This window comes from Poecilia latipinna, unplaced genomic scaffold, assembly GCF_001443285.1.
Source record: "Poecilia latipinna isolate Pla-1442-1.1 unplaced genomic scaffold, P_latipinna-1.0 Scaffold47, whole genome shotgun sequence".
In the NCBI taxonomy this organism is placed as follows: domain Eukaryota; kingdom Metazoa; phylum Chordata; class Actinopteri; order Cyprinodontiformes; family Poeciliidae; genus Poecilia; species Poecilia latipinna.
The window spans coordinates 1-68,307 of NW_015112663.1; the positions used below are offsets into that span (position 1 = coordinate 1).

Sequence of the window (68,307 nt, forward strand, 5' to 3'; positions counted from 1 at the left end):
GGCAAGACACAGCTGATTTACTAATAGAACATCTATATGGATTCAGATCATAGTTATTTGTGGTTTGCCTCTGCATATTTTACATGAAGACCTGGTGTGTTTGAGCCAGTGTAATTACTGGGTGTCCCCCTGCCCCCTGTATGGTGGTTGGGAGAACCTCTTGGTCAATTGCTCATGTTTTGAACCTTGCAGGGATGCCATCTGCTCTGATGACCTTTATGAGTGTCGGCCACCCAGAGGGGAAGCCCCGTCTGTGTAACAGACACACAGAGGGGGAAATATTATCTCACTGCTTCCTCACTCACTCTGCTATCAAATATGGCTTAAAATAAACCCTGAAAATTTACAGAAGACTTGGAAAAGACTCCAATGTTGCGAGTGGGAAAAATTAAACCTTAGGGTTTTTTTCCCCTCCCCCCATGACATACTTGTTCCTTAATTTCTTGCAGCTTGTTGCTCTGTTCTCTTATGTCGTGCAGCAGCTGCATGGCCTTATCGTCCTCTCTGGAGACCTCGACGCGTGCCTCCTCCAAGCTCCGCTTCAGGCTCTGCAGACACATGCATGCAAACACAAGGTCCAATCAACACGGTCGGTGGTGTAAAAGCTGCACAGATGTCTGAATGAGCAATCACCCCTTTAACAACGGCACATTCAAACATTCTCCGGCAGCCTACCAACACATCTGAATGAGCTGGTAGTATGACTCACACTGCACTCAGTAATGTAGGTGGCGAGGTCTTGCTCCAGGATGCTTCTCTGCGTCTCGGACGCCTTCAGCTCCACATCCTTCTGGTGGAGCACTGACTCCAGGTCAGTCATTTTACGCTGGAACCTGGAGATTTCTTGCTCCATCTTAACGCAAAGAAGACACATTATATTCCACGCCTTCAAGCGAAGGTTAAAAATTTAAGGCAATAAAGAAAGAAAGAAACCGTGGTTTTATGCTCAGACTGTGAAATGTGACCATACGCTGCATGAAAATGACAAAAATGAGCAGCAATATGTTCCGTGTGCCAACTCGCACTTGGCCAGTAAAGCTTACTCTGATTCAGATTATGAGCGATTTCTCTGACCCATCGCACCACCGTCAATGCCGCAAATTACAAAGATGTGATGTTGTACAAACAAAAAGATTATCTTGGCTTATTGAAGCACAAACAGAAGCTTCTCTGATCTGTGTTAAGCCAGTCTGCCAGAATAAACACGACGAGTCTGGTAATAAAACCCACATTGTTGGGTCGATTTTGTTCAAAATCCAAAACGTGCAAACAGAATTTTACAGTTTCCAATAAGGAATTAGTCGCTTTGGTTTGCATGAAATTTCTTTTCAGAGGATGCTTACAACAGAGTTTTGGAAAGAAAGCTTTATTTAACAAATCTCTGTTGAGAATGAATGCTTTAGTGACAATGAACTGTGATGAAATATAAAAACGTGGCTTTGCTCTCCTACCTTATGGCATTTGTCTTGAGTTTCCTGTAATTCTTTGCTTTTCAGATGAAGCTTCTTTTCCATGGAGTTGGTCTTAGCAGGTGAGTTGAGGCCTGCAGACACTGACCTGAAATAACAGCATGTCAAGAGAGTCCTTAGTGGACTGAAGAAAAACACAGGTCCTTCAAACTAACTGCAAAACACACTGCAATAGTAGCAAGATACATCGGTATTGCCCGATTTTAGTCTTTTCTGAGCATATCAGGATCGGCCCAATAGATAAACATGGACGGATAATGATAACAAAATAAATTGAGGGGTGGCAGTGGCTCGGGAGGTAGGGCTTCATCCTGTAACCTGTAAGACTGATCTTCAAATTTTGTCAAGTATGCTTGTTCTACATTTAAATTTGGTTTACAACCTACAGTATATATACATTTGTGTAATGGCAAAGCAAAACACAAAACCTAAAAATGCATCTTAAATTAATTAAAGTACAGGTCAAGTCTAGTAAATGTGATTCAGCCCAAGTCACGTAAGGCTGGCAGCCAATCTTCGATTCTGTCCAGAAATTATTGCACCATCATTATTAAAGCTCCCTTAAGAGCAAGGACACACACACATTATGACAGGAAGACTTTATAATGCTGTAATAAAAATTATAATGCAGACACAAAACCCACCATCGAAAATAAACATCAAGGTTTGCCTTGAATCAGTTCTTTCTATTTAGAGGCACATCGAGTCCAACAATAACACTCCTGCCAACAGTTTGGGTGAGATGAATGAAAGCCTTTGAGAGGAGAGAATATCATCTATTTTCTATTCAATATGGTTTATTCAGTACAAAAACAAACTGCAAGGAAGAAAAATAAAGAGAGATGCAGGCATGGAAATATTTCCTCTTTTTCTGACTAAATAATGTGACAGAGAATTTTGATTGTGTTGTTGTTTATCATGGGTCTACCCATCTTTAACTGCACAGTGAGTTTAACATTTCTTATCTTTTCTGACTTGTTTCCTTTGGAGCATTAAGAGCACGCAGTTGATGCGGTTTAATCTGCTGTGCCGGAGACAAAACGGCTTCTGGAATAAATGAACAAGCCTTTATGAATGAGTTTACAAACACAGCAAAAGGATCTTTAACAAAGTTGACTCAGTCTGAGTCACCGTGTTAAAAATAACACCACAAAAGCAATCCCTGCTCTCTGTGCTTGCTGCAGTGAGGAGAGATCCCCTTGAAACATATCAATACACGGAGCATACACTACATAATATAAAGCAGAATCCCCCACCCACCCACTCACATTGAGCTGTGCTATATAAAGACTGAAACGCCACATCAGTCATTTATTTCACGGGAATCCTGATTAAAACTGAAAGCGAACAAGCAGCCAACATAATTATGTTAGGAATTCACTTATCTCACTGCTGTTTAGTTGAATAGTTAAAAGAGGCTGTGTGGAGAAAACACTGTAGTGATTAAAAAGCTATCCAGTTGAGGTTTTCAGGGTTGAGGCCTACTGTTTTTCCTATCCATCTTTCACACAAGTGACAAAAGGAAGACGGATATCATTCCTGCACATTGAAAATGAGTACGAGTACAAACCCTCTGCGGCTCTATCATGTTGTAGGAAGAAGAGAAAATAAAAAAAAAAATAAAAAATGTAAAGGAGAGAAAATACTAGAGCCCTCTGTAAAGAACATGGTGGTTGTCATTTCTTTGAACTATGGCTGAAAAATAAATGAGGACTCAGTGCAGACCGCATTACTGAGGGGAATCGATAAAAGACAGGAACAGGAGGAAGGCATGTATGTTTAAGGCTTATTAGCATTGATCCGGTGTATACACGGAATATATTTATGACGCAAGAGAAATATGAATATGAAGAAAAGCCACGTCAAGGCACAAGGTTCTAACAGCAGCTAGAAATCAGGATCAACAAAGCAATAGAAAGATTGTGTCTTGGAAATCAGTTTTATGCAAATTTCTGATCATTTGGGGGGGGGGGTTCAAAGCAAAACAGTCTAAACAACACCTATCCATTAAAAACATGCATCATCTGGTGGCAAAAATCAGTCATATTTTACCAATATTACCATATTTATGAACATGAGGAACAACTTAGGATTGCTTCGTTTAAATTAAACTCTCATTTTATACTTTCAAAATTGTTACTTCTAAATGTCTATATAATAAAAGAGCATTTCTTACAGAAAATTGTGAATTAATGAGTGAAATGCATAAGATCTCCAAACCAAGGATCAGGACTGATCTGGCAAACAATATCAAGGTATACTAAGGTTTTATGGTTAAAATCCACAACAATTAGAGGTTTTTCTGGCTGCATGAAGTACACAGTATTGAAGTTAAGCCCCTCCTTCACTTGTTGCTGCACATTGCCTATCTGCCGACTGAATAATATCGCCAATAGGCTTTTAGCAGATTGGAGAAATCTCTGGCTGTCAAAAACACAGAAGATCGTGGTACAGACACTGAAGGAGAACCAGCCAATGCCATAGGTAAAGTACCTGCTAGGAAGCTACAATCAACACGCCTGTTAAACAGCTGCCTGCAGAGTGGCTACCTGAGCAGACAGCCTGACTAACTAAAAGCCAGTTTCGGCTTAGTCCACTTATGTTGTATGAAGATATAACATTCTGTGCTAGGGTTGCACATCTGTGTTTCTATCACTCTGTGCGACCTTTAACATTTTGGGCAATGTCATTTGCATCCGATGTGAACATCTACAGCTGTGACAGTCGCTTGGGATATGAATATTGCATACACTTGTATTGTGATGATGACATAGTTGCGATGTATTTTGCAGCCCTTTTTTATTCAATAAGCACCGACTTTAAATGTAGCAGGTATTTAGTTTTGAAAGATTTACTAAAGGTCAACATGACAAATACCTTACAAAGGAGTTTTACTTCCTCACCCTATAATATTCAAGTGGGGCAACTGGTGCTAAGAGGTAAGTCTGAAAGCTCCACTTATGATAGGATATCAAAGCTTCCAACCGTCCTCAGCAGATATCTCCAAAACTGTGGGCATTAGCTGCCAACAAAGCTCACTAAAGAGTAACCTTACACCACGTTATAACTTTGGACAAGAGTTAAATGGTCAGCTAAATGAATACAACTTATCCTCTGGAGACTTTGAATAAAACTTTTACACACCCTGCCAGCCATCTGGCATCATTCAGGGAATTCTAATAAGGAGCTGTCAACGTATCATACTCTCAACCTAAGTGTTAGATGACAGACCAGAAAGACTTTCTACTCTACTCTAGTCAATCACAATCGTCAGTAGACAAGAGAAACTCCTCAAACCAAACACATTACGGATACACTGACGAGCACAGAATATAATGAAATGTAACAATGATTTCTTGGCACCAGGCAACAGAAGGCTTCTCAGAAACATGAGGCAAGCTGTGGAGGAGATTTTTGTTGTAGTTTTCCTAATGAGGAGTCGGGCAATCAAGGTCAAAAAGAGTGAAAAGCAAATAAATCATGACTGGAAACCCCAAAACACATGATTAGCATGTCATTATGCCTGACTCTTGGCTTATTACCCTATCCCCCCTTTTTTTTTTTTGGAATTGCAATGAAGATTGTGGACATGCATATGCATGCACCCACACGATACTGAAAGATTGTTAGGGTTCTGGGCTTCTCTTTGTCAAACACCGCAAACAAAACGACTGGCTTCAGTTGAAAAGCTCTAGCAGATGAGTGATGTTATAACAGCAAGAGACAGAGACATTAGAAGAGGGAGAAAACAAGAGGAGGAGATAAGACCGGTAAAGATGGGGGTGGGGGCTGAAGAGGGGAGGGAAAAAAAACATCACGGTAGTAACCATAGAAATAGATTTTCTCCCCCAATCTGAGCTCTCAGCCTTTTTTTTCTGTCTGATCTGCTAACGCTTTTTCTTCCCTTTCTGTTGCTGCTGCTGCTGTCATGATCCGCAGTCTCTCCAGCACCATTAACCGGAGAGAGCACCGGCCCAGGGAGGGGGCTAGAGAACTGAAACCCGTCCTCCTGCTTTATTATCAGAGGTTAAGAAGCCAAATACCATAAAGATAAATTACATTCCCAAGCTTGGGCTGTTAAAAGTCAGGAGCTCATTATGTCTCACAGGGAAACGGTGAAACCACAACAACGGCAGCGACGGTGGGAGTGTGCCTGTGTGTGGGGTTCCACGTCTCAGAAAACCTCATTGACACACTCAGCCGCATACCAATCAGTGTTCATGGAAAGATAACGCAGCCCAGCATCCTCTGGTTCGTTTATTTTATCTGCCTACGCATCGGATGAGCCATGTGTGGTCGCAAAACACACAAAACAAGAAAGAAAAATAGAAATCATGAGAAAGAAATATCAGAAATTAGCTCCGATTCCGTTCTCGTTTTAAACATCGAATGGACAAATTAATTTTAAGCCCCAACAGGCAGAAAACTATTAACATAGACAAGACCAGCTGCCCAGGCCACAATGCTGGGTCACCTGGAAGAGGGCTACCAGCATATTATGAAGCCCAACAGCAGCAAAGGAGCCAGTGTTAGTATGGGGGAACAACAAAGATGTTACAGGAGGCATATGCAAAGGAAATGATGATTACTGTGGATTCACTGTGAATTAAAGGGAAAGAGAAGACCAAAACATATTGGTAAACAAGTAGCACTTACTCAGATTTGGCCAATGCTGTTAATGCTCTGCTGAAGAACCAGCCTAGAAAGGGCAGATCCTGGCCCCGGAAGCCTGCTGGCACAGCTCCTCGCTGGGTTGCTGAGGCTGGCCAGGGGGCAGCCTGCTCCGGCTCCTCAAAATTAGAGGCGTCATCCTCAGCATGCAACGCAGGAACGAAAGGCGGCGGAACTGCGAGAGTAAAAAAGGATGAGAGAGGAGGGAACAGAAGAGGGCAAGGAAAAAAAAAAAAAAAGGTAGTAAAAAAATTATGTTTAAAAGAACAACACAAGGAGAAAGGAAAGAGAAAGGAAGGGAGGAGGAGCAGAGCGGTGGGAGCCTAGAGTGCGGCAAGTCGCGCGTTGATGCACATGCTGCCTGTGTTCCTCCCTCCACCTCTCTCCTCCTTTCATACACATGCTCGCTCGCTCTCCCTCACTGCAGCAGAGCGAGCTAATCAGCTGGAGTCACAGCTGAAGCAAAAAGCTCCATCTGTGTTGAACTGTCAATAAACAAGGACTGAATATCTAATGCAAACATGTAAACATGAGATACTTCTTAAACAGTGTTTTATATCAAGAACAGATTTCCCCCCCAAATTGTATAAAGGTGTTTAAATTTTTTAATATAAAATAATCAACACTTTTCAGTTTTCAAAAGTCTATCATAAATACTACTTGCAAAGAGGACATCTTTCAAATGAGAAATATATGATAAGAAAATTTAATGAACACATCAGATCTGATGAGCAAAAAAAGATGAGTTTGCTTACAACAAGTGTATTTAACCAGTAAACTGGGATACTGGTCAGACACGTTTGACAGAAAATATTTCTTCAAGGGTTAGAGTTGTGCTTTTTCCAAAAGCTACTCAGCTGACGCTGTCGAACCGAACAAAAACAACGATGTTAAATCATCAGGCGTGTGCTTCCACCACGGAAAGCCTGCTGGTGTAGCCTGCGTTCAGGATTTGTGCTGCGTCTGTTAAGAAGCAGATGAGTTGCAGATCTTCACCGTCAGCCTTCCTCCCATTTTCTCCCCTACAGAAGGAGCTGGCCCGCTGCCAACGGCTCACAGAGGCTCATTATTTCACAACTGAAAACGCCTTTCATAATGCAATTACTCTTTGTTGCTTGCATACATCCAGAAGCATATAAACACACCTATAGAGAGACTAAGCATTTGTTCATACTGTTACTACGAGGCAGAAAACAGAGTGTCAGAAGGAGGGGATTCCCCCCACCTTGTCTTAAGTTGTTCCAGTCTACATTTGAGAAGAAGGCGTGACACCGCAGTCCCTGGTAGCCCAGACGCTCTCTCGCTCCACACAGCAAGCCCCGCACCAAGTCAACAAACTGCTTACTGGCATGAGGCTCTTCTGGAAACTTTAAGTAACGCTGGAGGCAAAGGAGATGGGCATTCAATAATTATTCATTTCTTGAATAATATAATGACTAGATTTATTTTTTCTTTAAATGATCACCGTACCAGACATACCTGAAAATTAAGAATGTTGTTGATGGTCTTGGTAGATGTGGCATCAGAAAAAGGAGACTTGGCGTAGATCATCTCATATGCAATAACGCCAAGGGACCACCAGTCGCACTCAACCCCGTAGGTGCTCTGAGAGCCGCCGTTTATGACTGTCAGGACCTCTGGGGACAGAAAGTCCTGGGTTCCAACAGGGACTGTGGCAGTGGCTACCTGGAAACATTTAGAAAATACTTCAAATACCAGTAAACTGTGGGTTACTGGTATTAAGACTAACCAAGGTATTAAAAAAAAATAAATAAATAGTTTAAAAGTCGCAAAATTTTTCAATCATACCGCTAATGTGGTTTACAGGATTACTATACCCTTCAATGCACAAGTCTATATGGCCACAAATTTATAGAGTTTCAACATTTTTATTTAAATTATTTACATTTGAGTTCAAACTTAATTCCGAACCTGCCTCTATCGTAGAATTTTACACTCAGTTATAAAGCAGCACACGTTCATTTAAACTGGCCAAGATTTATTAAAAATGAATGGCTTTTATGACTGCACATTCAACATTTAATAGGATAGGACACAATTAAAGAATTACAGTTTACCAGAAAACAAACAAAATACACCATGGCATAATTAGACTTCTTTTAGAAAATGGAAGAAAGAAAAAAGTCAAACTCAAATCAAACTAAATTCCACTTTTTATGTTAGCATATAAAATTTATTTTAATAAGAGTCAGAGTAAGGACTTTAATGCAGCACTTCCTCTGCTGCAGGATTCTGCCTACTCCCAGTCAGCCAGCTAAAAAAAAGACGATACTATATTTTTCTTGTACTTACCAACCAACTGGCATGTTTGGAAATATTTCCATCTTGATAAAGTCAGTCAAAGCTGCTTTGAAACTCCATAAGGCAAAGGTATCCATAGGTTTTTAAACTTTGCAGTAATACTAGGAAACCTTCACTCAACGTTATCAAATTTCAAGATCTCATTCAACCAACCCATTTCAGTGAGGTCACTGTTAATAACACTGAAGTCAAGACCCTGTAATCTACTTACGGTTTTGTTTGCAGTCAACTTGGCAGCTGATCCAAAATCGGCGAGCTTAATGTGACCAGTCCGGTCGATGAGAATGTTTTCTGGTTTGACATCTCTGTAAGGAAATATTTTATAGGACATATGATACTGCTTTTAAAAAGCTTTTTGTTGCCTCAGTACTTTAACAAGTCAGCTACTCTAAGTTTAATGGAGCACATTAGGAAACATCAGCATTGTTTTTTTTTTTTTTATACTTTATGCTGTCTGACTCGGACGTCAAAACCAATTTAGTGAAAAACAAAGTAGCAAAACCAACTCATAAACTCTAGTGGCTCTTCCTTTTACCACACTCTGAAGGGAAAGCAGTAAAGAGATAGATATAGCTTCGAGTGTCTAACCTGTGGACGTAACCCAGCTGGTGGACTGTCTGAATGGCTTCTACCAACTCAGCCAAATAAAACTGAGCCATTGACTCGTCAAATTGATCCTCGTATCGGTTCAGCAGAGACATCAGGTCACCGCCTGGCAAGTACTCCATGGCCTCAAGACACACACACAGACAGACAAAGTCGATAGAAAAGAACACAATAACGGAACACAAATAAAATATGATGCAATAAAATAAAACATTACATTTTAGAACTAGACAATATATCGAATCCCAGCCACAATTTCAAAGTGTGCAACACTGAGAACTACTTACATCTAGTATTTGGTAGGATATAATATTTCAGGGTCCATCCGTTATGTTTGTAAACAACATATTTGGCCACTCTGATGGACTTTCACTTTCTTATATGCCCACACTTGATTTATATCATGAAACACCACTATGCATATGTCCCAAAATTTCATCTGATTTTTTTCAAAACTAGAAAGAAATAACTGTCATATTTACAGACAAACCAGTGGGAGTTTTAAGTTAGGATGCATTTCGTAAACACAAAACATTTATTGTACTGTTGATTTTGGGCCGATCAAATGCAAACTGGCTGATTTCAATCGCTGAATATTTATCATCTACATGAGACAGCAATAAGTGTTGGATCACATATCATGCATCTGAGCTCACATCAAAGCTATGTGCAGATTAAGCTCATAGGGTATTTCTCCTCATTATAAATTCCTTATGTAAGGAGCGGATACTATTACAGATTTATCTCTGATACCGCAGTCAAAGCATTGCTAAAAATAGACCAAGAATACCCGCAAAATCCCTGTGCAGTGTGTATTGCTGTGATCAAAGCGTTAAATAACACCCTTCCGGCGAAGCAAACATGCCAGAAATTATATCTCATTCAATATTTGCATACATTTTATCTGAAAACACAAATAACTGAAGATTATTTTGGCAGTCTTCTGCACCTTGAGGAGAAAGAAACTGGTCAAGTTGATTGGAGCTATTCGGTTCCTTCAACACACACACTTAACAGGCGAGAGCCCCTGGCGCATGAATGGTCTGAGAGTCTGAATGAACAGGAGCATTCTCTAGCGTTACCTAGCAACAGAGAGACTGGGAGCCTCTCTGACACACGGATAAAGATGGATGCTTTGTATTTTTGTCCATGCTCAGTTAGTGAGCAGGGTGGGAAAGGGGGGCAGTGAAGAAGAGCGATGAAGAATTGAGATTGACACGCAGGGAGCATTAAGTAAGATATATATATATATATATATATAAGGGGGAGGCAGAAAAAAACCTCACTATGTAATGTACAGCTTTACTGAGCAGAAAATTCCTTTTCCTTCAACCTCAGTCAATGTGGGGTCAACACAAACAAAGATTGGGTTGTGTAAGAAAAAGGGTCGGTTTAGAGGCTGACAGAAACACAATTTTTGTAGAAAAGTTTCCTTCACTGAATCTAAATAAACTCTAGAGATGTTTAAAAAAAAGACAACCAGCCACACTTTGCCAGACTGATACACTGAAGAAGAGAATAGCATGAGTCATGTCATTAATCATAAGAGGGGGTTAAAAGGATTTCTAGAGGTCTTGCACATGCTTTACTAAATTTTTAAGCCTCATCTTTGCAGCTGACTTTTTCCCCTTTCTAAATTATTAAACCACTTATCAAGATTTAAAAGTCATTTAGGAACAAAAAGCAACCTGTTTAAGGGGATGATTCAGTGTCATGTCTGATCTTAGACAATTCAGAAAAAAAAAATTTCAATAGCTACCTTTTTTTTTTTTTTTAACTAGCAACATGTGTCCCATTTATCCTAGCTGAATGAACAAAAACCCCAAAAGATAATAGCTTTGCAGGATTTGAACTTGAAATAATGTAAGATTTCAGTGATTTTTATAAATATGGTGCAGAACTTTGAATTTGTTGACTTTCTCTAACCCACACAGAGTCAAAAATATACATAGAGATCAAAAATTTCACTTTCATCCTCTAATAAAATGTATGTGAATGCCCATTTGGGCGTAGATGGGAAACCCCACATTTTTTGTAGCCATCAGTGAGCTTCTGATACAATTTTGGCTGAATATTTAGACACAGTTTACCAACCGTGGGTGGAATACTGGCAGGGACCTGAAAGTCTCGAGTTTTTAATAGGATTAAAGTATTTTTTGAAGTTTATAGATGGCCTATTTAAAAAAAACATTTTTATTTGGGTTTAAAACCATCGGCCTTCTGAAACAACCAATTGTGTGCATAGACCAGTATACTGCAGGTTGCCAAACAGACCCATTTCATGATTCTACCAACACAATGCTTGACAACTAATAAGGTTTTAAGTCTCATTTTGATGTAGTCAGACAGATCAATCTTTGTCTCATCTGAATTTTCTGTAAACCGAGCTTAAGGGGGCAAAATTTGGAGTTGCCAAGTTCTCAATGTAAGTGTTAAGCGTGTTTCACAATGAATCATAAAACTCTTCTTGTAGTTCCTGTATACTTACTTCAGAAGTTTACTGTTCAAATCAAAAGCTTGTGAGTTGGACACTTCAGTGTTTCCAATCAAAGTTCAGTACTAGCTTTGTCCTAAATCTATATACAACAGGCCCTATGCTATTCCCAGCAGTTCACACACTAAGTCAGTATGCACTCTGCTGAGCTTACCCCATAGATCACAAAGCACAAAGCACCTCAACTGGGCTACATTCTTCTAGTGCAGCAACTTGACCACCAGACAACCACAGCAAAAATTAAGCTGAAGCACTTAGGAAAAGCCTTAACCCTCATTAACCCTATTAAACATGCTACAGTCTCACCAGGTAGACGTGATCTTTATCCTGAAAGGCAAAAAGAAGTTGTGGAATCCATGGACTACTGTTCAGAGCCAGAATCCTGCGTTCCTCCTCATGAAAAACAACCTGCAAAGAAGTAAAAGGATAGACATACAGCATGTCGACTTAAATGTTTCACATTACCAGACTTGTACTTTGTGAACAATACAAAAAGCAGCTTTCAGATTATTTCATTTATTAAAGGAAAAACTGTCCAAAACAACTTGGTCACAACTTGTAAGAAACCTCATACTTGGTTGTGTAACCCATGGCAACACTAACCAGCATCTAGCGTTCCTGAGCCTTCCACATGTCTGGAGGAATTTGGCCCCCACTTCTTTCAAAAATTGTTTTAATTCAGCAGCAATAGGGGGTTTTCAAGCCTATTCAAGATCACACCATGGTCTCTCAATTGGATCCTAATCCACAGTTTGAATAAGCTACTCCACGACCTTCACTTTGTTGGGTATTTTTCCTTTGTGCTTTTCGGAGGTTGTCACTAAGATCTGATTTAACAAAAGTGTGTTTCAACTTAAGGTCAAAAACTGATTCTTCTTCAGGGTATTCTGCTAGAGAGCCAAATTTCTGGTTGCATCTCATATGGCAAGTTATACAGAAACTGAAGCAGGAAAGCAGTCTAAGACAGTCACACTACCACCTCCATCTTTGACTGATGGTATGCCATTCTTCCAATCAAAAAAATCCTGTTTAGGAAATGTGAGACTAGTTTTTTTTTTTTTTTGTTCTTTTGGTTAGTGGAGGAATTATCCCATGAATGCTATTTTTTAGCCCATGCTGACAGAGAGGTTGTATTTATATGTTTTTGATGCTACAACCTTTTTAGTCACTTTGGTTATCTGATTAACATAACCAGATTAACGACTGACTATGTTCAACAAGTGCTAAAAATAACTTGTTTGAAACATGTAAGTATGACAGAACAAATCTGGAAAGAGGTCAATCCTTTTTCACAGCACTCTGCATGTAATGAAGGAAACCTTAGTGCCTAGTTCCTAGTGCAACACAGTTCAACACAGAAAATACAAAGGTCATTATAGAAAATATTACACACTATTATCAATCATCCCAAGACCTGATATTTGCCATTATGAACAGAATTTTGTTGTATTTAGTTTTATTATGGAATAGACTCCACTTCTCAAATTTCAACAGGACAAAGGCTACTAAATAGGCAAGAGTAGTCTGGAAATTAAGAGGCTACAAGTTTCATTCCAGCATCCCCCATGCCACACAGAACTCCATGTTGCCACTGATCTGTGAATCACTCTGTGAAATTTAGTGCCAACGAGTGAATGTGACACGTAGTGAAAGAATGGGTCAGTATGGTGAGAGTGGTCGGTTCATTTACAAAGGAGCTTTCCAAGATGGATTTCGATAAAAGAACATAAGTATTCAATTCAATTTAAAAATACTTTAATCCTAAAGAGAAATTAAATATAAAGTACAAATGGCACTGGTTACTCAAAAACCACGTCACTGTTCAGGATATCAAACTTGTAAATGATATCAATTCCCTGTATTCTCTTCACTTTTTAATGTCCTTTTCAACCTAAAAATGTAATTTAAAGTAAGCAAAATGGTTCCATGTGGCATAAAGAAATAATTACTTGTTCATTCAAAGTCGTGCAGTTAGTTGTTTCTTTATCATCACTTCCTGACATTGCTCATGTAATGTTCTGACAGAAATATGTTCCATTAGTCATATGCCAGGGACCACAGCTGTGAAATACCATACCCAGACTTTTTTTTAATGTTATTCAGCCTTACAGCACTCCCCTGTGGATCTTTCTGACAGTGCAGCTGAAGAATATTAAGTATATCAAAAACAATGTCAATGCAGGGATAGTGTTATTCTTCACTTCATTTTCTCAAAAGTATTGTCTAAATTTTGCAAGCTTGTCACATATTTTTTGGGCGAGTCAAGAGTGTCTTACATTTTCTTGAGTGCGTAGCACGGCCTTGTTCATCGTTTTCAGTGCACAAACATCACCAGTGGCTTTTTCTCGAACTACTCGAACTTCAGCAAAGCGACCACGGCCGACCACTGCACGTAGCTCAAAGTCATGAACCGCTGGCTGCAGGGCACGCAGCTCGGAGACTGCCTCAGAAACTGTTTGGGAGACAAGCATTAGGATGTAAGCAAGAAAAACTTGTCCATTATGATATATTTAGGGTTTCTACATATGTCCAATCTCAAAATCCCACACTTTCCTTAGTAGTTTTTTTTTAAATAATGTTCTAGTCAATTATGTAAAAAAATATTTATTAAACTGAGTTTTATTATCTATGTTTTATTATACTTATTTCACCTCTATTTTCTTGCCTATAAAACATACAATTCCATACATTTTGTGAGACAAATACAAGAGTTCACAGTACTTTTTAAAGATAGTTTTAAAATATTAAAGTACAAATGCAAGAATTCATAGAAGAAAAGACAATTTTAAGACTTTAAAACTAGAACCTGAAAAAGACTGGAAAAGGATGGAAAGCTGATGGGGGAAAGAGACAGGAGGATGAGTGAATTATTATGAATGAATGTTACATATCGGTAACTTAAAAAGATGAAAACAATAATTGAGTTGGAAAAAGCTGTGATGTGGCAAAAATAAAAAAGTACCTACTTTAAATATAAAACAACACAAAACACTTTTCAAAGTATCTGATTTTTATCTTTCAATCAATGGAAGAAAGAATAAAGTTGGCAAACTCAGTTTTCGCTTTTACATATTTATCAAGACTTCTCACTAGATATGCATTGAGATGAAGTTACTTACATTTATGGACAAACTTTGCCACATGTTGAATCTTCATTAGCTCAGGGGATGTGCACTCTTGGTAGAGAAGCAACAGAGCCTCCAGAAACTCCTCCCGTCCTAAGCTGCATCCTCCCTGCTGACCGCCGCACAAGCTCACTCTTCCCTGGGGACAACACAGGAAGGGGGAGTCAGGTACTGACTGCGGACCACCGGCTTTAAAATGTGCCGCACAAAGCATATATACTGACAAAGTAGCCGAATGAAAGTAAGATAGTTAGATATGGCCATACCTGAAACACCTGGTTGAGGCGCAAGCTGCGACTGGTGATTGGGTCAGCGGAGGAGCAAGGTGTTTTCAGGGTTCCCTGACTGACGTATTTAAATTTCAACATGTTTCCCTAACCCCAGATAACCTAGGTGAAAAGCACACGGTTATTCAGAGTTGAAGTACCGCTAATGGTGGGTTTTTAATCAGTAAACGAACCAGCTAACCAAATGTCAACACACCGTCCCTTTAGCTCGCGCTACGTCAACGGTAGCTAACGTCCACTTCTCTAAAATTGCTAACTAACGAAAACACGACACTCGCTGCTGTTCACAAATCATATGTATGTACACAAAGTTTACTGAGATGCGTAAACACTTACCACACTGCCATGCAGACAATAATAATACAATGGTAACATAGACGCAGCGATAAGCCCTCTCTATTCCCGCTGTTGTTTCCGGGTGAACTTTCAAATTTTGCGCGTTTCCCGCCCACCTCACGAGCCTTGTGAATGGCGGTGCTTTCTGATTGGATATTCTTCATCTTCCTGGGCGGGTCTCTGTATTGTTTCTAACCAATCACTGATAGTTGACCTCAACGGAGGGTTTCTCTGAGGAGGAAATGTTAGGGATATGTTGTTATCGCAAACGTTAATCTGAACATTAAGTGGACACAAAGTTGGGGCCTGAAATATTTGATTTCTCTTTGATCCGGGAAAATCAAAGAAGACTTTTCAAATGTATTTTTTTTTGTATGCACAAATGTCAAATAAGATTAAAAGTATTAGTTGTAAGCATTATGTCACTTTTAGCTCTCCATATTGTTGAGACTGTTTACCTTGTGAAAACTGGATATGTTTGCATTTTTCAAGACTTCAAGCACTGGAAAGCTCAGAGGAAGTCTGAGGCCGTTTTCACTGTTTTTTTCTTGTAACCCTTATTCTGAAACAACTAAGTTTGAGCTGCAAGGTAAGACAAATGTAACTTTATCATATGCAGTGCCTTCCAAAGGTATTCAACACCACTTGAACATTTTCGCATTTTGTCACATTACATCCACTGCGTTTTAAGTAACTTTATTTGACATATCAATACAGAGCAGTGCATGTACTTGTGAAATGGCAAGATAGTGATGTATGCATGGTGTTCTACGTTTTTCTTTTTACAAATAAAACCCAAAAATATGTGATGATGTGCATTTTTATTCAAACCTTCGGAGTTAGTTGAAGCTATAATTACAGATTTCACTGCAATTATAGCTCGAAGTCTGTTAGGGTTTGTCATAGGTACCTGCTGTGCACATCTAGACACTGACACATTTGGCACATTCTTCTTCTCACTCAGATTGCATGGAGATTATCGGTGAACAATGTGGCAATATGTCTGGCAACAGGTCTGGACTTCGACTGGTCCATTAATAAAAAAAAATATTTCAGTTGTGTCTCTGTGCTAGAAGGTGAACATCTGTTCCAGTCTTGTCTTTCTCAGGCAATATTGTTTTTTCTTCAAGGATTGTCCTGTGTTTTGGCTCCATTCTTCTACTGCTGAAAAAAAGGGTATGGTGTGTTGAGGGTTGGTTTGCATTTTCATTTTCAGACACGCTATGTTTGCATGAAGGCCTTGTGTTACACCTGTGTGGCTTATGGCAATCTGAAAAAGTGACCCCTCGTGGTTTTCTTTAAAGGTTTGGTGGATGTCTTGCTCGGTTTGCAGTTGTGTCATTGTCTTTCCATTTTCAGATAATAGATCAAACAATCTTGAGTGAGATGCTTCTCTCTAATTTTATTCCTGAACTTTCTCCTATGCTCTCCTGTACTCTTTGCTCTTCATGACGCCATTTTCAAATAGAAGTTGAACGTTAAAATGTGGCAATATTAGTTAAACTCTGAGCTCCATGAGTGCATTTGCAAGGCAGTTTAAGCACAAAGCAAAACGAAAACTTTAGAAGCATATGCTTTTCCGCTTTTATGGAAAATCTATGTAGAAGGTTAGTATTCTAACCTTGGTAGAATATTAACTCATGTTGGTAACTGTATCCGTCTATCATTTTGAGAAATTTCCATTTTATTTCTAATATCAACTAACTTATCAAGCAGTCAAGTTAGTTGACTGTTGACATAATAAGCACTACGAAACAAATGTGCATATAGCCAAAGTCAGGGCCAAAGCCTTTATTTCCAGCAGAGATACATGTTTCAATATTACCAGTTCCAGTTTTCCAAAACTGCATGGTCAGGAAGCCTCACCCAAAAAGGAGCATGAAGGAGAAACCGGGGATTGGTCAGCTGCATTCAGCTTCCCCCAGTCAGTGTGGGTGTTGTCAGAGGTGTGCTGTTAAGGCTGGGGTTTCGTTTGGGGTTTGGGAGTGGGTTGGGGATTAGGACCAGGAGTGGGGTTGGGCGGTGCAGGGGAAGGGTCAGGGGCTGGGGCAGGAGCAGGACCAGGGGCAGGGGCTGGGGCAGGTGGAATATAACACCCTCTCTTATGCCACTGCATGTCCCGCACACGTCGGACGGACTGGATCTGAGGTGCAGTGGCTCCCCAAGCATTCCAGTGCTTGAAGTCTCCATGTTCAAAAACGTACTGGCGCCCTCTGTAGCCTGGATATGTATATCCCACCCACCTTCAAAAGAACAACAATAAATTACAAATCATCACATCAGGTACATCTGTCCTATTGCTCCAAGCCTTTCAGCGTTTCAGTTCTACCTTTCAGGCCATTGGAACATATTCATTATTCCTTGTGATTGAGAAGGTGTATCTTACGTTCCAGAAATAGCCTTAGCACTAGCCACACGGTCTTGGAAGCCATGAACCCAAAGGCTGGGTACGTCATCATCAACAATCTCCATCTTTCGTCCTTCAAATCCTGCATTCTCAAACAGGTGCAACTTGTGATCTCCACTTTCCTAAGGAGAGAAAGAACACCCTTGCTTATGTCGCACTTCAAATCCGCAAAAGAGCCACGTTTAAATGCTTCTTACCACTTTGAGAGGTCTGAAGGAGCTCAGGGTGTAGCTACTCTGGCAACTGGTCCAGGTGCTCCACCGAGGATACTCTCCTTTCTCGAGGACAAACTGCTCCCCACCAAAACCCAGGCACTCAAACCCTACCCATCTAACAACACAGACATACTGCATTACGAACAACTGCCAAAATGTAATACGAGCGAACTCAAAACGAGAGAATGATGAGAGTCACTCACGGTCCTGACTCCACAATGACCGAGCCAACTCTCGGGGTCTTTTCCAACACGTCTTTACACTCGCCGGACAACTCCACCTTTTTCCCACGAAAGTTCTCAAACTCAAATACAGCCAACTTCAAAAAAAAAAAAAAAGGGAACAAGTGAAGGTTGATAAACAGTGTGGTCCAGATGCTACTAAATTCAGGTTCACCATGTGTGTGCTGACAGCACCTTATATGTGGCTCCAGCACCTCCTTGGCCCTTTTCTGCAGGCAGCTGGTCTGGGGTTCCCTGCTGTTCTGTCATGTTTTCTCTAGAAACCCCCCCAAAAAATCATATAGTTTAGGACAAATTAAGAAGAAGAACTTGCGTATTTCAAAACTTTGATCTCACATGTAGGTTTCACTAGTAGGTCCAATTTGCACAAACCAAAACAGCTTTTGCAATTTTAAAATAACATATTGCCTTTTAATCTTGGTAAAAGCAGATCATTTATTCAGTAAAACTTGCATTATTCCACTTAAGAAGGATTAATTTACCTGGATGGCTTGTGCTGTACTGCACCCCGAACAAGCCACGCTCTCCGTCTTTCCTTTTGTCTCGACTTTTTGCCTCCTGCCTGTCTCAGTTTGAGGGTGTGTGTGGTTGTGGAGGCCTGGCGAGCGGTCGGTGGATGCCAGTGGGGGTATTTATGGTTTATTTCTGGCCACAGCAGCAAAAAGCCTGTTGATACAGCAAGTCTGTCGCACCCATTGTGTCCATCACACTGCATCTCAATAGCTTTGCCCTCTGTCCCTGGCACTGTGGCAACTGCTGGTCAGGTCTGCCCAGGCTGCCATCCCGATCATGATCCTATAGGAGCAAATGCACTGACTGCCAGCCAAGAGCATCAACACAGATCAGTCTCACTCAGCACTATTGCATCAATCCAGCTTTTTTTTTTTTTTTTTTTTTGCATGTCATAACCCATCCAAAATCATTCAGCTTAATTCCCCTTACCGTATACGTCATTCAAAAAATTGTTTGTACATTTCACAGTTTGGACCACACAGTTCTGTTCATTAGAGTATCAAGTTATTTGTGTAAACCAGAATTTAAAAAAAGACATATATGCATTCTATATCTATATATTGTATACCCCTTCACAGAATGAGCTGGACAGTGTCACAAGTGAGGCGATGTCTGGATTTTCTTCCTTCACCTGTTACCCCTGCAACCTGACCTCAGATATGTGGAAGACAAGGGATGGATGGATGGATGGATGGATGGATGGATGGATGGATGGATGGATGGATGGATGGATGGAAGGAATTCAACTGCTATGTTGACGATATTCAGTTACATTCATCCAAAAGACTAAAAACCCAAACATATTATTAGACGACAAGCATGTCCTGAAGAAATAAAAAGGTTGAAGTACTTCAGATTTTCTGGATTTAAATTTAAAGTCTTCTTGTTTTTGTTTTGTTTGTTTGTTTTTTGGTCCCTCTTGATCCTCAATGTGTGTTGATGCTGAGACTGGCTCTGCCGGAGCAGGTAGAAATGAAAGGTTTGTTTACACTGTCACATGTTTGCTCAGGATGTGGATTGTATATCATATGTACAACATATATGATGATTTGTGTAGTATATGATTATGCTAAAATTAGATCAATGTGACTGCATGATTGGACTGGATTGAAATTAAATAACTTTTGGAGCACTATATAAATAACCTGGTGTGAATTGTATACATCATTTAGAATTGATTAGAAAAAATCCAGCCTCACTTTCTTAATACACGTAAAATATGTACTTCCCCATCAAAACAACACTCAAACTTCATAGAAAATAAAAACTTTTATTAAAGGTCCCTCAATTTCCATTAAGCATACACTATAATGACCAAAATGGTCACAATTTTCCAGTAATAAAAAAGGCACATGGTTTTCTAAGTTTTACAATCTTGAACACACACATATATAAACACACACACTTCCTGAATCTGTTATTGTCCCCAGAGAAAGAAATAGAACTACAGAATGTGAAACTGACAGTGTTGTAACAAAACACAGGAAAAAAAACCTCAATTTTCTGTAAAAATAACTTCAAACATGATTTTGCTATTGCTCAAATTTTATTGCATGGGTGGAAATATGGTGATGTTTTGTTAAAGTGCTTCAAACTTTCCTTGAGAAGAATTGTGATAGGATATAAAAAAATAATCTGTGCAACTTAAACTACAAACACACTTCCACTTAGTGATTATGTACATTTTTATGCTTTTGCCATTTATGTCTTTTAGTTGTCTATGTTGTGTGAGGATGTTTACAGTAAGTGTAAGGATTTATGTCTGGACCTGCACATCTTCTGAGGGATCTATAAAAGTTAAAGCATTGGATTTAGTGGTAGATTTTGTGTTAATCCAGTTAGTGGTGCATGTTAGATTAGGTAAAAAGACTGGAAAGTGCCTTATTTTAATAAGCATAATCAGTATTCTGATGAGGTGTAGTGCCATCATTTCCTCTATGATGGATTTCACATTCACAGATTAAGACACAGAATGGCTTTGCTCTAAAGTACACTCAAACATCCAGAGAGCTCTCAGACAGTGCATCCAACAGCCTCTGCGCACAGTCATGGCACCATATTTCATTTTCAACACACAAAAAGGCAATGTTGCCTCTGTGTCCAGAAAAAAAAAAAAGAAAAAAAAAAGCGCAATTTCTTCTTTCTCAGACAAGATCCAAAGTAAGGCACTCAAAGTGCAGAACGGAGCAATCATCATTACATCTGCCATCAGCAAGGAGCTGAAACGATCCAATTCCCGCTGAAGAGTGTGAAAGCCGTGTCTCCTAAAGAAAACAAAATGCATCGGATGTTATTTTCTATGAGAACTGTGAACTTCAGATGCAACTGAAACCTTGAAATGTCCCACAAATCTAAAAATAATAGTGATAATTATTATGTCTCTATTTTCATCTTTTCGTGATTTATTTGAAATGTTTTGGGTACAAGGGATTTTTTTTTAAAGTCTAAATTTCATTTGAATTTTCTCTCATCAACATAGACTCAGATACATATATACACCCCCAATAATATTTACATTTATGCCAATGGCCACATCCTGGCAGGTTGTCATACAGTATATATTGTATTTTAATTTGGTTGGCTTACTGGCACTTTGCTGACTTTTACTGTGAGTTTGCAAAGTATTAGTAAAGTAGAGTCAGGGTTTTCTAAAAACTTAATGTTAGTCTGCTTTAACCTGAACCGTCATTTGCGTCCTGGGATCATAATCCATCTGGAGCATCCAAATGTATCCAAGGTTTTGCCTGCTAACTGCTCGATATCAAATGAAAGAAATTGGAGATACCGCCTCTTCTTTAGTATATGTACTCTGTGCAATGTGTCTGTATCACTGGCAGCAAGACAGGCCCACAGAATGATGCTGACACCACCATGCTTGACAAACACTATTCTGAGAGGCTCGCTTTGACTTCTTTTACCACATTTATTTTTATCGTCTGCCCATAAACTTTGTTTCCTGTTGCAAATTTCAATTGAGTTTGAAATAAGAGGTTCATTTTTGGTAACTACTTTTTGTTCATGACACTGGGGTATGGATTTATTTGAGCCTGTATGTATAATTTAGCTGTTTTAGTTCATTTTAAAGCAAAAAATGAATATGATTCTTGTCCGTGATGAGTGAAAGTAAACTTACTTATGTCTGGCTAAGTTTCACCATTCTGCTGAGTCGTCTGCTTCCTACGAGTTGGCCTGAGATGCCTAAGAAGATGAGACGAGAAGATGAGACATTGCTGATAGCACAGAATGAGCGTCTCAATAAATTTCTCCAAATGTTTATTCGTTTTCAAGACGCTGACCTCTTTAAAATGTTTAGTCATTCTCAGAGCTTACCCTCCGTCCTTAATGAGTGCAGGGGGCAGCACTAGTTTAGCTCCTGCAAGACGAGGCGCCACGCGAGGAGTTCCTGAGGCCTGCGACGGAGATGGAGCGGCTTTCTTATTTTGACTTTCGGTCTCTTGTTCTCTTCTGTCTTCTACCGATCTCTCTTCTGCTTCAGCTGCCACGCCACCGGTTTTCTTTTTTATTCCAATCTGAAATATTGAGCATATTTTACATAATGGTATGGGTCAATGCCTTAATAAAGAAGGGAAAAAAGCTGAAAACATTTTTAGTTAACTTACAAGTAGATCTTTAGGGTTCAGCCCTGGAAACATGGGAACCCTCTGAGTAGAAGAATAAACTGGCTTTGATTCAGGTGGTTCCTCCTCTGAGTCTGACTGATTGTCTTTTTCATCTAAGAACAAAGAAACAGATCAGTCAAACCCTGCAGAGAAACAAAACTTACAGTAAATCACAGTTTTCATGCAAGACAAGCTATTAGGAGATATAATGTAATAACCGTTACCCTTAAAGACACTCATTTGTACTGTGGCAGCTTCAGCCGACTCTAATCTGAGAGAGCGAGATGGACGCGATCGTGTTAGCCTCCTGCCCAAAACTGCTTTAGATTTTTGTGAGCTGTTGTCAAGCAGAGGGGCAGAGTTCTGTGGAGAGCAACAAAAACACACGAGTAAATACCGGTGTACCTTCACACAATAAAACCACAGGAAAGAGGACATTATTTTCCTAACTTCAAGGTGTATGTTGCAGAATAAAATCCTTTTATGGCAGAGAGATTTAGAGTTTTTTTTTTTTTTTTTTTTACCGACCTCACAGACTGCATCTAAATCCATCTCTCTTTTAGAATCAGTATTATCCAGATCTTCAGAGGAGGCATCAGGGACTGTTGGACTGAAAAGAATGAAAGCTCTTCAGGGTTGAATGTACACAAACATTTCTGGCAACTTTTTGTACGACTTTTCATTTATATATATATATATATATATATATATATATATATATAAAGTCTTTCAATGTCATTTCCAGTCAGGTTTATGACCACGTCACAAACCCCAGGATTAGAATTTTTCTGTTTCTTTTTAATCCAATGTTTAAGGTTTACTATTATTCTTTTAATAAATGAATTAGCTTCACAATACTTAATTTATTTTTGCTGCTTATTTTTCTGTAAAGTCCTTTAAATTACCTTGTATTTCAATTGCTCAATACAAATAAACTTTCTATGCCTAACAATATTTATTTGTTTTTTTGTTTTTTGCATTTCTTTTTGTTCTATCAAGCAAAAACCTTAAATAAATGATGTGTTCAATTAACCACAAGGGGGCAAAGACAATTTAGTGTCCAGCTCTTCTTGTTTATGCTGCTCCAGTGATTTGTTCTTTATATATTATATATATTCCTTATATATCGCCTTCAGGTTCTTTAGGTTAAACCTGTGTATAATTCAGGAAGATATACTTCATTCTTAGGTATGTTATAAACTTTATCTCTTATGGCTACATTTGTATTATTAATATATTAGACATTGGATGGAGTAGCTTGTTAACTAATAAGAAATTTACCTTTGGGGATCAATAAAATATATTCTATTCTATTCGACAAATTATTTTATTTTAGAATAAAACTTATTCATCTACCTGTCAGGTCCGGACGCTTGTTCAGAAATCCCATCCTGCTCACCGTGCAACAAAGTCTGGATGAGTTTGTCCTCATCGTTTGTGATGTAGCTGTTAACCTGTGGCTGGAAAATGGAGACAGGAATTTAATGACACGATGTTTCAGAACCAAATATAACTCAAAAGATGCTCTTAATATGGTAGGCTGCAGAGAAGATGGGGAAACTCAACCGTGGCATATTGTTAACAAAGTGCAGATATCTTCTAATATAACTCTACCTATGCTCTGCAGGAGCTGCTCTGTAAATTGGAGCTGTTTTTTTTTCTTTTCTGGGGAGCGAAGGCGGGGGGAGTGGACTGTGTGCTGAGCCAACAGCGCTAACTACATGGGGAGAGAAGAAGACTAAGGATCAGCCAAGCATACGTCTTTTAATGAGCTGGTCACAGAGTCTGAGCTGTCCTCAACAAACACCAAGAGCAAGAGCACGCACAGCCACACACGCCTAACCCACGCATACACACACACTGGTGATGTCACGCCCTCATGCTGGAATGCACGGGTACACACACCAAACCAAAGCTACTCTGTGTACTTCTCTGCAAGCATTCCTCTAAGCTCACCTCATGGCCTGTCAAGAGCCACATCCCACTTTTTGTTTTTCCTGAAACCGTCACCTGGATACAAGGCAACACTCGAGTAAACACCAGCGCCCACATCTCATCGTCTTCATGGGCCAGTTTATTGCTCAGGGCTCACGGGGCAGCTTAATTTGCACAAAGCCTGTTATCTAGCGGCATAACAGCATGAATGAATAGGCTTATGGTGATTTTCCTATAACCACAGCCTGCGTTCAGATGCAGCAAACAGCATCAGAGAGGCTGAACACAGGAGGACGGGCTGTAATGTAACCTGTGTTCATCCTAGCAAGGCATCAAGTGGTTATCCTAATATTTAACGTAGCTCCTGCTGAATCAAAAGAAAGGCTCCTAAAGTAAAGAGACAAAAACTTCTTTTTTTTTTTTTCAGGAACACCTTTTGTTCACGGAAGGTAAAAAACTGGCTCACCAGCTAGAAAGACGAGTTTGTCCAACTGAGAATCAGAGTCCTGTAAGGGATTTACATTTTTTTCTGCAATTGGCTCTTTAGCAATGCCAAAAAAAACAACAATTGGATATTTGTTTTATTTTACTTTTAACACTCTGCAAATAATCCGTTTATGCCTCAAAATAGCTAAGATATTTACTTTAACTTCAGCAGAATGTCACAAAACTTGACATGATATCAAAAAAAATAATTTATAGTCAAAAACAAATTTGGCATCCAACAACACACATATTTTCACAAACACTCTGGCCTCCACTGGCACACAAGGCAAATATTATCAGTACTTGTTGCTTTACACAATAAGAAAGTTCAAGTTTTTTGAAAGGTTATGCGAGGACGTTGTGAGCTGCAGCCAGTCTAACCTGTGGTGTGTAAAGACTGGATCCACTTCAAATTTTTAACCTTATTTTCTTAGATCAAAGACACAACAAATGACTAATGTTTATATATGAGATATTAAACAGATAATCTCTGAAAAAAAAAAGAAAATCGAGCTCCTCTGTCTTAGTGGAGGAGGGTCTTAGTGAAGTCAAATAAGAAACAAAGCTGTTAACGACATTTAACTAATTTCAAAAAACAGGACTGTTGCCTTGTCATGCCATTATATGCATTTTTTTTTAGTAGAGGTAGTTTTTTCTTTTTTTTTTGTTAAATCCATAAGAACTTCTCCCTGATTCCCCAAACAGAAATTACTTTGAGTGCCGTCTATTCTAGATACAGCAGGTACTTAGAAGAAATACGTCACATAAACCCAAATGAAGTTTTTCACGCAGAAAATCCCTATAAAGCAAGTACTTAAAATGCAACTTTTTAATTAAATCTGCCATCATGTTGCATTAGGCAATGGTTGAATTACCAAATAATTAATCTTTTCCATGAGGTAATTATAGACCTTTAAGCATCTGGACACAGATGTGCCAGAGAAAATATTCCCTTTTTTTCTACAGATTAACAATAAATGCCATTGTGGCTTTATCTACTTTTATCTAAAGACAGGCAGAAATCAAGACACTTCCTCGTACGATATGTTTGTCTCTTGAGATGTTCGACCAGCTCAAGAACAGCTGAACAAGTGTAGACACAGCGATCGTACAAGTTAAAAGCTCCCTCTACGTGTGACAGTACGTGTTTATGAGACTGGCAGAGGAGGGACGCAAGTCTGGGCAAAGTCTGTGTCTGTACACTTGCATCAATTTTTTGTTGCACTCAATAGAATGTAAGAGATGCTAGATGGAGCTAGGTGGAGAAGATGAACAGGCCATAAATGTTGCAAACACAAGCAACTTGAGTAAAAACAAAAAAATAAAATAAAATAGCCTCAAAATTATAACCAGACATCTTCAGTCTGCCAATGTTATTAGCAGTGATCCTTGCCTTCTGGATATATTGATACTTTTTCCTAGAATGGTAAGGTTTAGAATAGGTAAAATCATATTCATAGTCAGAATGGTACAGTCAAAGTCCAGATCTAAATCCATTTGTGGCCAGATGAAAAAAACTGATGTTCTCTGAAGCTCCACATCAAGTCTGACTGAGCTTGAGTTACTTTGCAAAGAAGAATAAGCAAAAACGTCAGTCTCTATGTTTTCCAAAGCAGCCTACAACCTACTTGTACATACTTGTAGCTGTAATTACAGTGACTGGGGGTCCATTGCTTAAGATACATTGAATACGGCAGAACACAAATGTGGTTTTAGTTTGCAAAAAGATCCAAAACTATGTGTCACTTTCCTTCCACTTCACATTTATGTACAATTTTGTGTTACTTTATTAAACAAATGCTAAAAAAAAAAAAAAAAAAAAAAAAAAAAAAAAAGTAAAGGTTTATGGTCCTGGCAAGAAATTCATTTTAAAACGTTTAAAGGTATGCTTACTTTTGCAAGGTAATGTATTCACATATAGCACAGAGGAGAAAATGTGCAGCCAGTGAACGAAACTAAATGAGTGTAAACAACACAAGGCAGATGTGCAGAGCAATAAAAATCCCATCTGATAAAGACGTCAGAGGTTGTCACGCTGTGTCTTTGACCTCAGCTGTATCTGTGACGCACACGACACAGAAGCAGAAAGGGAAACACATGCAGATCGATAAAACACCACCACATTCAGACAACTTCATCAGATAGCCGCGTCCTTCCTGAAACAAACTGTAGCCACCTGAAACATTCCCTACCTGGATTTGCATGGTTGTTTTTTTTAACACACGGGAGTGGGGGTTTTAGATGAGGTGATCATTGACGAAGAATAAGAGTGAGCGAAACGTGCTGCTGAACATCACTGATTAACTAAGGATTTAAAAGACTCCCGTCTGTATCCAACATGAATGAAAACAGCCAGGAAATAAATGTCTGTTTGTAAAATATCTAATGCAGCTCTGAACAATTTTTGATATTCTTTCTTACAGAGCGGGTTTCGGCGGCTCTCTTCTGAGAAGACTGCCCACTTCTGGCGGAGAAGCGTCGCAGGGACCGCCGGCTACGTCTGGCGAAGCTACGAAGGGGCGACATGGCCCTCTGAAACCTTCCCCCTCCATTTCCACCTTCCTCTTCTTCCTTATCGTCAACATCCTCCTCTTCTTCCACCTTCTGCCTCTCATCTGAGGGGCCCCAAACCAGCTCCAGAGCTCCTTGCAGGGACCGGCGGACGCTGCCCACCCAGTCGGCCACCTGCAGCTGGGCTGCTGACAGCTTTCCTCCCAAGTACTGCATGGTTGCTCACAAAGCCAACAGGGTCACCATGGGAACGGGGTCACCAGAAAAAAAATGATTCTCGGCTTAGCTGAAGATGAAAAGCAGGTAGTTCAGAATGACAGGAAGTCTCCATGGCAGAAGGTGAAGTCCGTCTTTTCATCCATATTTTGTACAAACTTCCAGACACAAAGTGAGCTGGAAGTAAAGAAATTTTGACTCAGTCCCTGACGTTTTCTGTTCCCGTGTTCCCTGTAACAGCTATGGCATCCTAAATTCATTACGTCAAGCCGTAATGAATTTAAAAGAGACTAGAATAAGTTTCCATTTGTTGTAACTTTGGAGGTTAAAAAAAATAGATCTGACAAATTATCCTCTTTCTCTCTCCGTCTAAAGCAAAAATTGTTGGAAGTATGATTGTCCCAAAAAGCAACATGGCAAATATCCGCAACTCCAACAATCTAAGGCCAAGTAACGAGCAGTAGACGATCCCCTTATCTCCAGCAGAGCTCACTGGTTTCAAAGAAAAGTAAGAAAAAGGCTTTTCACTCGGGCGTGAGAAATCCAGCAGGGAAATAAAGAAAAAGTAGGTGTGCCAAGGTGCTCTCTGCACCTCCCTCCAGGGCTCTCTTCCTGTAGGTAAATGCAGCCAGCGAATGAACCGGGTCTTTGTGAGAGGGAAAGAGAACAGAAAGCAGGAGTGAAAGCTGAGTTGGTGAAAGAATGGACACCAGCCCGGTGGAGTTTTTTGTTTGCACACAAGCCCATCCTCTTGTCCGAAAGGAGGGTTGGGGAGATTGAGGAGGGAGACGGACGGAGAGAATGAGAGCATAAAGGAACACCATGTATGGTCATTCTGACATGATGCCCTGTTATACAAATCCAAATGAGGACACACAACACCCTCTTATCATAAAATCCATCTATCCGTCTATCCACCTGCCTTTATGTCAGTACCCTGAATAAGGACGCACGGTTGGCTGCACACCATCTGTTTTGCCCAGTAAACATAATATTACCCAGTCTGCTACAAACTAACTTCTCTATGTTGTTGTCCGGAGTTTAATACTGCAGCATAAAAAGGAGGCGTCCTTGTATTTGAAGTCACTCAGTTAAGTTTTTAGAGTGCAAAGCAGTGCAGAAGCATAGAAAATATGTCAGCATTTCTGTGGCACAGATGAAGGAAGTATAATTTCCAAGTGCAGTGGCGCCACTCTGTGGTGGAAACAATAATTGCGTGAGATGACCAAAGCACCTCAGTCAAAGACTCTATACAGGTGGATGCGATGCACAGTGATGGTGGACATGTAAATTAGGTGTTTTATAGTTTGTTTATTAAAGCAGAGACACAATGACACACAGTTCAGGGCTCCTGGGTTTGGTGTTTCAGCACTACTGCAAATATGTTGCATGTGCAAACAAGTGCTAAAGTACACAAATACAAAATAATATATTTATTTTTATTCAGAACAGTTTGCTGAATTATTTACCCTGCTATTTATGGTTGAAATATTGTTATTGGAGACTTTTGTTGATTGTTATTTTTATTCTAGCATATAAGCTTAAGCAAAATTTGGAATCGATTTTGAATAATACTGAATGCTGAATTTTATCCTGTGAGAAGAACTACGCAGGGGATTATTTTGCCAGCTGACTGGTAGTGTGCAGCAATGGGTGGGGGAGGGGAAGCACTGAATTACTTTAAATTCCTTACAGCCTGAGAAAACTCGCATCCTATTAACAGCTGTAAGAACTGAATGTTTCTGGAGAACTGATATACCGCAATACAAGAAGCTAATACACAACTGGTCTTTTTCAAGAAAAGGAGTGATCAAATGTATTTCTAATTCTCACATTTTCTATTTGCATACTTACAAAATGCAACCTATAAAAACTTTGGCTTTATGCTAAAACTTTCTCTTATCTACTATTCCCTACATAGCTACATGCTGAGCTTTATTTGTGGATCCAGATGGATTTCATTTCAGATATGGTTTATTGGCTATGAAAAAAAAATGAACCCCTGATTAGTCACAATTATCGAAAAAAAAATTATATATACATTATGGTTTTGTTGGCACTTTATTTGAAAGTAGTTTGACAGGAAACAGGGTAATCAGAGAGAGGGAAGACATGCGGCAAATGTCGCCAGGCCGGGAATTGAACCTGCGACCACCATCATGAGGACTAAGGCCTCGATACGTGGGTCGTGTTTTGTCCCTGCGCCGCCACAGCACCCCGCCATTATCAAAATAATCTCCAATTTCAACTGACTGATCTCCAGTGTAGAGTTTTGGATGAGACAGACATCAGTAACAGAAAAACAGGATGTAAGCATTTTTACTTCTAAAAGGAGGAAAACTTCCTGGTTCAGGCTCAACAGCTTTCAACAGTCATGTGTTTGTTGGCATGGCTGAATTAATCATTACTCAACATGAATAAGCAGTGTTTGCAGATTAACAAGTATTCTTTTCTTGTTGAAAAACCGACTTATATGCTCATTTGCTGAGACAGAAATATTAGACATGTACATTATGGTCCGTATCTGAATAGAAAAGACTAATTTTCCATTCATCTTAGTCTCACAAATTGATTTGACTTTGGGAAAATACCAAACATTTTTGGTTTTCATCATGCATCCCATGTAATGATGTGTTTAATAGTGTAGTAAATGATCTATTTGCAATCAGGCTCTCAACCGTGGTAAATATGATGCCTGCTTACTACATTACAATCAATCTAAATGTTATTAGCTGCTAACTACTGAGCTGGCTCAGCAGCATATCTCACACGCGCTAGCACTTCTGGGAGATTAATTCAGTTCTGAAACCGTACAACAATCAGTAATGGGAGACATAAACAGTTGTGCGCGCTCACTTGATGTGAAAGGAAGAAAATTAGAAAAGCAAAATCACACCTGTGGGACAAATGTCTACAAATGTAGCATCTTTTAAGAAAAAAAAAACAAGAAAAAAAAGAGACAAATAGGAAAGCTATATCCAACAGACTACATTTTTATCTGAAGCACCACACATGGCGATTTTATTTATTTTAATTTCATTCTTCTACTAATTCATTAAGTAAACACAAAACAAAAGGAACAATAATCAAATTTTTGCAGAAATACAGATTGGCTCCTAAAAGTGTCTTCACTCCTGCTAAATTATGGGTTTTTGTAATACATAATATAGGATCATTTATCTTGTACAAGTCAACTAAAATGAATTGTCAGAAGGAAAACAATTATTGCATACATGTGCACACCCTTAAAGTAATACTTTAATTATGTGGATTTTGCATTCTGAAATATGTTAGGACTCATTGAAATGCTAAAAAAACTGACTGGTATTTGATGCAAGTTATGATTTTATGGTTTCATGTGAAGAAGAATACTTGTTAGAAATCCCTGCAGATTTTGTCTGTTTCATTTTTGATTTGCCAACTTTTCAGTTGAATTACAAATAAAACATTTTCAAACATTTCTGAGCCTCATTTCGACGAGGCTCATTTGTTAGATTAAAAGTACCTTTGCAAGTAATCTTTAAGCAGATATTTAAAAATACTTTTAAGTAGTCATACATTTCAGTATTAAAATGCTTTTTTTATTGGTCTGATGTGATATTCTCTCTAAATGCCTACATTTACCAGAAACAAAGGCTTGAAAACGTCAGTCAATGTGAATGGCAGGAAGTTCATTTAATGTTTGACATCTGAGTTTGAACACATAAAATGTGTGTATCACTTAGCGATGGAGTTACTCAAATGAAGGAAACTTTTCAGTTACTGAATATGCCTGTATGTAAAAAAAGAAAAAAAAAAGTTTTCTTTTTAAATAAATTATTGTTTTTTCAGAGGTGTGTGCACTTTCAAGAGTCTCTGCAGATACTCAGTTATGACTCACAATTATTTGATGTACTGAAATTCCAGCCCAACTTTGACTCCCATCATATTTTCCATTTCTAAAAAAAAAAAACAGTCAAAGGAAAAGACACAATTTCTTGCCACACAGCTTTCGTTTTCAGTTACACTGACACTTTGACACAAACACGTCTCCTCAGGGTAAATTTCACTTGCCTGTATTCGGTTCCTAGAGACAAACCAAAACCATCGAGCATGACTGGGACTGATCCCTGAACTTAGCCTTATAAGAACAAACAGGCACATGCCTTGGATTAGCTCATTCACTCTCAAGCAAGTATAACGAGTATTTTTTTCTTGCGCTACAGGAATGGCACCGTTTGAGCAGGTAAAGGTGTGTGTCACTGCCAGAAAGACATAATTCAGCGGTGAAACAATCACATCTGCTCGCTCACTCCGATCTCTGCTCTCAACCTCGCCCTGTCTTCATAATTGAACGATTAATCACAGTGCAGGCCGGGGACTTTTTTTTAGATTCTGCAGCAGCTTTCTGGAAGTTTAAGAAAAGCTGATGCTGCTTGACAGATCTTAAATCTATAGGATGATCTTGTCCAGAGGCTAAACAGATGTGAGGCGACTCTCCGTTTGTTCAAGAGCTCTAGGCTGTTTGTGTGCATTTGGAAATTGCTGCTTTGAACTTGGAAACAAAAGAGCTGTTGATGAAAATTTAAACAGCTAAAACTAAGATTATGCACTGGATATAAAAACCCTGCATACAGAGATCATATGCATAGATTTATACACAAATACATTTGTAGGCACTCTTGCTAACAATACAAAAGCTTTGAAGTAAGCTGATTTTTTTTTTTTACTGCAGTTACATAAGCTCAAAAAGAAAAAAATTAAGACTCTGTTCTGAGTTTATGTGCTGAGTGAGAAAAACTAATCTAGAGTTTAGCAATAATTGTTTTGTACAAAATCCTCAGTGGCACAGCTATTAATACTCATGCTGTTAATACCTCATGCTATCCATCTTTGCCATTAGAATAGCACTTTAGTCTTTGGATCTATGGTCTTTTTTTTTTTTAGATCATCCAGAGTCCAGGGTCCTTTCCTATCATATCGTCTCTTCAGCATACCCCGTGTCTGGATTTGGGTCATATTATTGTATGGCAGAGGGCACCTCCAACCCATCTGGAGTGACTGAGAATCTTCATCGGCTTCTCATCTGGCCAAAGCAAATGGTCCTAGCAGAGATGAGTAATCTTTACATGTTTACTTTTGTTATGGTATGATAAATAAATGTCTTCTACCTCCCACACATCTGTCTATTACTGTTGGATGGCATGTAAGTGGTATGTAATGTATGGAGACTTGTTGACCCCAAGATACCACTGTACCAGTAGTGAAAAATAGATGGAAATTAGAGCCCCATCATATTTATATGCCACAAAACTAAAACAGCTTAAAAAAGTAGAATATGTATAAAAGGATCCTTAGTAAGATTGCTAGGGGCACCAACCATTGTGCTAAAGGTTAAACTGAATAACTAAAAACTTATTTAAAGTTTTTTTTTGTTTTGTTTTTTTGCGTGATATTATCTTCTTGCAATACGAGCCAAATTTAAGGGTTTTTGCAAATAGTTACCAGGGGTAACAACAAATTTACGCACTGCTTGCAAGTATGACTACTGTCTATAAGCAGATCAACAAATTGTCAGTGTTTGTGTGTGAATTTTCCTGGACCTGGTAAATTAATGTACAAGGGATTTAAATGAGATCAAACTTTCTGTTTACCTCTTTGTTGTCCTCTTCTTCACTCTCGTCTTCCATTTGTGCCCCATTCTCCATCTCCTCCTCCTTCCTCTCTACAGGCTGGTCCGCCACCGGCCTCTCTGCCTCTTCTTCTCCCTCCTCCTTCACACCAAACTCTGCCAACAACCTCTTAACCTTCTCTTCCTCTGGGGTCTCTGGGGCCGGGGTGGGAAACAACAGCGTGGCTTGTGGCTTTGGTTCGTTTTCTTGCTGAGTTACCTGAGGTTCGCTGTCAAAGGACACCAGCAGGTCATCTTTCCTCGGAGGTTCGACTCTCCAGCTGCTGCTGATGGGAGCAGTTTCCCGCCTCGGCTGGAAAGTCCGTCTCCTGGGTTTGACAGAAAAGTCATCAAAGGCTACGTCGAGCACAGGGTTCTGGATCGAGAAGTCATCATAAACGACATCGATGAGGCTCTCTGTGTTCTTTGAGACGTGAGATGAGGGGGATGTTGGAGGCTCTTCTGCATCAAAATTGATGAGCTTTTCCTCTCTTTTGTCATTCTCCTCTGTTCTTGGCTGACTCTCTTCCATCTTTTTTTTCAGCTGGTCTGCCCTTTCCTTCTCCATCTGTAACTTTATTTCCTCTCTTCTTTTTCTCTCCTCCTCTTCCTCTTTGTCTTGCTGCATCTTCCTCTCCAGCTCCCTCCTTTTTCTCTCCTCATCCTCTTGTCTTAACTTTTCTTTTTCCAGCTCTTCTTCTTTCTCTCTCATCCTCATCAGCTCCATTAATCTTTGCTGATATTTTCTTGACTCCTCCTCTTCTTTCTGTCTTTGCTCTTCTTCCAATTTTAGTCTTTCCTCCTCCTCTTTCAGCTCTTTCTGTCTTTGCTCTTCTTCCAATTTTAGTCTTTCCTCCTCCTCTTTCAGCTCTTTCTGTCTTTGCTCCTCAAGTTCTCTTCTTTTTCTCTCCTCTTCCTCTTTGTCTTGCTGTATCTTCCTCTCCAGCTCCCTCCTTTCCCTCTCTTCATCCTCCTGTCTCTTCCTCTCCTCCTCTTCCTGCTTTCTGACTTGCTCCTTCTCCAGCTCCTGTCTTAACTTTTCTTTTTCCAGCTCTTGTTCTTTCTCTCTGATCCTCATCAGCTCCATTAATTCTTGCTGATATTTTCTTGTCTCCTCCTCTTCCTTCTGTCTTTGATCTTTTTCCAATTTTAGTCTTTCCTCCTCATCTTTCAGCTCCTTCTGTCTTTGCTCCTCAAGATTTCTTCGTTTTCTCTCCTCCTCCTGCTCCTGGTGCTTCAGAGTTTCTTGACTTTGGGTCTTGTCGTCCTTCCTCTGGAATATGCCGACTCTTTTGTAGACGGGCGTCGAAACGGCGTCCTCCTCTTTTTCCTTGTTTTCAACCTCAGCATTCTCTTCTTGATTTTCATCCTCACTGGATTCAGGCTCTGGGCCCAGAACCAATGGAGGTGTACCGTCATCTGCCACCACGGTTCCAAAGCGAACAGAGCGACGTTTCTTCATCTTCTTCTTCTTCAGCTCGGCCAAGTTTTTCTCATCAGCAGCAGCCGAGTGGTTGCTCTGCACCTGGACATCATCTTCCTTTGGCTTGTCAGTCTCTGCTGAAGTCTCTGTTAGATTTTCTAAGGGTTTATCTTTGAATGGTGCCTCCTCTGGTGGTTCAATTTGACTCCCTGTGGATGAGGATGCTGTTGAACGTGAGTCCACTGGCTGCGTGGGCGTCTCTTCCGCCGCAGGAACTTCCACTCTTGGTGTTTCCAGGTTCAATCTGCCGAAGAGACATGAATCATTGGCATTTAGTGTGTGCTAAAAAGTACAGTGATTCACAAGTCTCATTCTGTTCCCATTCTAAACACATTCGCAGACAATAAAGCAAGCACCATTTTGGACCATGATGCACCTCTTAACCACACAAAGCTACGGTGAAGACAATTAAGAAACAGAGGTCAGAAATCGCAGGGATAGCTTTTATGTCCGGTGATGTGACAGCCAATATTAATCAGCTTATGGTGCAAGCAGGCTGGTTGGAGATTCACACCAACAATAGACAGACAAAATACAAGATGAAAGGCAGAAACCAGTAAGCGGTAGAGCACCTGCCCTGTTTCTTCTGGACAAAAAAAAAGTGCCCTTCTGAAATGTGTTAGATTTTTTTTTTTTTTACGTGCATTGTGTGCGACCCAAGTCAGCATATATATATATATATATATATATATTGATTTTAAATGGGCATATATATATATATATATATATATATATATATATATATATATATATATATATATATATATTGATTTTAAATGGGCATACATGTTCAAGCTGTGCTTGTTGTAAAATAAAATCTCACACTACTAAGACCTGGCGGTTCCATGTGACCCACACGGTGACCTTTGTTTCCACTTGAGCACCTGACCTGCAAAATGCATGTGCACGCCACTGACTACTGATAGATGGATAGATAAACTGGAAGTGTATTAGCTGTGCCTGAAAGCTGTCATGTCGTGCTATGTGACTAAAAAGCAGCACAAAATATCTTTGAATGTCACAGAGTAGTTACAGGAAACTGAACAAGTTATTCCTGGTTCACTTGAAACTTTAGAAGAATGCAGGAAGCTAAAGAAAAATAGCCCAGTATCACACCATAAAAAGTTCAAGAGTTACAGTGAAGGAAGCTGCCATGAGGAAAGTGAGTGACCTGAAAAACTGTGCTATTCCTTTTTTAAGAAATATTTCACCTCGACCTCGGTTTTCAGTCAAAAAAATAATAATTATAATAATTAACTCGCTAAACTCTATTTTGTGTGATTGATGTTAACAAGTCAAACAATATGCTGCAGGTATAATTAAGGATAACTGCTGACAATATTGATTATAAGAAAATATGAGTCATGCATTAAGCTAGCTGAAGGTGGTGATAAAAAAACTTCAAAGCAGCTTTTGCTTTTTTTCATGCTTTTTCTTTGTGTGGGCTCAAAGTTTAATTTGGAGGTGCCACGTCCTGACTTGCAGGGTTTGCTGACACATTACATGGTTCCTGTCCAACATTAGTAAACTAAGGAGAGAAACTGGGACACACGGAGGACACAGAGGATAAAAGTTTGACTCCATCCAACTCCCTTTGATTAATTAACAATGTTCCCCCCCCCCCTTTTTGTCTATGTATGTAAAATGATTTTTATCTTTTCTGCTCACATAAATAAAGAAATGAAATGGAGGAGAGCTGCTGCAGCGTATGGTGAATACACCCTTTGTAATGTCTTGACACATCACAGCTGAAAAAGGAGAACTTCTCAAACTTTCCAGTCAAAACAGTTCCAGACTTGCACTCTTGCTCTCGGTGTTCACAGTAACAAAATGAAAAAAAAAAACAAAAAAAAAACCTCTATGCTACACTTTAGATTTCCTAAGAAAACCTGTGACAGACAACCGTTTGCCTTTTCCTCCTGCACTAATGCTTGACTAAAATCTAACTGACAAAAATGAGAGATTAACGTCCAAATATTTTTAAAGTATTGAATCTATTAAGGGGGTTGAACTCAGACTCACTTACGATTTTAAATGACGGCCATTAATCAAATATAATATTTCTAGTGGAACTAATGACAGTTGATTGATGTCAGTGTGTCAACACTTTGACATAAACTTCTTGCTTGATTGCACCGGTAGGAGATATTTCATGTCTGGTCTTGCACCCAAACCCAAAGTGAAGAGAGAGCAGAAGGTCTCACTCACCCCATGGAGCAAACTCTGTCTGCAGCCTGAGGACTCTTCTCAACCTTCTGATCCTCTGGACCTGTTTCTGACGCCCAGTTTTTGATCTTCTCCTTCACGTCTCCGATCCCATTCGTTATTTCTGGCTCCTTTCTCTTGGTCGTGGCCTCCGGCTTTGGCACATAGTCCATCAGTTGACTGATTCTATTCTGAATGCTGGTCCCGCCGGTAAAATCCTCTGCATCAGTATCACTCTCTTTGATCGGAGGCTCTGGTGTTGTGTGAACAGGCTGCGAGTCAGAAGACTCTGGTTTATTGGATTCGTCTTTGGTGATGGGTTTGGGAATGGGAATGAAAGGCTGACGGGGCAAAGGGACGCCACCTGACTCGAACTTTGAGGTGAGCGCCTTAGGCAGACGCTTCCTTACGCTTCCCCGCTGGTAAAATGAATCGTTTGTGGATGGACTGTTGCTGCTTGACTCTTCTGTATTTTGACTGACAGAAACTGGAGTGTCACTTTGCTTCTCCTCTCCATCTTCCTGCTCTGGGCTAGCAACAGCAGTGGTGGGTGGTTTGTGGTTTGTTTGGATGATGTCTTTCTGCGCCGGTTCTGACTTGGGCTCCTCTTTAGTTGGAGTTGTTTCGGTGGCTGGATCCAGAGCAGCTGTCTCAGAACCAAGACTGTTCTCAACCTGTGGAAGTGCTTCACTTGTTTTCGATGCTTCTGGCTGAGATTTAGGCAGCGCACTTGCAGGCTGTGGTTTGGGAGCTGAGGCTAAGATGGGTTGAGGCAGTTTTTTAGCAGGGACGGTGACAGCAGTAGGATTTTCTGTCTCTGATTGTTCAATCTGATTTGTTTCAGATTTAAGTGCAGGGGCTGTTTTGGGGGGAGTCTCAGAAGAACTGATGGGTTGAGACAGTTCTTCAGTAGGGATTGTCACTTTGGTGGTTGTGGGAGTAATTGTCTCTGATTTTTCGATCTTATTTGTTTCAGACGTAGATGTAGGAGCTGTTTTCGGAGCAGCCTCTGGAGACCTGATAGGCTGAGACAGTTCCCCAGTAGGGATGGTCACGGCAGTGGTCGGGGAACTTTTTGTCTCTGATTTTTCGATCTTATTTGTTTCAGACGTAGATGTAGGAGCTGTTTTCGGAGCAGCCTCTGGAGACCTGATAGGCTGAGACAGTTCCTCAGTAGGGATGGTCATGGCAGTGGTCGGGGAACTTTTTGTCTCTGATTTCTCAGTCTGACTTGCTTCTGGCTCAGCTGTAGGATCAGTTTTGAGAGGAGTCTCTGCAGAACTGATGGGCTGAGGCAGTTTTTTAGCAGGAGTAGTTACAGTGGTGGTCGGGGAACTTTTTGTCTCTGATTTTTTGGTCTGACTTGTTTCTGACTTAGGTATAGGAGCAATTTTGGAAACAGTCTTTGGAGCTTTGAAGGAGCGAATTGTGCTGTTTTTTTGCAGAGAGAACGGCTTCGGAGCGAGAGTGGGTTTGGGAGGCAGAGATGGCTTTGAAGGCAGGCCTCCACTCTGGGAGGCCTCAATAGTGGTATCCATAATTGACGTACCTGACACAAAAAGAGAAAGAAGAAGAGTTAACTTTCAGCAATCCACAGTGGCTTCTAAGAATATTCACACCTCTTCAACTTTTCTGTATTTTGTCACCTGACAACTATAATCTTTTATGTATTTTGCTGGGGTTCTATGTGAATACCAATGTAAATTAGTGTGTAAATGTGAAGTGAAAGGGATAGCATACACAGTTTTCAAAATGTTTTACAAATAAAAATCTGACAAGTGTGGTATCAATATTCAGGACTACCTTGTATTTAGCTCCATCCATCTTCCTAAGAAGTTTGACCAGCTACCTTCTCTCTAACCCTAACACTCCCCACATCATGATGGGGACACCACCATGTTTAACCAGTGGAATGGTGTTTAAAGGATGACGTGCAGCGTTAAGTCTGTTGCTAGACAAACACGCAAAATGGCTTGCAGCCCCCTCTAGATTCTATTTGCTTCTCTGATTATTGCTGTCCTTCCCCAGTCTGTCAGCTTAGGTGGACAACTATGCCTTGAAATGTTGGCAGTGATTCCATACTCTTTCTGTTTTTGAGTGATGGATTGAGCAGTGCTCTGTGGGATGTTCAAAGCTTGGCATATAGCTTGACATATGTATTAGCTCTGCTTTCAAATTCTCCTCTACTTCAACCCTTATTTGCTATGTTTCCTGGTAGTCTGTTTATTCACTCAAACAGATATGCATCCAGTATGGATCTGTATGTCTAGCCATTATCTTCCCTTAACCTTTGCAGGGTTAGGCACGGTACAGTCTAGACTGGTCACCAGTCTGTTACAAAATGTACATCCACAAGAATGCATACACTCAGATGTAAGGGCAGTTTGGAGAGACCGATTAATCAAACATGCATGTTTTTGGACTATGGAAGAAAGTTGGAGTACCCAGTGAGAGCCCATACATGCAAACTCCATGCAGAAAGTCCACTGGCCAGGATTTGAACCTGGCATGTTCTTGCTGAAAGGCAACATGATACCAACTTTGTCACCATGAAGACCATGCCCTGCATACCGATACACACCTGAAACGCAAATGCACAACACACTTTTTGCTCTACTTTGTGTTGATCAAATCAAATAACATCCCAATAAAACAGATTGGAGCTTGTGGTTATTATAAAATTCAAACAGCATGAGGATTACAATGAAAATCTTTATTATACTCAGTTAAAACAAAACCAGCAGGTTATGTTGCAACTAAGAGGACAGGACGAGCCTGGTCTGTCTGGATTTTTTTAAAAGCACATTTCTACCGAAGGGATAAAGTGAAATACATCAATCACTCTGAGCATAACTCAGCTGTCAGGGCCTACGTCCCACGCTAGTCTCATTTTCAATTTGGATGCTATTTAGGTTTCGATAAGCTGTTCAGTTTTTCTCAAAACAAAAACAAAAAAAACAAAAAAAACTTCCATCAAAAACACATGATAGATAAATTGTGATCCATCACTGATTGCTGCAAGCAGCTTTTAAAGACCTGGTAATTCAGTCAGACTCAGAATTATGTCTTCAGTTTTCAATCATAATGTGTAATTCACTCTGCGTTGTGTTTCTGTGCTAATCACATAATCACACTCTATATCTAGTAAATAAACAGGTACTATCAGATGTTTATTTACTCTAAACAGGAAGATAAGTAGCAATCTTTTTATCAACTGATAACATTGTGTTCTGCATTACGACAGAAAAAAGTCTTGTTTTGGTGGAGACCCGGTTTATATTCAGACATATTAAGTTAGCTATTTGTGGAAAAAGAAAGATGTTCTTCAGTTTTCCCATTTTTACATATCATGCTTTGGGGAAAGAATAGTAACAATGGAGGGAACCAGACCTAATACTTTAATTTTTTTCTTGTCAAAAGACTCTTCAGCTCACTTAGCTGACCAAAAATACAGAACTAAAATTGTCATATCATTTATCGTTACCATATATATTTTTTATTGTGATGATAATTCGAATTTATCTTGATGACACAAATCACTAATTGATGATGCTTGTATGTGCTGAAAAAATATTGTTGGAGTTACTTATTTTCCTCTGTTGGTTCTCTGAGTGGATCAAAAATAATTTTATATATTTGAAATTACGATTAATGGCAGTTGCTGATAAAATGTATCAATGTGACGTAACTGTTACCATGATGTAGCCTGTTTGATAAAAGGTACTCTTATAGAGCAATGTTTTGTTACTATACTATTTATCCTTAGCAAATACTACAAAATATCGGGATTAAAAAGAGCCAATATCAATTATCTAATTAACATTTTAATAAAATTAAATCCTTACTTCATCCAACATTATGCATCATTCTAATAACATGATGCTAGTCTCTCGTTATTTTGTTTTCTTGTCTTTCCAAGCTGCTGTCGTAGCATTTTGTTCATAAAGCCACCTGCAGCTGTGTAGGACTCTTTCCTTCAACCAGAATAATTCCCCATTGGGTTTTTGGTATTTATTATAATCAAATGCTTTTATTCAGTATGCAAACGTTAACTTTGCTGACAGTGTTTAAGTTCAGAAAAACATTTTATTCACATCTCTGCGATCCCCTGTTGTCAAAGAGGAAGACCTTTGGAAGGGCTCCCACATTGTCCAAAAATCCAGTCCTCAGTGATTGGTTGGTTTGTTTTCTGAGTTTGACCTCTGAATGTCACAGAATGAGGGGAAGAAAGAAAGAACAAGACTTTGTTTCCAAGCAATGGACCTGTTAAAAACAATGATCGCCATGTCAAGAGTGAAGCTGTGCAGCAGCTATTAAATAACAAATTTCACCGCATGCACTGCAGGTACAGTGTCTGAACACACAGTGCTTAGATAATTATTGGAATCCAAGCAGAAGACGATGCCCATAGGGACACATAGTGAAATATGTTGGAGGCACCACCATGCTCAGGAATTGCTTTTCTTCAGATGTAGCTGAAGAAAAGTTACATCTGAAGAAGTCATGAATAGATGAAGTCCAGCCAGTTTTCACCCAAAACATTCAGGTGTCTGCTGATTGAGAATAAAAGATGCGAAATGGCCTTAACTCAGACAAAGTAAAAAAACAAACAAAAAAACCCAAAACAAAATAAAATAAAATAAAGCCTGAAGAAGGCTCTAGAGAAAAGATGTCATACGTTTCAAGAACTTTTACAAGGTCAGCTGCAATTAACTCTTTTATGGTGGTATTATTCTCTACCACATTATCACATAGTGGTGGAGAAATTCCCTGATTGTCTCAGTATTAACAAGGTATTGCACTTGAAATACTGAAGCTAATAAAATACTGCATCCAAGGAATCCACTGTGGCATATGCTGACATCGTGATTCAGATTCAATATACTGTACGTCTCCAGCAGCGGGTAAACATCAGCTTATTAGTATTCTGTGTTATATTTGTTACTATAAGGTTATATATCTTTAGAACAACTGGATCTTATTGATAAGAAAAGGCAGGTCTCGTTTTTGGTAACTGCTGAGATTGGTTGACTTTTCCTCATAAGACTCAGAGACTCAAAGTCGTTGCACAAGAGTGACTGTCAGAGGCTGGAGCAAGCAGTCCGTATGAGTCATATGGACTCATACGGACTTACTGTGCAAAACACAGAACATCTACTTCTCCCACAGAACCGGGAGTACTGGCATGGTACACAAACCGCCCTGTGACTGACACTGGAGTGCTCCGGAAACGATCGGATTTGAAGAATGCCATGCGAAAGCGATAACTGTACCGTTTCCAAAATCTGTTACACTAAATACCACAGCGCATTGTACCTGGCATCTGGTCAGGCCTGTAGGACCTTTTGCACAAACCGGTAAATCCACGTTAGCTTCACGTTGCCACTTTGTTACATCTGCAAAAAAATTGTTCTGGATTATGCAGGCTGTTTTGATCCCAAACAATAGTGTGCATGTGCAGTGAGGGAGTTCCTCCTTGTCGTATTATGCTTTAAGTTGCTACAACTATGGGTGTGCATAATATTGTGTAATGGGATCAGCCTGGGATAAAGCTGTGCACACCACACACTGGGGATAAATAAGAATAATGTGCCCTGTTTGTTTCTCCCACCTCATTAGTTTTCCTTACACTTGAATTACTAGGCAACAAACACCGTCCGACAGATAAAGCTGCTGTAGAGTTGATTGAATGGATTTCTCAGTGGAAAGCCCTCTGCAGCTGCCTCTCTTGCTGGCAGGCCTTTACATTGCTTTATCTTTGTTTGTCTTCAGTGGCTGTCACCCTGCCAAGGCTGTGTTGCCCAGGCTGTTTTAGTTTTTCATGTTTACGTTTCTGAGTGGGAGCCCAAAGTGCACTTTTGTTCAGGACTCAGTCTCACTCATACGTTTAGGTTACGGTTTGCATTAAGTTACTAAATAGACATGGTTGCTGTCTTATTACAGGTTGTTTATACGTTACTAATTAAAACTAATGAACTGACAGTCGTTGAACCAGCGGTGTCCTCCAAAACGTGAGAAAAATCAACTTTAACTTTCATTCAATCGAGTCAGCTGAGAGGAACACAGTTAATACAGCCTCAACACAACCAAAGGTTGTGTTCACCTGTCAGTGAGGCATTGCTCATTCAACAAGACATCACTACATGAATCAGAATAATAAAGTTTGCTTTACCTCGTGTCTTCACGCGGTCATACAACTCAACGCAGGATGAAGTTAAGGGACGAAATTGTTCCTCTGTTTTCCGTAAGCGCTGTTGTCTGACTGTGTTTTTTTGTTTGTCTTCTTTCAAGTCACTCACAGTATGAAGACGTCAGCCTGCAGCTACACCTCCACCCAGCAGCGGACACTCCCTCCGCCCCGCCGTCAGTCTCAGCTCGAGCGTCTCTGAAGTCAAGTTGCGCAGGGAAACAGATGTGAACCCGGAAGTGGGGTGTACTATCTTCAAAATAAAAGTGCGGTCACCTTGTTACTGTCACCCCTTGCTCTTTAGCCCTACGTTTGTAATTGGAGCCGTCCCAGTTGTTTGTGTGGACTAAAAGGGGGGAAGCTAAAAGGAATGTAGCCCTTAAAAGTGCGAACTGTTACTGAACACACGCAAGAAAGAGCTATAAAAGTTTGTAAATCTCCCGATAATATTTTCTCTGTTACATTTTTAATCACACAATGGCCACTATGACTAATGAAATGTTCTGACTGAGGTATTATGCTTGATAACATTGATATTCATTATTTAAAAAATAGAAAAGAGCAAACATTTCTGAATTTTTTTATTTCTGAAATTTTTTATTTTGTGCCATACCAACAATGTGTAGTTTATCACGTCTTCTCAACAAGAAAACAAAAATAAAATAAAGCCAAATAAAAAAGTGGCAAGTTTAGTTTAATGCATTTGAATGTGTCATTCAAGTGAAACATAATGTACTATATTTAATATGAAGATTTAAAGTTTGGAGCTTGCCTCCTGCAATGAGTACTTGTAAAGTTTTGGTGGAAAAGGATTGTTGTTCCATGTTGCTTTTCAGGGGCGGGGCCTTGGCTGAATTCAGAGAAATAAACTTTTGCTCCAGCATGCATACACATATCTTGCCCCAGAGTGTCTGACCTCACAAAGTAAAATGAAAAGTCACATATTTCTATAAACACGTTTGTAAAACTTGACAACTTTTCCAGTGGTGCTATAACGGTGATATACGTAACTCCTGCCATAACCAGAATACAATGAATGGTCAGTCTTTCTTAACATTTCTGCTCTTAAGTCTGAATGAAAAGAAGAACTGTAGCCCTTATTTTGAAAAGTTTAAGCAGAAGTTGTGTCTGTGAATTTTCAGCGTCCCTGTAGTTTAGTTTTCAATGGACTGGATGAACGGGTTCTAATTGAAGAGAAAAGCCACTTTACTCACCAGTGAAAAGGAATTGGATCTGTGTTGCGCTTTTGTGGATGTTGCTGAGGAGGCGTCGGAACAGGAACTGCCCTGTTCCAGGCCTCACACACAGTAAACACGAATTTGCATGACACCTGAGCCTTTACAATGTTAATTTGCGTTGCTTTTATGGGCCTGGGAGAAGGAAACAGGGGAGCAAGCTCAGGAAATCTTAAAACCAAAGGGACCTCTCGGGTAATTCAAAGGGTGAGGAAGCATTTGGTTGACCTAAGGTGTGGATGCGTTATATAACTAAAACAACATGGTTGATCCATTAGCAATCACTGAAGCACAAATAAGTAAATAAAAATCAAAATACGCTAGATCAGATATATTAAATCTATTGTTAGAAACAACTAAAACAAAAATTATCTATCTATCTATCTATCTATCTATCTATCTATCTATCTATCTATCTATCTATCTATCTATCTATCTATCTATCTATCTATCTATCTATCTAGGGTTAGACTTTTTTTTTTCTTTATCACACAAACTTACAAATACTATGGATATTGTAATGTATTTGCTTTATTACATATCAGGCCTAATTATTTACTTAAAACATTGCCTGGGCATGTGACTACCTTTGAGATAACAATTTTGCCCTACATGATAAAAACTTGGAGCACCACTGAAACAAAGGATCAGATGTATTTACTAGGTAGTTATTGTCTATCTACGTCGATTTGAAAGTTCAAAATAATTAGAAACAAGTACTGAACTAGAACTAATGGATTCTATTTAAACTGATTGGTTTATCCTTCATTTCCTGCATTCTCTCGCCCCCTCGTGGACATTACCAGACAGCGCTTCTACATCCTCGGTGCTCGTAGAGCCAGTTGTCATGGCAACCGTACAGCATGTGCTTACAAAAACAAGAGCTTGACCGTTCACCGACAGCTATCTCGACATTCGACATCTGCGACGCCATCTTCCTCGTCCTCCGCTTCTTATTCCAGCGTTTTGTCAGAGGAAGGGAGTGAAGAGCAGACGCTGGCCGGGTTGAAAGACGCAGGTGAAGCCGAGACAGACTCAGTCAGCAGCGATGAGCGGAGCCAAAGCCCGCAGCGACGCGCCTGTTGCTGAAAATGTCTCCAGCGGCGGGCACGGTTCTGCTGCCCCTACGCGGGACCGCAAGCCCGGCGGAGGCGTCTTGAAGAGGCTCAAGTCCCGGCGAAGCCAGGTGGAGAGCAGGCCCGTGACGGAGGAAGAGCTCCGGACGAAGAGTGGGCACATCTCTCCGGAGGATGTTCTGGGACTGCGAGTCGCTACGAGAGGTTTGGGGTCGCTTTTATTACGGGCGAGACATGCTGAATTACAGAACAACAGGGCGTAAATACTGATAATTTAGAAACGGAAACAAGGAAACGAGCTATGATTCACTGCATCTCATTGCAATGGCATTATTAGAAACACAAACAAGTGTTTTGCGTCATAGGTAATCTTTACTGTTTCTATATTTAAACAGTTAAAGAAGACGACACTGGGCGTGTGTGTTAATAGGAGCAATTATGACAGTGTAATAACTTTATTTGTGCTGTAGTGTGGGTTGTGGTGAAATCATGTATATTGTCATGTTCAAAGATGAAAACAGTCAGTATCGGAGCAGCGTGGCCTTCTCTGCTATACACTATCTTGGTTAAGTCATGGCCTACATTTACAGCTTTTGAAGCTGTGGAGACAACATTGAAATGTTAATAACTGCAAGCTGTGTTTTTTTGTTTTTAGTGACTGTTCTGTGATAAACAACCATAAAGAAGAATCATCTTGTACTATTTCTGTTCCAGGAGTCAGGGGCCTTTAAAGCGCTACACTTCTCTTTATTGTAATATTTTTTTTAAAAAAATACTCTTATATGTCTTTTTACTTAAGCTTAAGAATAAATAAAACAATAGAACTAAAATAACAAATATAACATTTAATTTAGTTGGAAAAAATGGGTTATTAAAGCCATTTAGATATGTGTGTACAATGAAGGCGGAAAAAACTGAATAAATAGAAAAATAAAGACTTAACGAAAAATATATTTCTTATCCCTTCAGTGAAATAATGTCTTTGAAATTCTATGTTGTATGCTATACCGAAGGAATACTTCAAGCTACCATAATATCTAAGAACATCGCTCATTTCAATTTTGTCTTAAGCTAATGTCTGCAGCTCTGGAGCCCTTGTCCTGTACCTTTTGTTCAGTGTAACGCCATAATAATGGAGACAGTAGCCTCAGAGGTTTTCTTATCTTTCTTTTATGGCTTTATTACTGTAGATTCATATGTCAGCGTGGCTGTGTTTAAACATAATTTTATTTGATTTTCAGTGCAGTACAGACTGTGTACATTAAGGTTTCTGTACCTTTAAACAATCCGAGAAAGCCTGGATAATGATTGATGGTTTTGGTAGGTTCATTTAGAACCTTTGGAGCTAATCGGAGGCCCACCTTCGAATGCATTGCAAAGTCAGTGTTTTGAAGTGGTCATAACAAAGACCTAAGTTCAACAACAAGGCAAAGCAAAAAAGGTGTTTCAAGAGGATTGAACCAACATTCATGTAAACTATTGTCAGAGACTTTTTTCAGTACCTGAGACATTTGAGCCAAATCAGAAAACGTAAAAGGCCGATCAAATACTAAGGAAATGGATTATCAAAACAAATTCCTTTCTCGTTAATTTGGCATTTAGAGACAGAAATATTTTTTTGGTAATCCCAACTGAGACAGAGATGTTTTGTCTGATTTAGTCCTATCAATACTGGTGCTATATTTGCTTGTTTTTATCCAAACATTGTAACTCCCGTCCTCTGCGTGTTGTGGTTGCAGGATACCTCTGTAAACCCGAGGACAACATCTACAACATTGACTTTGTACGTTTTAAAATCAGAGACCTGGAAACCAACACCGTTCTGTTTGAGATTGCCAAACCTCCGCATTCAGGTACTACATTTCACTGTTCTTTGCGCTGTTCTATTTCTGTTCGGTTTCACTTAAAAATAGACGCCTTGGCTCCTCCGACAGCAATAAATAGGTCACAGCCTGTTTGGAAATTTAACCCCAAACCTGTTTATTATGCTGCAAACTGTGTTGCTCTTTGCTGTCAGACGACGATGAGGAGCACGGCGAAGGAGATGGCACGGCGGGTCGATTTGTTCGCTACCAGTTTACGCCGGCTTTCCTGCGACTGAGGACTGTGGGAGCTACGTGAGTGACTCACACATGCAGCTTGAAAGCAGTCAAGCAATTGTGTTCCTTATTTTTTATTCAGCGTGCACCGATGATAGTGACATTTTTACAGCTGTAACATCGCAGCTTTTCTTTTCTCCATTCGATCACAGGGTGGAATTCACAGTCGGGAACCGGCCCCTGAACAACTTCCGCATGATCGAGAGGCACTACTTTTGCGATCACCTGCTCAAGAGCTTCGACTTCGACTTCGGCTTCTGCATCCCGAGCAGCCGTAACACCTGTGAACACATCTACGAGTTCCCCCAGCTTTCTGAGACCCTCGGTGAGTCCCGTGGACAAAAAAAAAAAGAAAAAAAAAAAGAAAGAAAAAAAGAGGCTAAACAAACACAGGTCATTTACCATTTTTTACCTTTGATAGAAGATAAGTACTGGAGAGCTGAGCCGAGTTCAACAGGCTTGGACTTGCACAGGTACAATGAAATGATGAAGTATGTTTGTAGTTTATGCTTTAGAGATGATCGTTCAAGCTTAGATTTTTTGTTTTTTCTTTAACTCGCAGAGATCAGATATTATTTTATCCAACAAGTACAGAACTGATTTCCTGAGTTTTTTACAGCTGTGATAATGATAAAAGTGATAAGAACAATTTATGACTTCTTCTTAGGTAGTTGTACAGCCGTGACTGCATGGTTCAAAGACGAACAAACACAAACACTGCTCTTGAAAAACATTCCCATTTGTAAAGAAGTATGATTTATATTTCTAAACTGAACACAGCAGCTGCATTTAATCATATCTTCAAACTTACAGATATTTATTGGCGCTCTTATCGAAGAAACGGTGGAGAAAATAGTAAAGCTGGCAAATGAATTAGAATTTACCGTCACAAGGATAAATCAAAATCTTTATCAAAGTAAGAAATGTATCATGATAAATGATAATAGGATAAACGCCCGAGCCCAGGCTCTAAAGTGTGCAAACATTCAGAAGATGCCTAATTGTTGTCCTATTTCTTCTTCTGCTTATGTAAAACATAACTAGGATTTTGGCTCCTTTGTTGAAAAGACATTGGACACATTTGGAGCAAATAGTTCTCAATGGTTTCACTCACATCGCCAATAGGACAGACGTGGTGAACCAGCTGATGGCAACAGAGGAGCATCATGATTCTTCTGTGTAATACAAACTCAGTAAATCACAGGCTTCACTTTTAGTCCATTACTTGTCATGTTATTTGGACATTGTTTAACAATCTTTGGTGATTAGATATAGGTAAAACTAATGTTGCAATGCTGCGTTCCAAGATAAAACCTAAAAGTGCGTCCTGTGGAAGAGCAAGTTGACAGAGTTCATCACCCTTGTCGCAACCGCAGGTTTTAGTGATGAAAACAAAAAAAAATTCATAAATTTTTATGCTGTTCCACTGGGGAAAAAACAAACAAAAAAAAAAAAAAAAAAAACATAAAATAATGTTATGAAGTGCACCAACCTGTTTTTTTGTGCTTTTTTTATTTCCAGATGAGCCAAATTCAATTTTCCCAAGAATTAACCTGATTGCAGTTACCGTCCACTGCACATAGACAGTTCCTACAGTTTGGAAAAATGTGGAATTTGATTTTATGGAACTGAATAAATATGGAACCACATTGTTGTGAACAACATTTGGATTGCTAGACATTTATCCTGTTGTCTAAATATGGTTGTTTCCCAGCCAGCCAGGCAGTCCTCTGATTTTTTGCAGATCTTCTATTTAAAGCCTGAGCTCAACAGAAATATCTGCAGAAAAGTGACGTCAAGATCTGGCTTATAATATCGGCAAATCATTTAACATATTGTCTTCTCGCTTAACTAATACATTCTCTACATTCTCACTGTATCGAGAAAGTAATGAGAAGGGTTGAATATGTCATCAGGGATTCTAAGAAGAAAGAGAAATCCAGTTTCATTTGAGGCGAAAACGCCAATGCCGGTTCGCTAACATGCACGTACTGTCTGTCTTGCAGTTCGTCAGATGGTGGAGTGTCCTTACGAAACGCGGTCGGATAGTTTCTACTTTGTCGACAACAGACTGGTCATGCACAACAAGGCTGACTACGCCTACAACGGAGGACAATGATAGCCGGCACCCTCGCATGGCGGCGTCCGCTGCTCACATCTGTTGACAGACGTGTACACACATGCATGCATAATGCAGAACATTCAGCTCAGACGTTCACACATGCACACACCCCTGCAGCCGTGTTCGAGCGGCCTCTCTCTCGTGTCCGCAAAGGTTCGACGCCGGTCGTTTGTTTTCATTCTCAGTGCGTTTTATTTTGCTGGAAGTCGATGGTAGTCTTGACTCTGACGTACAAACGGGAAGAAACTCCATATTGCTTCATTTAGTTTTAAATATCGACAAGATCTCTTTGATACTTAAAAAAAAAAGAAAAAAAAAAAAGAGGGCTAATCACTAGTGGCTGTGTAGCATATGTTTAAAACAGGTCAAACAGCTATTGGACGGATAATCAGACTCCTTTTAAGTGTCCCAGCTACTATAGAAATCACACACATGTGAACACGCACACACACACTCAATCCCCAAGTGGCACCCATAGTGTTTGTCAGAAGCAGCTGTTCTCAGAGCTGCCGCCTCCACAATCCACTCCAGACAACATCAGGGGAGACAGGAGGGGGGTGAAAAAGAGAAACCATCCACAAAAAAACACTCATGTCAAACACACGCGGTTACTCCTGCATTCTCCTCTCTGCGTCCCTTTCATTTCTATACAAAGAGACACGTCCACACTAGTGCCGAGTCTCATCAAAGGGTTTTTTTTTTCCCTTTTAAATATACGCCTGTTTGATTGTAACATGAAACAAGATCAGGTAACAGCTAAACTCTGCTTTAATTCTTATGATGACCTGTAAAAAAACAAAACAAAACAGAGTGTTGATATCATGAAGCATGTGATGATATGATTTAAATATATGTAATTTAAAAAAAAAAAAATAATGTACCAAGATTCATTTGGGAGATTAAGTAAATGTTGGAGATTTTTTTGTTTGGTTGTTTGTTTGTTTTAAAGTGATGGAGTGTTAAAAAATGTTTCTCATTCGAGAATGTTTAAAATATCAAGAATAAACTTGAACGGTGATAAAGACAATTGTTAATGTCACGATGAGTCGAAATGTTGAAAGTGTGTGTGTGAAGAAAAAAAGAGAAAATAGTGAAACTGCTGTTTTATCGAAGCAGTTTGTTTACTTTTTTATTTTATTGTGTCCTTTTTTCCTGTTTTCTTTTTTTCTGCTTTGCATTTTTCCCCTGCAGTTTTTCTTTTTGCCATTATCTTGGTTTAATTGTGGGAAGCTCAACATATTTCAGCATTTAAATTTTTTGTTTTTCTTGAAAAATTATCTTGAGTTGTTTTCACCTTCACTTTCAACATTCTGTCTTTTCTTCTTGTGGTTTCGTAACAGGTAAATAAACAAAGCTATGTCCTTTTTAAATCTCGTTCTAGTAATCATAGCTCAGATATTACTTTATATCTGACAGTAACTTTCAATTTTAAAGTTACCACTAAAGACAAGTTGACAAATGTTGGAAAATGAATTTGTTTCCTGTTTCTTTAACGTGGACTGTTGTATTTCCTCTTTATGCTTTGTTAAAATGTTGGTGTTTGAGGCTTAAGTTGTTTGTAAAATATATACATATATAAATAAATATAGTTTGTAAAAATAATAATTAAAAAAAGAACTGAGTCAATAAATAGACATTTTCAGATACATCATGTGTCCTTATTGTTTCATTTCCCATGCGTGGGAAAAAGTTAAACCAAAGGTCAATTTTTTTTTCTGTCCTGAAATTAGTTTTTAATATGTTTGATACAGACAAAGATTTCATTTAATTCGAAACTTCCAAAGCATATGTGTAAGGAAAGTAGGCAAAACAATGGTGTAAAAATGTACAGAGAAAAGGGCAAAGAAAGATAAGTTGTTGATGGAAAGTTACCTTGCTAGTGACCTTAAAGCTTTTGTACTGAGCTATGTCTTTGATAAAGTTGAATTTAGGAGAAGGCCCTATTTAAATGGGCTTTAAAATTATGTTTTTGCCAATGTTTGATGGTAAGCAACAATTAAAGCATTACCAAGTTTGACATTGGCTAGCAAAGTGTCTTCGCATCAGGCTGCATAGCTACTATCCTGCAGTTTGAGATATGTTGTTTGCTGCAGAAAATGCTAATTTATGTGATTAAAACAAGAATTAGTTGAGAAATTAAATTTTTTTTATGAACATCTTAAGATGGATGGAGATTTTAAAAAGATGCTTTTTGTAGGGTCATTGAGTTTCCACGAATGGCCACTGGGGGGAGGTATTTTACAACCACTACTATTTACACTTTTCTGGAAGAGACCGCTGAAGAAATAATAATAAATCACTATATATATATACATATATATATATATATATATATATATATATATATATATATATGTTTTTTTTGTTTCCAAAAATAGTTTTTTACTTCCTTTTACATTTCCCTAATAAACGTTATTATTATTATTATTATTATTATTATTATTATTATTATTATTGTTATTATTATTATTATTATTATTTAAAATAATGTAATAAGCATTCCTACTGTTATGCTTATGCTGCTACATAGCCAGATGTGTTAGTGCTAATAGATGGGTCCGTTTCACTCTGGACAGAATAGAAATGGTAAAAGACTGTGAACAACTTATGTCTATTTTGGAATAAACATAAGTTGCACAACATCGAAATGAACTCTGATATTTATTTTAACTGACTATCTGAGCTTAAAATCCAGTTTTTCTATTTTTATTCTCGTTGTTTTGCTCTTTCTCTCTCTTTTCTTTTACTCCTTTACTTCTTGCTCCCATGCTCCGACTCTTCCAGTCTCCTCTGCCCTTCTCCGTGTCTGTTTCTCTCCACACCTATGCAGCTCTTACTCTCACTCTGTTTTTCTCTCTCTGCCTCTCTCTTTTCTTTCCTCTTCTCTCACCTGGTAACCAGACCTCTGGAGAGAAGTGTTGAGTTTCCACTTTCCCAGAGAAGAGCCACACAAAGACCCACAATAGACCCCCTCTGCTCACGCCTCCCTTCGCTCCGACTCGGCACAGCTGCACACACATACACAGTCGGACACACAAGCACACATACACACAATGACGATACGCACAGCCCTCTGTTTTTATTTGCTCTTTCTTCCTCATTTTATCCCTGTTGCTCCTCTTTGTATGCTGTTTTCCTTCACCTCTTTTTCATCTAAATCCTCACCATCTCCCTATAACTGGCCCTTGTGGGCCCACCTCTCACCTTTCTCTGCTCCTTTACAGCACCTATGCGCAACAACCTGTATTATTCCGTCGAATTTTGGGTTTTGAGATAAAAGGCAACTTCTGATGACCCACTGAGATGTCCCAGACTGTGAGTGTGTTGTTGCAGCTGCGGCTATGAGGTTATGCAAACAGGAAGTGAGCAAAGTTTTCAATTTTACAGCAGAAATAAGTGATTTTTGGAGCTGCTCTGACACGTACAATGTCACAGTACAAAGCAACACCAGGATCAAGAAATCATGTTTGAGGCACAGTTTAGTTTTTTTGAGGTTTATTATTTTTTTTGTGACTATAAGCTCTCAACTTTACTTCTTTTTTGTTTCCTGACTACAAAACTGCCACAAAACATAAATCTTAGAAACTTAAAATGAAAGGAAAACACTAAGTGAAGGGTCATTTTTAGGAAGCATTTCACACAAAAATCCTACAATCTCTAATTGTGTGAGATGCATATGTTTAAATAGTAAAGTAAAAGACACAATAACATAAAGAACACAATGGAAGTAAATAGTGTTAAATTTGTATCAGATCTGTAATCTAATCAGTTAAAATGGTTCTGTTATTTTTTTTTTAAATGTTTCTACTGTCTTTACTGACAATCTTCATAAATTAAATTAAAACTGATGTTTTGTACTCATGTGTTTTTACCATGGCTATTAAATCCAGTGTCTCTAAGTAATCTGCCTGTGAGTTCCATATTGAAACCAGTGAACAGAACCATAAAAAATTACCTTGAAATATAAGGGGGGAAAAAATGACAAGAATCAGTAATTCAATAAATAAATATGCTGCTTTGGAAAGGCTCCTACAACGATGCCATGAACATTGAGCTACTTTCACAATTCAGCTTCAACAGTCCTGTGGTTTAAACTTTACACAAAAGATGGGATTAGAAACAAGACTTTCTGCAACAGTTCACAGTTCGGCTCAGATTACATAACGGTACTTAAAACTGCGGGATTATACTTTTCTAAAAAGCACAGTAACATATTTACTCTAACATACTTAGCTCAGCGGGGAAAGGTTTCTTCCAAATCAGTTGGGTGTAGAACCAGCAAACACATGCTCTAAAGAGGAAAGCACACGGTAGCGGAAGTGTGATTACATGGGCTGCATGCCAAAAGGCTGCTGGGGGTAGCAGTTGAGGAGATTGCATTTCTGGATCTTACAATGATTAACATTTTACTTTCATGGCAAATAGAAAAGCTCGCCTCTTTAGGTCATAGTCCTGTTAATAAGTATCATATGTTTTTGGTATGTGTGTGGTTTTTGTAATTATGTTTGAATAATGTTAGATCATGCAGGTGTACTTTGTTTTTATTATGAATTAAATTTTATTTGTAAATAAAATTTAATCCGATTAGAGGAAGTTGTTGCATTATGTTTACAATTTTAAATGAAGTTCTATTTTTTTTTCTTTTTTTTTTATACGTTTTAGGAAGATAAGTTTGTGAGAACCTTAGGCGCCCCCTAGGAGACATGGGGAATTTACATTTGAAATTTTAAGTTGACATTTGTGACTGTATACAAAATAGACAAGCAAATATTTCAGTACGCATATTGCGAGGAAACGCAAAAGTTTTACGAGGTAACGCAAATGAAAAAAAATCTCAACGTCCAATGCAGTATTTTCCTCTCCCTCGGCCCCTCCCGTCCTGCCACGCTCTAGGACACGCCCCTGGCCACGCCCCATTTCCCCCTGAACTCACCTGATTGGTCCCCTGTTCAAGAGCTTTCTTTCCCGTTTGTAAAGATGGCGGATTTCTTACAGAGAGAGTAAGAACCGCAGCGACCATTCCGCCAATGTAATGTGTCCCTTGTAGGAAATATTACAACAAAAACCCGAGGTTGTATAATTCTTCACAAGTTCCTAATCGCTTCACTGTCATGCTGAATGGCTGCACTCACTGTGGACCGATAAAAACAAAAACATACGTGAAAATACATCTACTCCTGTGCGCCATTCTCTTCGACGTGCCACGCCGGAAGTCCTGGGAAGTGTGTGACGTCAAAGGGTTAAAAGTTACTTGTAAGTACTAGAAAAAAACTGTAATATTAGTTATGGTCAATAATATTAAAATGTTACCTTTGTCCAGTGCAGATGAAAAGAATGGATTTGGGTTTATTTGTTTATGGATCTGTTAAAAAACAAAACTGAAAAATGACATTGCATTGCATTTTTTTGTAGTTTTTTTTTTTATGTGTGTAAAGAAAGTTATTATTATTGTTGTTCATTGTATTAAAGGCTCAACAGCTTTGAAATCTATAATCGTTGTGTGACCAGTTATAAACAATTTAAAAGGAAAATAACTTTGCAAATCTTAATTGTCAGGGGAAATACCAGCCTGGCAACACTTTTAGAAAAATAAATAAGCTTGAAAACCATCAAAAAGTTAATATGGTGCTATCTGACATTTAATTCTTGTAACCGTTGCTGTGTTCGTTACATTTAAAACCTTTTTTATCCCGGTCACGTTTATTAGTTCTTCTACTGTAAAATATTTTTTTTTTCAGTGACTGACACTAAATCGGACTAAAAAATTGTGTTTTAGATCAGTTATGATTAGCGAAATTATTTATATTGTTTTTCAGTGTGATTGTAACTAGTAACAGGTCTTTGTGATGGCCACTCCAAAACATTGACTTTGTTGCTGTTAAGCCACTTCGTAACTAATTGGGGGCTATGGTTAGGGTCATTGTCCATTTTGAAGACCCATTTGTGTCAATTTTAGTCTCATGACGCCACATGACATGTCTCCAAAGTCAAGGTCTTTGTCCCTGAGTCTGTTTACAATCTGAAATGCAGCATGTTAAGTTGCCTTTAGAGTAATGACTCATTCTCTCTGTATGGCCTTTCAGACCGTGTTGCTAAAAGACTTGCTTCCGCTGTCTAGCTTTAGTCAGCATCTTCACAAGATATTTACTTTTTGTTCTCGGGATTGACGCACATTTTGCTCCAAAATAAATTAATCTCTAGTACACAGAACTCCTCTCCTTCTTGAAGATAGCTGGACAATTTCATAGTGGAGGCCACAAGTCAGGTTTTTGTTGACTTTTTTTATTGTTCAGTGAAGGCACAAAACAAAGCAGTTTATTTAAAATGTGTCTTAAAAATATATCTACAGGTGTCCCTATATTTCACCCACTAGCAGCTTTCAAATCATCATTTACTCTTTGTCAAAATTGTGTGGACATCATTTATATAATCTTAGCCGACCTAAACAAGGAAAAGCTTAGTCTGGCTAAATGTCAATTTTTAATCAAAACACATACAAATAAAAACGAGGTCTCAACTGTACCTACAGCATCAATGCATCTCTTTGAAACGCTTAGATATTTATTTAAGTGGTCCATTATTCACTGCAAGTGCTAATGGCATGTCTGCCTTAACTAATAGTTTATAGTGTGATGACCAAATGTGTCAGTTGGTGATTAGACCACAAACCAGGGCTCATAAATCAATAACCACAGTCCTCCATCAGGCTCGAAGGGCCTGCATGCCGCAGTGCACATGTCCAAACAGCTGTTCAGCACCGAACGGCGTGTTGGTACAAAAGGAATCTCGGCGTTTCCCGTCCGATTCTTCAGAATTAGCATAGGCACATGTGCAGGCACATCTCCAGCCAAAGCAAAAAAACCCCCCCAAAAAACAACAAAAAAACCCCTAAAACAAACACTTTCCAGGAATGATTTGTGTATTCCCAGGTCTTTGTGGTTTACATTTTAGGAGTCAGGTAGGAGTCAACACACACACTCACACATGCATGCCGGAAACGACGGGAAAGGTGGGATAACTCGAGCTCATTTAACCCTTCCTTTTATGTACACACAAACACACCTGCCTTCCGCCTAGATTCTGTTCAGTGAGTCAAATCACGCTGAGATTAAGAGTTAAGAGACAATGCTTTCTTAAGGTTCTCCTTAAAACAGACATACTTTCTCTCTCTCACACACACACTCTCTCTCTTTCTCTTTCTCACACACAAACACACACTGCACATAGGCAGGGGGGACAGGGGGACAGTGGTGTCCTATAAATAGAAGCTAGGAATGGTGATGATAGGTCCCATGAAAAGAAATGGAGGGGGGAGTGGAAAAAGGATTAAAAGAGATACACGGAGTGTGTTTAGAAGCAGCTTGTATGGACTTCTTGTTTCCCCCCCACAGTCCCCACCTCCAGGTATCCATCCATCCATCCATCCATCCATCCATCCATCCATCCATCCATCCAGCCAGCCAGCCAGCCAGCCAGCCAGCCAGCCAGCCAGCCAGCCAGCCAAGCTTCTCTGCTCATCCTCCTCCTCATTTTCTCTTCCTGTATCTGATTTCACTTTTTTTCTGCCTTGCTCCCACCCTGCTCCAGCGCCCTGGCGTGAGCTCCATCGTGTGTTCGAGCGACATCACCCGCAAAAGAACCGATGAGTCACCGTGCAGCCTCGTCTTCTAGGTCAGCACGACGATGGTCTCGGGAACGGTCGTGACTGCATCTGTGTGTGCAGTTGTGCGATTCCCAACACTTGCCCCGTGACTTCACCGGTTTCCCCACCGGAAGAGGTCGGATGAGGCGTCTACTGTAAATATGAGTAAGCATCAGCCTCCACGTGAAAAAGAATACACTACATTCATAATCGCAGCTACCCTTTTCAAACGCAGCGTGAGATCATGCAGTGGCTTGCAAAAGTATTCCCCTTGAACTTTTCTACATTTTAGCGCATTGCGACCGCAGACATCAGTGTGTCTTAGTGGGATTTCACATGGCATATTAATTCTGACGGAAAATTATAGATGCTTTCCTCAATATTTTACGAATTAAAAACTGAAAAGTGTGGCATGCATGTTTATATTACCGCTTTTTACAATGATTTGCCATAATTAAAACCCAGTGTAAGGAAAGGCTTCCTGTAATCATCCAATTAGGTTTGTGGGAGAACATTGGTTAACAAAGAACGTCAGGAAGGTCAAGGTACACAACAGGGAGCCCCTAGCCATGTGAGAGACACAGCATACACACTGAAGAAGGTGTTTTGGTCATAAAAACCACCCTGAGCACACTGTAATGACAACCTCACATGGTGATGGCAGTATCATGCTGTGGGGATGCTTGTAGTTGGCAGGGACAGAGTTTATGTTAAGACAGAATGAGTCACATATAAGTCTATCCTGTGCAGGCAAATCCATTAGAAGCTGTAAGAGACAATAGATCATGATAGAAGCTTACTTCAAATCAGAACTTCTTCCCTAAACACACAACCGGAGGTACACCAGATTAAAATTTATATATTAGAGAGGCCTAGTTAAAGTCCAGAGAAGAAAATTCATGAGAATCTGTGGCAAGACTTGGAAAAAAAAGCTCTTATTCATCCAGTCCCACGACTATAACTCCCTAGCTGGTCAAAACTTAAAGAGCCTCAGAAGAAGACTTGTTCCTACAAGCTGTTGTCTTGTGGTGACTGATTCTAAATTCAAGCTACACTTTGTAGACTTCTGTGTGTATAGAAAAAAAAGAAACATTTTATGACCTTCCTAAAATAAGGTCTGAAGTTATTCATTTGGCAAAAAATATATATTTTTTTTTTATTTTTTATTTTTTTTGCTTTTGCCAGAATCACTTTTGGCAAAAATTGATTTAGGCAGTTACATCAGGAAGGCCACGATTTTCCGTTTACTTCACGTTTATGCAGCACTTCGTGTTTGTCTTTTATACAAAATCCAAATGAAATGCTTTCAAGTCTGACTTTAACACGAGAAAAAAATGTGTTCAAGGATAACAAGAAGCTCCGCAAGATACCGTACATTCCACTTTTTCAACACGTTTTCTTGGTTGTGTGAATTCAAGCCATGCCAAGCATAGGTCTGTAGATGTGACATGAGATACAGGATAATTAGATATCTTCTAGTTAATAATGCACCAAGAGCAACAGCGATGGATAGACAGTCCTTTTCCAAACTGTGATCCTCTCAGCAATCGCCATGGCGGCAACTCGGGTATTGACAATCTGTCTTTAAGTGTTAGGTCTCTGCTGAGTTGTAGCCACAAGCCTTTGTGTGACTCCCGGTCGCTCGCTTGCTTGTGTGTGTTTGTGTGTGTGTGTTCTTGGGTTTGTCCGCCCAGCCGTCTGTCTGTGTGGTATTACAGCACAGATTTCCGCTGGTGCTCAGCCTCCCCCCCCCACTGCCAACCACCCCATGCGACCGTCAGACAGAAATAGTCCTGTGTCATTAAGGTAGATAGGCAGTGGTGTGTTTGCTCTCGCAGGAAGTCACCTTTGGAAGACACTCTCGTAGCCTCCCAGCACCATCAGTCTAGTTTGTTTAGTGTGGCTGTGATTAATAAAAGGTTAACTCAAACTCCAGTCAACTGTTGCATGTAAATCTCCCCTTCAATCTCTTCCTTCCTCTGCCTTTCTCTCCTCCCTTTGTCTCTCTGCCCCTGCCACACCTTCTCCCCTGAGGGATGCCGGGATAGTGATTGGAGGACGGAGGTGGAGCTCCTGGCACATTCGCAGGTGTGCTTGTTTCCCTCCCATCTCCTCTCTCATGTAATGATTTCTTCCCGTCGCCACCTGCCAGGTGAAAAAGGAAAAGAAAACAAACAAAAAAACACTCAGCAAACGGAGAGCTTTCAGATCGCCTCTTGATTTCCACTTTGAGGGAATTTTTGATTGTTAAAACTTATTGTTTTCATGCATCTTACTTTATCAGCAGACTTAGTTTTACTGAGTGAGGTCATTTTGAATCACATTCAAATGAAAGCTTCAGGCTCCAAGAGGGAGAGAGAGCACACAGCCTTTTAGGTTGTTTACTTAGTCATTTATGGAAGAGACATGATTACATAGGACTTGATGAGTTTAACCTGAACTGGTTTAGAAACAATGAATCTAACTTAGTTTTATACTTTAGACAATAACATATCAGTGAATCTATGAGTGTTTCCCGATGATTTATTTATCCCTATTTGATTTTCTATTTTTAAAAATTAATTTGGACTATCTACTGGCTGGCTAATGGTATCAAGGTGAGTCAGGGTTTCAAACAATTACAGATTCAAACCAGCACAAATCTTAGGTCAAACTGACTCAGTGTTTTGAAATACTTTTAATGAGATACTAGAGGAGGTGTTGGAGTAAATACTCCAGCTTTATGATGCTTACATTAACACAACACTGTACCTTCCCCATTTATATCTTTCCCTTATTTTTAAGAAAGACCATTTTGTTTTCATAGTTATTTCATAAAAAGAGCCACTCACCACTCTAAGGCTATTCTGAAACCTTAGAGTAAAGCTGCAATATTCTGCATACTAACAATGTTTACTTTAATACACTATTAAATTTGATAGATATGTATTTTATATTTTTAAAAAATATTATTACAACTGTAATAAGTGTTAAATTATTTTAGCTGCCTTATGAATATGTGTCACTGTACCAGATTTACTGTGAAACATTCAATAGATTTTTATTTTAAATTATTGTGTCAATACTGTAACACCATAAGAAAAGCAAGTTCATCATACAGCAAGAATCTTATATTGATCCAAACATTTTTGGGCATCTGAAGTACACTTATATGCAGATGACGCAGTCATTTGTAAAACATTTTTATGTCTTCTTTCTAAATGTAGCACACTTTTGGGATTGATACACTTGGCCTGGTGACAGCAACACAGGTCTTCTACTATTTTTATTATTCCAGTTAATATGTGGACTGATTGGTGGTCAATCTCTCCCTTGAGCGAATGAGTTTAAGTCTCAACTATCTTGGCTTCTTGTTCATGAGTGATGGTAGAATGGAACAAGAAATGAGGAGACAGATTGGGCTTCATCTCCAGTAATGCTACGGTTTGTTTTGGTGATGAAAGAGTTGAGCCAAAATCAAAGCTCTTGATTAACTGGTCCCTCTATGACCCTCACCTGTGGTCATGAGAAGCGGGCCGTAACTAAAAGAACAAGACGCCGGATACAAGTAGCCAAACGAGTTTTCTCCGAAGAGTGGCTGGATTCAGGTGTAGAGATGGGATGAGGAGCTCAAAGTGGAGGTGGTCCGGGTGTCAGATCAAGAGACAGAGCTGGGCGACTTCATTTGGAGGTTTTCCTGACACAACCCACTGGGAGGAGACCCTGATAACAAGATCCAGAACTTTCTGGAGGAATTTCAGCTCATTCTGGAAGATCCCAAGGCATTCCAAGTCCAGGCAGGATTGGAGGGGAGTGACGTCTCCAGATCAATCCTGGACCTGTTGCTTCGCGACGCCATCTTAGATAAGCTGAAAACAATGGATGGATGGATAGATGGATATTAATTACCATGATTAGCATAATCTTGTGAAGCTGTGACTTACAGCACCATAACAAATGCACTATTAACATACAAAAACAACAATCTGAAATCAACAAATAATCAGACTATAAAACAGCTTGCTACCATTTATTTTTATAGTCCCTTCTTCACACTTCTCCCTTAGGCCCTCCCACTTGCCAAGTTGCAAAATTGTTCTAAATCATCCTGCCTGATTAAATAAATATTGTTTTTGTACTGTATTTTCCACATTATAAGGCGCACTTTCAATGAATGGCCTATTTNCTGAATTACTATTACTGGTTAAAGTAATGCACCGTACTGAGCAAAACAACCAATCAGAACTAGTAGGACGCTCTTAGCACTGTGAATTAGCCTCATTCACTCACTACTAAATGCGCTAATGGTGGAGAAACAACTTATTACAAGAAACCGTTTAACTGCCATCATTGGTAGCGATGCTAACTAAACTGAGCATTCACAGTTTGAATCTGCACAGCTCTGTGCTATGCTAACTGCAGCATGGCACAAATCGAGGGTGAGGAAGGATGAGCAGCACCACATGAGATTGTGATTGACAGCACTAAAAATCTCCTGCCACTGACTGGTTGTTTCTGGAGACCCATGGGAGAAGGCAGAGGAAATAGATTTTTCACATTACCTCTCATACCATACTGTCACAACATAATGACAGTTTTAAGAAATATGTGGAAAAAAATATTTATATAAAGGTTACATACTGCAGCTTTAATTTCACTTAGGAGAGGACAGGTCAGGAGGGACGTGGGTTAGAGCTGCTGCTCATGACCCAGTTAACGCAGGTGACTGACTCACCTGTTAAGTGGTAAAAGGTACAAGGGACAAGTTCAATATATGAATATCTTTGTAATTATTTTCCTTAATTCATTAAATGCTAGTGAAAAGGAGGCAAACAGTAGTTTGTAGCTACGTTAACTATGCTAAATTGTTGATAATCTCAGTCTACCCACCTCTCTTGGAGAAAAACTGGGTTATAAATTGACACTCTTGCCTTTATCTCTCTCCCTCTCTTTTTGTTTTTTGAAAACCTGATTTTCTAACTTTTCTTAACAGCATAGTAACTGCCACAGTCATTCTTGTTTCCTACTGTCTGCTGCTGAACAGCATCTCTCTCAAGCGCTCTAAGCAGGAATGAACCATTTCATGCAGGGGGGTGGGGGGTTTCAGGACAAATATGGATGTGTGTTTTTTGGTCTGGGAGTGGGAACATTAAATTTTTACTGCTAACAATCTTCGAAAATACAACATGATTAATTTTGTAATTGACAGGGCCCCATTTTTTTATTTTATTTCTATGAACGATAAATAAATAAATTGTGGAGGGTCCCCTGTTGGTCAGGGCCCCTAGAATTGTCATCACTTGTCCCCTCTATACCGTGTCCCTGCTTAAACTGATTAGGTGTGAATGAGATTATTTTATAAAAATGAATATCTACGTTGTTTAAAAAAACAAAAGCAACAAAAAGAAAATGGCTAGGTGTGGGCTAGGCATAAAACTGGTCTCAAGGGTGGCACTTGGAGAAGCACTGAGTGATGATGGTTGATAACTGAATGGAGTTAAATAATTATATAAGATGTATAAGATGGAGTTGAACGTAGATCTTACTGGTAATGAGGAAAACAAAGATTCGGGAGAAGGTGAGTATATCCACTAAGACTGGCAGTGGATCTGTATTTGGCAAAGTGAATGATTCTCTTCGTTTTGTTTCTCCTACAGGATTGTGTGGAGATGTGTTGATATTGTGGAAAGTGAATAGGCAGGTAAGTGAGCAGGTGGTAAGAAGTTTGGTTCAGACATGTTTCCCAGGCCACCTCTGATTGTGGTCTGAAAGAAACCATGAAAAACAATGAAACAACAAATTTAGGCTTAATTTTATTCACATCTGGATATTTCTGTCTGGCCATGGCTGGGTCACTCAGGACAAATGTTGGTACGAGATGTGAATGGAGCCTTAGGCTGACATCCAAATTCTGGTCTCACAAAGTGCAAATCTAAGCTTTTAGATTAAATAATATGTAGAAACCCCCACTGAAGGGAGGTAGATGTACTGACTGCAGATTGCTTTGAAAATGTCAAACTTGAATGAAAGAAAGTAAATCAAACAAATGTTGCTGAGGGTCATGTTAGATTGTCACATAGGAGTCAAAGTTTTATTTGTTGCACTGTGCCTAAGGAAGTCTGTCTAAAGCTTTTAAAGTCTGACACTCCAGATCAAAGCTTACCTGTCTTATTCTTTTACCTCAGTGCTTTTATACAAAGCAAAAAATAAAAAATAAACAAATTCTGACATTCATATGTGAAGGAATGTTCCTTTCCTCTGGTTGTTCAAAATAGGTTTGTTTTTGATTCTGTCTCAATGCAGTAACACAATCAAAAAATAGCAAAGTCGTTCGCAAACCCCAGATAATGCTATTGTCCTCTTCTTCTTGAGGCTTCTTTGCTAAATATTATTTTTGGATATTGTGTTTTTGTTTTATTAGAGTGTTATCTCAGTAAAAACTATATTGATAACTTGCCATAAACCTATGCTATGTGTAAGAAACTTTCCTTCTGACACTTTAAATATGTATTAATGCCAATTTCTGTTCATCCATAACATATTCTTAACATTTGTCATATATATATACACACATACGTGTGTGTGTGTGTGTGTTTAGATATATATATCAGTGACTTGCGGTGAGGTTCGTAGCTGGTGAGGCACTGACTTACGATTTATAAATATAGACACCTTGCACGTTATTGTTTACGTATGAAATTTCGCACAACGCTGGAGGGCAAAAAGACAAAAGACTATTCTTTTACATATCATCCATAGCTGCGTTAACTCAGTAAAACTTGGAAATGTAGGTATTAATTTCGTGCAATGATCCACAGCACAGGGAAAAACCAAAACCACTTTCTGGTTCTGTATCGGCCAAGCTACACATAAACTCGTTGCCATAGCAACTGACAACAATGCTTCATGTTTTAGGACTTAACATAAAAAAAACATTCAAGAATTTGTCATGATCTGTGGTGTGGGTGGTGAGGTAGATGCAGGCAGACCCAGGATGTAGATGAAAAGGGTGATTTAATGATGAACAAAAGCTCAAACAGTCCAGGATGACAGGCAGCATGGCAGGGCAGAAACTAAGGTACAGCACCGGTAGCAACTGTATAAAACGCTAGACTGACGCAAAGGGCTGAGGCCGACACAAGACTATCCAGTTTGACTGCGACAGCAACAACGGAGACGGTGCAAAGATGAATAATAGACGAGGACCCGACAAGAGACAAAGACAACAGGTGGGTTTAAATACACAGGGAGAGTAATCAGGGAACTAGACACAGCTGGGAGCAATCAACAGGGAGGACACAGAGACTCACAGGGGAAAACAGATCTAGACACAGAAAAACCTCAAAAACAACTACACAGAAAACACAGATCGTCAAAGAATTTTGCACACAGAACAGAACATTTAGTCTGTTGTAGTAGTATGTTTTAGGCTTAATGTTTTATTAATAAAGGATTGCTGTGGTAGATTAGCTACTGCTTCTACTTTACTGAATTCTTTAGACATACAAACTATGTATGTCTAGTTTGTATTGATTGATACAACTGTATTGTATCAATCAATACAGTTTGATTGATACAAACTGTATCAATCAATCAAATTTTATTTGTATAGCACATTTCAGCAGCAAGGTGCTTTACATAATTAAAGAAAAAATAAAAACAGCATGTGACATTGAATAAACAGTAAGAAAGAGAAATATTTTGAAAAGAGAAAAATAAAAATAAAAACATACTTACGAAATTTAAGCGCCTGTCGTCGCCGGACTCCGCCGTCTGTTTAACACGGGTATTATCCAGGCCCCGTCGCCTGACAGGACGGAATTTACAGAATTTTAGTCAAACGCCATTTGACAAGGATTCTTAAACCTCGGAGTTTTAGTTAAAATGCCATTTAAAAGAAATTAATAAATAGATAAAAAGTAAAGATAAAAACATTAAAAACATCAAAAACATCGAAGACATCAAAACCCACACTCTAACCGTAATTTAGCCATAAGCAACTCTAAACAGGTGGGTTTTTAGTCAAGATTTAAAGGCACCCAGTGTTTCAGCTGTTTTACAGTTTTCTGGAAGTTTGTTCCAAACCTGTGGTGCATAGAAACTGAATGCTGCTTCTCCTCGTTTGGTTCTGGTTCTGGGGATGCAGAGCAGAACCAGAACCAGAAGATCTGAGGGGTCTAGACGGTTGGTACAGCAATAACAGATCTTTAATGTATTGTGGTGCTAAACCATTCAGTGATTTATAAACTAACAACAGTATTTAAAGTCTATCCTCTGAGCTACAGGGAGCCAGTGTAGGGACTTTATAACTGGTGTTATGTCTCCATCTTCCTGGTTTTAGTGAGAACAGCAGCAGCATTCTGGATCAGCTGCAGCTGTTTGATTGATTTATTAGTCAGACCTGTGAAGACGCTGTTGCAGTAATCAATACGGCTAAAGATAAACGCATGGATGAGTTTCTCTAGATCACGCTGAGACATTAGGCCTCTAATCCTGGAGACGTTCTTCAGGTGATAGAAGGCCGACTTTGTGACTGTCTTAATGTGGTTCTGAAGGTCCAGGTCAGAGTCCATCACTACTCCCAGGTTTCGGGCTGATCGCTGGTTTTCAGTTGTAATAACTGAAGCTGTGCACTGATTCTAGTTCGCTCCTCTTTAGGTCCAAAGATAATTTCAGTTTTGTTTCTGTTCAGCTGGAGAAAGTTTTGGCACATCCACACATTTATCTGTTTTCAGCATCTGTTCAGTGATTGGATGGGTTCAGAGTCACCTGGTGACATCGTGATGTAGAGCTGTGTATCATCCGCGTAGTTATGGTAGCTGATCTTATTTCCTGTTATAACCTGAGCCAGTGGGAGCATATAAATATTGAAAAGAAGGGGTCCTAGGATTGAACCTTGGGGTACCCCACATGTGACCTTTGACCTCTCTGATGAGAAGTTTCCGATTGAAACAAAGAAATCCCTGTTACTTATTCAAACCAGTTGAGCACTGGACCGGAGAGTCCGACCCAACTCTCCAGTCGACTCAGTAAAATGTCGTGGTCAACAGTGTCGAAAGCTGCACTGAGGTCCAACAGAACCAGCTGTGGTTCTCCCACAGTCTGTGTTTATATGGATGTCATTGAACACTTTTACAAGATGGCTCGGTTGTGGTGAGCACGAAAACCAGACTGGAAGGAGTCAAAGCGATTCATTATTGTTAAGAAGTTATTTAATTGTTTAAAAACTGCTTTTTCAATAACTTAGCAGATGAATGGGAGGTTGGAGATCGGCCTGTAATTCTGCAGCAGTGATTTGTCTAGATTGTTTTTTTTTTTATCAGTGGTTTGATAACTGCTGTTTTCAAAGTCTGGAGGAAAACACCTGAAGAGAGCGATGAGTTTACTATTTGGATCAGATCATTAGCAACGACAGGCAGAACTTTCTTAAGTGTGGGTAGGACATCCAGACAGCAGGAACTGGAGCTTCACTGACTTATAATTTCTTCTAGGGTTTTATAATGAAGTAGTTGAAATTGGGTCATTTTCCCTGCATTTGTTTGGGCACAGCATTGGTACTGGCTTTGGAGTGGATGTGCAGATTAATCCTCTGATCTTCTAAATTTTCTCTGAAAAGAAACTGGAGAACTTGTTGCAGGCGGCATTAGATTGAAGTTCAGGTGGTGACGTCATAGGAGGGTTTGTGAGCATGTCAACAGTAGCAAATAAAGCTCGAGCATTGTTAATGTTTTTGTTTATGACATCTGCAAAGAAAGCCTCTCTTGCATGTTTTAGTGTTGTGTGGTAGTTACGTAGTCTTTCTTTGTGGATGTTATAATAAACGTGCAGTTGAGTTTTACGCCATTTTCTTTCCGCCCTACGGCAAGAATTGTCTTGCAGATTGAACTGTTTGTGCATTTCTCCATGGAGATTTCTTCCTACCAGTCACAAATTTCACTTTAATGGGGGCAATGTAGTCAATGATATCTGAAACTTACCTATGTCATTATAGCTTAAGGGCGCGGAAGAAGAGTAGATTTGATTAAATGTTTCTGCTGCGTTTTCTGTGAAAGTACGTTTTGTGATAGTAGCATTTTGTCCAGGTGGGTCATCGGATAAAGAACTGATCCGACAGGTGACATCAGTTACAGAGACTTTGGAAATATTCACACTGATAACCAGGTCCATGAGTGTGTCCTTGAGTGTGTGTTGCTTGTTTGACATGTTGTGTTAGACCAAAATTCTCTAATATATTAAAGAACTTTTTTGCCCCTTGATCTTGGGGGTTGTCAACATGAATGTTGAAATCACCGATAATTATTAAACAATCATAATCAATGCACATGAGAGATGGAAGCTCATTCAAGTCAGTAAAGAAATGTTCCACATATATTGGAGTTTTGTCTAAAGTTAGTGTCAAAGTTCATTTGTGGCCTTTAACCTCAGTTCCAAGATACTCAAAAGACGTGAAATTACCCAAAGAGATTTTACTACAATTTATGGTATTCTTAAATATTGAAGCCATGCCTCCTCCTTTATGTTTTCTATTCTCACCTAAAAAAATGTACGCAGGAGGCACTGATTTAATTAGTACAACTGGTTCATTATTGTCATTTAACCATGTTTCTGTCAGAAATAAAACATCAATATTATTCTCGGTGATGAAATCATTAATTAATAAAGCTTTAGCACAGAGAGATCTGGTGTTTAAAAGAGCCAGTTTAAGTGACTTGGGGGGTGAAAGTTCTTCAGTCTAAGGTTTGAATTAAGACCACTGTTTTTTGTATTTCTGTTTTTTGTAGCTTTTCTTGTACTGATCCGGACAGGTAATGTAAGGTAAAAAACTTTGTTAATCCCATAGGGAAATTAAGATTGTCTGTTGTTCACAAATTAATTCACATCCACACGCATTAAAAGTGATCTAGTAAAAAGAACTTAAATACAATAAATACATTAAAAATGCTAATTACTCCGTCTCCGTCCCTTTACCCTCCCAGAAGTCACAGCATTGTGAAGCCTAATGGCCCGTGGGACAAAGGAGTTTTTAAACCTCTCAGTTGAACATCCCAGTGAAAGAAACCTGTCACTGTGGGAGCTGCTCTGGTTGGAGAGAACAGTATGTAGGGGATGTCTTGTGTTCTCCAGGACTAAACTGAGTTTAGACATTGTCCTCTGTCCCACCACTGTCTCCACAG

The 68,307-nt window shown here is 39.3% G+C and overlaps 4 protein-coding genes across 5 annotated transcripts; 1 reads left to right on the forward strand and 3 right to left on the reverse strand.

Annotated features, from left to right (window-relative positions):
* Positions 1–97: 97 nt before the first annotated feature.
* LOC106958165 (citron Rho-interacting kinase-like) lies at positions 98–15,418 on the reverse strand. The gene is made up of 13 exons (XM_015049942.1): positions 15,311–15,418; positions 14,954–15,076; positions 14,682–14,826; positions 13,839–14,014; positions 11,869–11,970; positions 9,051–9,193; positions 8,674–8,767; positions 7,620–7,826; positions 7,366–7,519; positions 6,126–6,315; positions 1,452–1,557; positions 710–853; positions 98–548 (listed from the first exon to the last, which is right to left on the reverse strand). Exons 2-13 carry the CDS (start codon positions 15,053–15,055, stop codon positions 396–398), a joined length of 1,716 nt encoding a protein of 571 aa, XP_014905428.1. The 5' UTR covers positions 15,056–15,076; positions 15,311–15,418; the 3' UTR covers positions 98–395.
* Positions 15,419–17,071: 1,653 nt separating this feature from the next.
* On the reverse strand, positions 17,072–18,904 carry LOC106958204 (beta-crystallin B3-like). The gene is made up of 6 exons (XM_015049989.1): positions 18,657–18,904; positions 18,349–18,430; positions 18,136–18,251; positions 17,915–18,047; positions 17,697–17,839; positions 17,072–17,553 (listed from the first exon to the last, which is right to left on the reverse strand). The coding sequence occupies exons 1-6, from the start codon at positions 18,887–18,889 to the stop codon at positions 17,265–17,267; spliced, it is 996 nt and encodes a 331-aa protein (XP_014905475.1). The 5' UTR covers positions 18,890–18,904; the 3' UTR covers positions 17,072–17,264.
* Positions 18,905–19,937: 1,033 nt separating this feature from the next.
* LOC106958174 (inner centromere protein-like) lies at positions 19,938–43,224 on the reverse strand. 2 transcript variants are annotated; one of them, XM_015049963.1, is made up of 11 exons: positions 42,966–43,224; positions 42,110–42,189; positions 36,797–38,342; positions 33,089–34,832; positions 23,664–23,767; positions 22,836–22,917; positions 22,532–22,670; positions 22,308–22,420; positions 22,018–22,217; positions 21,821–21,885; positions 19,938–20,951 (listed from the first exon to the last, which is right to left on the reverse strand). In XM_015049963.1, the coding sequence occupies exons 2-10, from the start codon at positions 42,114–42,116 to the stop codon at positions 21,831–21,833; spliced, it is 3,990 nt and encodes a 1,329-aa protein (XP_014905449.1). In that variant the 5' UTR covers positions 42,117–42,189; positions 42,966–43,224; the 3' UTR covers positions 19,938–20,951; positions 21,821–21,830. The 2 variants fall into 2 exon arrangements, with proteins under 2 accessions (XP_014905449.1, XP_014905441.1); XM_015049955.1 differs by having other exon boundaries at positions 21,817–21,885.
* A 1,558-nt stretch (positions 43,225–44,782) lies between these two features.
* LOC106958213 (protein unc-119 homolog B-like) lies at positions 44,783–50,581 on the forward strand. The gene is made up of 5 exons (XM_015050001.1): positions 44,783–45,495; positions 47,031–47,144; positions 47,309–47,408; positions 47,543–47,715; positions 49,397–50,581. Exons 1-5 carry the CDS (start codon positions 45,264–45,266, stop codon positions 49,507–49,509), a joined length of 732 nt encoding a protein of 243 aa, XP_014905487.1. The 5' UTR covers positions 44,783–45,263; the 3' UTR covers positions 49,510–50,581.
* Positions 50,582–68,307: the final 17,726 nt, after the last annotated feature.

Bases quoted from the DNA above. Each gene is read 5' to 3' on its own strand.
- LOC106958204 (XM_015049989.1), bottom strand. From the start codon at position 18,889: ATGCAGTGTGATGGACACAATGGGTGCGACAGACTTGCTGTATCAACA. The intron at 18,431-18,656 runs GTAAATTAATCC...GGGGGTTTCTAG, and splicing joins GTACAGCACAAGCCATCCAG to AGAAAACATGACAGAACAGC. The intron at 18,252-18,348 runs GTGCTGTCAGCA...TTTTTTTTGAAG, and splicing joins GTGCTGGAGCCACATATAAG to TTGGCTGTATTTGAGTTTGA.
- LOC106958174 (XM_015049963.1), bottom strand. The intron at 22,671-22,835 runs GTCGGTAAAAAA...TGCTCTCCACAG, and splicing joins ATTTAGATGCAGTCTGTGAG to AACTCTGCCCCTCTGCTTGA. The intron at 22,421-22,531 runs GTAACGGTTATT...CTTTGTTCTTAG, and splicing joins ACAAATGAGTGTCTTTAAGG to ATGAAAAAGACAATCAGTCA.
- LOC106958213 (XM_015050001.1), top strand. From the start codon at position 45,264: ATGAGCGGAGCCAAAGCCCGCAGCGACGCGCCTGTTGCTGAAAATGTC. The intron at 45,496-47,030 runs GTTTGGGGTCGC...TTGTGGTTGCAG, and splicing joins ACTGCGAGTCGCTACGAGAG to GATACCTCTGTAAACCCGAG. The intron at 47,716-49,396 runs GTGAGTCCCGTG...TCTGTCTTGCAG, and splicing joins CCAGCTTTCTGAGACCCTCG to TTCGTCAGATGGTGGAGTGT.
- LOC106958165 (XM_015049942.1), bottom strand. From the start codon at position 15,055: ATGTTGAAATTTAAATACGTCAGTCAGGGAACCCTGAAAACACCTTGC. The intron at 9,194-11,868 runs GTGAGACTGTAG...GTGTGTCTTGAG, and splicing joins ATAAAGATCACGTCTACCTG to GCCATGGAGTACTTGCCAGG. The intron at 549-709 runs GTGAGTCATACT...ATGTGTCTGCAG, and splicing joins CCTACATTACTGAGTGCAGT to AGCCTGAAGCGGAGCTTGGA.